Consider the following 57950-nt stretch of genomic DNA (forward strand, 5'->3'; position numbering starts at 1 on the left):
TCATTTTTAACAAGAAAAAAAATCCGTAATCTCAATTAACCCGTGGTAATCGGAAAACCGGATCGATAAATACCAGCTCATTGGATGATCGATAAATCAGTTATCAGTGGAGAGCTCGATATTCGGAGGGGTTGGCAGCGATGCGATGAGGGCAGGATACATCGTTGATTTGGCGTCCACAGCGAGTCGGAAGCGACGGCGTGATCCACATCGGCCTGCTGTCTTCTGCCCTGCCGGCGTCGCAGGACCACGAAACGGCATCGTCTGGCTCCGCTCGACAGAACGAGTATAGGTCTAGGTATTTAGCGATGCGCTGATCTACTCCCTTTCCGCTCGACAGAATGAGTATAGATCTAGGTGTTTAGCGATGCGCTGATCTACTCCCTTTCTCCAGTTGATGCCGGCCGCAAGGATTAAAACGTCTCGATCTTAGCAGCTTTGTTATTTAGTTTCACCGTCAGTCTCCAGTTGATGCCGCAAGGATTAAAACGTCTCGATCTTAGCAGCTTTGTTATTTAATTTCACCATCAGCTGTGATTTGATTTCATATATGTCAAGCCAAGGCAGCCGTGGCGGCCTACCGCTACCACCAGATCTCCTGGATGGTGGTGTGTACTGTTTTTAGTTTATACATGAAATTCTGAATCACATATCCACACTCAGATGAGTATACACTATTTCTTATTCATCTTTCTTTTAATCTCTCTACGTACGTATTATTTGTCTCTAATATATATGTATTATTTGTCTCTAATATCACCGTATTCTTCCACCTAAATTTTCAAGGCGGCAGTATTGTCTCTAACATTACTTGTGGGCTCTTGAGATTTTAATTGAATTAAATTGGGCCTAGCCCATTTATTCTAATAATCCCCACCAAATTTCATGGCTCACAAGAAATGTTCTTAAAACTGAACCTATTTGTTATACCATTGTTTCGGTGGAGACTGTTAAGTTAAACTTCCACCTAGGAAAAGAGCTACACCAGATCACAACTGAACAATGGACTATACATTGAATTGTCAGTTTTGTGCGATCAGGTTTCACTCGAACTCTTAACTGGTACTAGGCTGCCGTTTACATCCCCTTTGTTTGGAGCATATAAATCATATTCCAAGCCTTTTCATGAGTATATAAAGATCAACTAGATCTCATAGACTGTGACTAGCAGTTAGACTTATATAGGTATGTTCCTTCTAAGATGTTCTGTAGGTATCTCTGCTTTACGAAAAGCCACTCAAATCACATTGAGGTATATACCATCCTTCCATACAGAATAGGAGAGAAGTACATCATAGAGATGAGCCCATTTCAGGGTCTCTCCTCTCAGTCACCCAATAGTTTCTTTCTCCATCCTAATTCACGGGATCTCCAATCACAAAGGACAGGTTACCACTATTGGGCAACTCAAGTGGGTCTCAAACCCATCTCCCTCGATGCACTGTCTATCGCATTACGTGATAGTCCCTTAGTGAACTGATCTGCTAGATTTTTAGCTGTCTTGACATAGTCCAATGCTATCACTCTGGAGTTTTTCTGCTTTCTGACAAACTTCAGTTTTCTTTGTACATGCCTGGATGACTTCATGTTGTCCTTCGAATTGTTTACTTTAATAATTACTGTTTGATTATCACAGTTCATCAGGATTGCTGGTACTAGTTTTTCAACCACCGACAAGTCCATCAGGATCTAACGAAGCCACTCGGCCTCAACTGTTGCAGTATCTAAAGCTGTGAGTTCTACTTTCATTGTTGACCTCGTTAAGATCGTCTGCTTTCAAGACTTCCAGAAAACAGCGCCATATCCAAGTGTGAATACATATCCACTTGTGGCCTTTATCTTATTAGTATCAGATATCCAGTTTGAATCACTATAGTCCTCCAGTACTTTTGGGTACCCAGTGTAGTGATCCGACGTCACCGTCGACGGTGCGAACATCATGATGTTCCTCCTCCACGCCTTCATAGCGGAGCCGCTCCACTGCGCACTCCTCCAACACTAGCTCTCCGCGTCGATGGCCTCACCGGTGCCGTCTCCCACGTCGTCGTCCACCACCCACACCCACAGGAGCCTGGACTGTGCAACCTAGCAACCGGGAAGGCCCGACGCTGGATCAAGTTCTGGACAGACAAGGAGAAGAGAAGGGAGAGGGGAGAGAAAGAAAGTGATAGCTAATGACATATGGGGTCCACATGGGTCTCGTAGTGACTCAGCTTGCCAAGACACCTAAAATCGGTCACAATACTGCCTAGGACATCGGGTGATCTGATTTTGTAAATTGAGGGACTTCTTATATCTGGTAATTCGGTTTAGAAATGAATTTTGGAAGAAGCTAGGGAAAATTTTGGTGAAAATTCCCTACATACCCCTGAAAAGTTTCATAATCTCTTCTATACCCCTAAATTTTGTCTCAAAACTCTATATGCCCTTGAGTTTTTATTTTGATCTCTTCTATCCCTATTCCGTTAGTTGACTGTTAGATTTTTCTAAAATGATCATGTCGCCCATTTCCCATACTTACATGCTATCTACTCCATAATTCACAATGTGAAAAAATTGTAATTCATGATAAAATCAAATGGGGCATAATTATTTTTTTTGTAAAATATGTAAAAGAAAATTTAAATTGTTGAACATTTTTTTACAAATCCATATGAGTTTTAGCTAGAAATTATGAACCAAAATTATTTATTTATTAGATTCAAATTTTGATGAAAACAGTGTACCAGTTTCATAAAAGTTAATTTAAATTTATTTAAAATTTTAGATTTGTTTTTAAAATTTATTGTCAAATAATTATATTCCCTTTGTTTTTTTACAAATAGATCTTTTTCATATAAGAATTGTGTTTTTATCACTAAACTAGCACATAAGTATAAGAGAGAGATAATATAGTCAATTTCAAAAACATTTAACGAAATGGATATAGAGAAGATCAAAGTAAGAACTTAGGGGTATATAAGGAACGGGACAAGATTTATGGGCACACAAGGGGAACGGGATAAAATTTATGGGCACGTAAGGGGATTAAACGAATTTTCGAGGGTACAGGAGATTTTCTCAAAATTTTGTGGGGTCAAGGTCGTCTCCGCTGCAATGGCGGTCAAGCCATGAAGGCGGCGAGAAAGACCGCCATGCCGTGCGCGACGGTGCCAGCCCGAGAAAAATCAACTGACGAAGCGACGACGATTCCTTCGAAAATGTAGCACGAGAGGTTCGGAGATCATATCCACAGTCAGATTCCAACCGAGACCAACTGCAGCCGTGCAGGCCGGTGCTGATATCCTCATAACCTTTTTAATATAGCTGCTACTGGTAGCTTTTTAAAAGCTTTATCCTGTACTAAGTATTTCTTGCTTTACCACTGTGCAGGTAGCTCGCCATGCTCGTAGCTTTGTTTGCGGCGTTAGTACTCCTCTGCTACTCAGCCGGCAACATCCACTGCGTCGTGGCGGTCCATGGAAACGACTCCGACATGCTCGCGCTGCTCGAGTTCAAGGATGCCATCGGCGACGATCCGGCGGGCGTCCTGAGCTCCTGGAACAAAACCACCCCTTTCTGCCGGTGGAATGGCGTGAAATGCGGCCGCCGGGAGCATCGCGTCACGGCGCTCGAGCTCGCCGGCCAGAACTTGACCGGTCGACTCGCCGCCGCTTCTCTCGGGAATCTGAGTTACCTTCACCTGCTTGACCTTTCTGGTAATCGCTTCTCTGGGCAGATACCTCGCCTGAACAGTCTCCGAAAATTGCAAGTCCTCAACCTGAGTAACAATATTTTGGACGGGATCATTCCGGACACGCTTACAAACTGTTCCAGTTTGACGCAGCTAGATTTGAGCATAAACTTATTTCAAGGCCAGATTCCCCTCGGCATAGGACTCCTCTCTGAGCTGTCGGATCTCGTGCTTTCTCGTAATTATCTCTCGGGGCACATTCCTTCTGAGCTCGGGAAGTTGTCGAAATTGTCGTCGTTGGACCTGAGTGTAAATATCATATCAGGTGAAATTCCACGCGCCCTTTATAATCTCTCTTCTCTTCGAATGCTATTCTTGGAGATGAATTTTCTGGGGAAATCGTTGCCGTCAAACATTGGCTATGCCCTTCCTAATCTCCAATGGCTCTTATTGGGTGTTAACATGTTTCAAGGTAACATACCAGGATCCCTTGGCAACATTTCACAGCTACATTTGATATATCTGTCAGAGAACAATTTCTCTGGGCAAATTCCTAGCTCTCTCGGTAAGCTTTCGAACCTGTCTGTCAACCTTCAGTACCTGCTTTTGGACGGAAACAATCTATCAGGACACATACCGTCCAACATGGGAAATCTTCAACAACTCACACAGCTGGACCTTAGTTACAATAATCTAAAAGGCAAGATGCCACCCAGCTTGGGAAATCTTCAGCGGCTAGTGAGCTTTAATCTCAGTAACAACAATCTTCAAGGTGATATACCATCCAAGTTTGGAGATCTTCAACAGCTCGTATGGCTGAACCTCGGCAACAACTACCTCCATGGTGAAGTACCATCTAGCGTGGCAAATCTTCAACAGCTCGTCCTGTTGGACCTCAGTCACAATAATCTCAGTGGCAAAGTACCTCGCAGCTTGGGAAACCTTCCTAAGCTCAGGCAGCTGGACCTTAGCCACAATAATTTTGGTGGCAAAATACCATCCAGTCTGGCAAACCTTCGTCAACTCAGTCGCTTGGACCTTAGTTATAACAGTCTCAAAGGTTTCTATGCTTAACATGCCATTAGTGCGTGACCAGTACGTTCATATACCTTTTATGCCCACTTATCAGTTATCGCTGTACTATCTCTCTTTAGGCCCAAGGGTACGTGTCAACGTGTGTCTTGGTGTCTCAAGGGCACTCTAGTCTTTTACATTCTCTCTCTTTTTTTAATGTCTTTTCCCATTCTCTTGTTCTCAATTTATTGCCCTATAGGCTTAAATCAACTGATTGATACCCAACGTTTTGTTGTAGAATAGGTGGGTAAATACATGTTATACATTATGAAAATAATAGATATATATATATATATATATATATGTTTGAATAATGTGAAAAAGATGTGGAGATAATGATTTGATATGGCTTGCATATTGAGTTCTAAAATTACAACAAAATGCAAATGATATGTTATGTTTGCATGATATTTAACTACTCTAAATAATAATTGCCCGGGCACCATGGTATGAAATACACAAATTCGTCCAAATTTTTCAAAATTTTCAAATTGTGAGTATATACCTAGTTATAAGTTTTCTATTCATACATATACCTAGCAACAAAACAACTCAAATTTAACTTTATTTTACAATCCAATATTACATACCTAACTAATTATATGTTTAGATGCTATATACCTAGAATCAAAATCTAACAAAAACATGTTTAAATTTAGTTCAAACTTGTTTTGAACTAGTTAGTAAAGTAGTTAATGTTAACACCTAAACATTTAAAAAAATTTCATACTCATTTGAATTGAGTATATACGCAATTTGAATCATGGAGCCCGCGCACCATGGAGCTCCAAACAAATTTAATGAAGGGGATCCATTAACCAACCAGTCCACGTAATGGTTTATTGAATTAAACAATTAACAAATAAATAACTAAATACTAGATTATGGCTTGACTATCGGCAGCACACAAACGAACGTACGGAGCAGAAATCGAACGTACCAACCTTCTGCTCCGTTTTAATCTAGGTTTTTTTTTTCTTACACATGCATGTGCATTTAAAAACCGAGCAGAAGGTCTTGACGAGTTTCTGTCGAGAAGAGTTTTTGCTTTTTGTTATATTCTGCATATTTTTGTTAGCGTTGCAGATTGTTATATTAAGCCGATTGATGTTCTGATCTATTTCGAAAACGATGTTCTGCTTCCTTCCTAACTGATGTTGTTCTCCTTGTGTGCTGCACATGCCGTTCATAACCATGCGTGCAACGACTGGCCGCAAAACTAGCAATGAGTAAAACTACAACGAGCAGAAAATTTTCTGCCTTCTTAACGTCTTCTGCTTAGTGATGATTTTGTTGGAGGAGCAGAAGATGTTCTGCTTCTGTTCAAATTATTTTTCTGCTCCCTTTCTAATCGATGTTCTGCTCCTTTCCCGGGTCACATACTCACATACTGCCTGCCTCCTTTCCTGTTTCTGCTCATTTTCAAGTTTTATAAGCTTCATATAGACGATGAGATTCAGTTTAACAGGCAGAAGGTATTCTGCACTTTGTATTCCTTGCTCTATATTCTACGTTCTTACAAATTGTAAATGACCTGAATGGACTTATGGACACAACAGATTAGAAGTCACGAATTATGGGTTGGGGAGGAAAAGATGTTCTGCCATTGTTTCTTCCTAGTCGTATGTCTAATAGTGAATGGAATCAGTTTGTGAAAGAGCAGAAGATATTCTGTTATCCTACTATCCATTGATTCAGGAGCGGGATTATAGCTTTCTGCTGCACAAATTCTGTTCTGCCGTAAATTCTGTGCAGAAGAGTTTCATCCCTTACCTCGGCTGTGTGTTGTACATTTATACAAGCAGAAACTATCCCGAGCAGAAATTCAGATATGCAAAATATGAAATACGTTTTATTTAAGTACGTACACATAATAAACTACAATTAGTAATCAATAGGCATAATATGTACTGCCGTTACATAGAGAAAATTTTAGTATTTGTTGTGCCAACATTTATTTTCCCGATGATGTTCTGCCATTTTTTTTCCTGATGTTCTGCCATTTTTTTCAATTGGCGGGCTATATATCTTTTGCCTATCAGAAGCAGAGCATATTCTGCCAAGGCGAGCACGCGTGAGGAAGAAACTCCATCCGAATGTTGATTTGCATGCAGCCGATGATTTAGCACTTATCTGAACTAATAAATCATTTAGTTAATTACTTAATTAAACAGCTCGGTCTGTTATTCCACTAACCCGATCCGCTAAGGGATAGGAGTAACTACTGGGGACACCTAATAGGCGGGTGATCGCTCTCCCTCTCCCGGCCCTCCCCTTACTCCAATGCTCCCTCCTCTCCCCCCTTCCTCCTCCCCTTTTTCTCTTCCTACTACACCATAAATATGTAAATTTAATATTTGACTTATAAACTTTGGGTCTATAAACTAATATTTGAATTCAAATTCAAATTTGAATCGGGTATGTAAACTTTTGACTTATAAACTTTGGGTCTATAAACTTTAGGTGTATAAACTTTAGATATATAGAAATACTATATATAGAAAATATTTGAATTCAAATTCAAATTTGAATCGGGTATATAAACTTTAGGTCTATAAACTTTATGTCTATAAACTTTAGGTGTATAAACTTTAGATGTATAGAAATACTATATATGAAAAATATTTGAATTCAAATTCAAATTTGAATCGGATATATAAACTTTAGGTCTATAAAATTTAGGTGTATAAACTTTAGGTGTATAAACTTTAGATGTATAGAAATACTATATATAAAAAAAATATTTGAATTCAAATTTAAATTTAAATAGGATATTTGAATTCAAATTCAAATTTGAATCGGATATATTTCAAATTCAAATTTGAATCGGGTATATAAACTTTTGAGTTATAAACTTTGGGTCTATAAACTTTAGATGTATAGAAATACTATATATATAAAAATATTTGAATTCAAATTTAAATTTAAATCGGATATATAAACTTTTAATTTATAAACTTTGAATCTCTAAACTTTAGATGTGTAAACTTAAGGTGTATAAACTTTAGGTGCATAAATTTATTAAAATAGGAAAGTAATGCGGTGCCAAAAAAGAAAACCAGGTGGAGGGGAGAAAATCTAATCTGATCGCTGCTAGCTACCCCTAGCGATCAATCGCTAGCTAGCATTTCCGGTAACTACTCCCGGTAGTAGGAAAATTATATACTACTACCGGGAGTAGCTACTCCCTCCCTATGCGCCCTCAATTCGATCGCTACTAATGCCAATGACTGTTACCGGGTCTAATGAATCGAATACTCCCTCCAGCTTTTATTTTTCTCGGTGGTCAACAGAAGGTCGTTTATCTTCTACAGTAGATCCAACAATTGAACGAAGCCTCCCGAGTTTGTTGTAGATATGAAATTTGAAACTTGTGTTTGTTTATCCAAAGTGAGAAAGCAGGATATTTTTTCCGTCGTTAAGGAAGAGCAGAACATTATCGATCTAAAATTGTTCTCTGCGTTTGGAGGGTTCATAACCCAACTGAAGTCAGATTTGTAGCCTCGCCGGCGGCTGTGTTGCAGATAACGGTGAAAGCCCTGGCATGGAGGATTCCAGTTCCAAGGTTTGTTATCATATTCATCTGTTATTTTTTTCATCTTTTGGATTCTTTTCCTGATCTCGATTCCTTTCTTGATCGTTTCTGCTCCTAATTCGCTTTCTTTATGTTTTGCATTTGCAGCAACTTTGCAGTCCTGCAGCAGGTGCAAATGTATCAGGTGGTGGTGGCTCTAGTTCTGTTTTCACCAGAAACTATCATGCTGGTGTAAATGTAATTAGGCGATAAGAAATTAAGAAGTCATGTTCTGCTCCCAGTTCTGCTGCTGTACGCCATGTTCTGCTACATCTCTACCAAATCTGCAACATGTTCTGCTCCTCAGAAATCAGATAGCAGATCATGCTCTGCTCCAAATCAGTGCATGTCCATCTCTAAACCCAAAAAAAGAAGTGATGTTCTGCTCCCAGTTCTGCCGTGTGCCATGATCTGCTACATCTCTAAACCCAAATACAAGCACAAGCAGAAACTACGATCCATGTTCTGCTACAAGCGCAGAAGAAGCAGGAATGTTCTGCTCTCGTTTCTGCACGGGCCTTGCTCTAGTAGTAGATTAAATCGTTTGAAGGACCAGAAGCTATTCTATTACATATCCATAGTTTAAGGAACGGGAGATTAGCTTCTGCTGCATGCGCATGCATACTTCTCTGATGCAGATTAGTTTCTGCCATTTTTTTTAGTTGATGCTCTGCCAATTTTTTAGTTGATGCGCATACATAATCTTCTGCTGGCTAGTAGCAGAAAATCAATTTGAAAAGAGCAGAACATCAACAATTTCATGTGCCGCCAAACAGCTGATGTTCTGCGTCCTTTCAAACAGAATTTCTGCTCGATCTTCTGCTCTCTTTCCAGTTCTATTCTGCTCCTAATTGGATGAGCAGGATATCTTCTGTCCGCTTAAATTTTTTTTCATATGAGCAGAATATCTTCTGTCCGCGTTTTTTTTTTCCATGTTCTGCTCCTTTCCCGATTCACATTATGTTCTGCCAACGATATTTTCAAAACAGTTATGTTCTGCCATTTTTTTAGCTGACGTTCTACCGGTTTTTAAAATTGGTTTGCATGCAACCGATGATTTAGAAATTATTTGAACTAACTACAAGCTAATATTTTGTGCAAATATTATCGGATTATGGGTTATTCCACTAACCCGATCCAATAAGCGGAGGGAGTAACTACTCCCGATAGTAGCAAATAGGTGTCATATATATATATATATATATATATATATATATATATATATATATATATATATATATATATATATATATATATATATATATAGACTTTAGAAATAGTTGAAATTCAGAATTACAAAATAAGGAATATTGGAAGAGGAGACTAAAGTCCATATCGAAATACAATTAAGAAATAATAGAAATTCAAAATTAAAAATAAGGAATATTAGAAGTAGAGTATAGAGTCCATATTGGAATTTAAAACTAACTAAAATTTGGAATAAACATAATAAAATTAAAAGTAGAGTTTAGAGTTCGTATAAAAATACAATTTACAAATAACTAAAATTTGAAATTTAAAAAAACATGGGAAGAAGAATCTAAAGTCAATACAGGAATACAATTTAGAAGTAACTGAAATTCGAAATTAAAAATTAAAGAATATTAAAAGATGAGTTTAGAATCTATATAGAAATACAATTAGAAATAATAAAAATTCAGAATTAAAAAAAATAATATTTGAAGAGAGCCTAGAGCCTATATAGAAATAAAGATAACGAAAATTTGGAATTAAAAAAAAAGAAATATTGAAAGACGAGTCTAGAGTTCATATAGGAATATAATTTACAAATAACTAAAATTTGATATTAAAAATAATGAGTAACTAACACGTATATAAAATACAATATGAATATTACACATTAGTAGTTTCGTAAAGTTAGTACAAAATTTAAAATTATATTGTCATTTCAATATATTTAAATAATACGTTGAGAAAACATATATATGCTATTATATGAGAGAAAATATAATAATGCTAGCCGCGCAATCTGTGCGGGCCGCTATATTAAATCTTTAAAATAAGATATCGGATGATAATATTTTGATAAAAATATATATATGACAAATGGGCCGGGTCCCACTAACTTTTAGCTTTTCCCATCCAAGCTATATCCCTCCAACCAAACAAGAAATTTGATCATCCTATCCATACAAACCAAACAAAAAAAATTGGATCGCCATATCGAATAAAATATGTTTGGTCATATCCCATCCATACGTAACCGTGAGCCAAACACACCCTACAATGGTTCATCATCCTGGCACCGATGCAAGGTGGTCTCCGCTACAATGGCAGCGGTCAAGCTCTCTTTTCACCGAGACGATTGGCGGCCAAGCTAAGCTAAGCTAGAGGCAACAGCAAAAGCGAATTAAAGCAGGCAGCAAAAGGCCGTCGTGCCGTGCGGTGCGAGAAGGGCTTTCCCTTCTCCCTCCCGTCCTCTCCCCACTTCACCATCATCCAGCGAAGTGGCTAAGTGATTCCCTCGAAAAGATAGTGGAAGACATGAAGAGGTTGGGATAATGGGATCGATCGAGTTGAGATCCACGATGCATCACCAGTGATCCAGTAGGGTGGAGCATTGAGCCGCTGGAACACAAGCGTCCACACCACCGCCAGCCCGAATCACCCAGGGCGTGTGCGTAAACATTTTATCTCAGCAGTTGGTGTGAGTAGTAGTCCTGGTCTTGCAGATGTGCTTTAATTTTGCTGAGTTACAACATGTTTGAAGGCAGCTTCCCTAGGCAATGTTTCAGTACTAGGAAGGTTAGATTTGGATAACAACAATTTTTTGGGAGAAATTCCTATACGTCTTTCGGTATGCTGGTAAGAGCATACTCCTATTCAACAGCTTATCCAAATCTGATTCTCCAAATATTTATTTAGCCACAGCTTACATACCGAATAGAGAAACAATTTTATTTTTACTCTAATAGCTTCTCTATTTACACTCTTCAATCTAACAATCGGTCCCACATGTCAGTGTGTATATACTTTCCTCCCTCCAAAATTCTCTTCCGCTTTCGGTTGTCCACTAGTAGGACATTGCTGTTCTTTCCCCACCTCCGCCTCCTCTGCCCAAGCCGCCGCCGCAACCAACTGTCCTGTTGTCGCCCAAGCCGTCACCGCCGCAACTGATCGACCGTGTAAGAGGGTGAGAAGAGAGGTGAGATGGTGGAAGCTGGATGACGACGAGGAGGAAGGGGTGGGGTGATGGTGGCCTAGGGTCACATATGTTGATGACTATGGTGGCGCCGGTGGGGCCGGGTGGCAACTACGTTGTTGCACCGGATAGGGAGGTGGTGGCAACGGTCAGCGGCTGCTTGAGGCAAGGCTCGTGGGTGGGGGTGACGGTGATGACGGCGCAAGGGATACTGCCGCCAAGGTGTACAGCGGTGTTGGAGGCCTCCTTCTTCACTGGTGGCGACAAGTGATGCAGGGGAGGCTGGTGGCGGTGTTGGTGCCAGCATCTCCATTTGATTCCAACGATAGGGGTAGGGGATGATGCAAGAGATGGTGGCGACGAAGATGGGGACGAGGCAACATAGGAGCGCGGGAGGAGGCTCCGGCTTGCCGTCCTCCTTCTCGTTGTCCTGCCTTCGAGTCGACAACCAGGGTGACAACGGGGCTGTCTTCCTCAAGATGAGGAAGACGGTGGCAGCAATGATAAGATTGGATACGGAGAGATGGAGGAACTGTTGATGGGGAGGAGGCGGTGGGAGCGAGGTAGCTACTTAGAAAGTGCTGTCACTAGCTGATTTTTTTTTTCAAAAATAATAGCTTTTTAATAAAAAGATATAAAAATAAATTCCTGTTGGATGAAATAACAAATTTAGCACATGTCGAACAACCATAATTCAAACTGTGGTGGTTCGACAGGTGATGTTGGCATGATTAAAAAAACATAAAAGCAATCAATCCTACTCTGAACAGTAGCTAGGATATATCGAACTATCGTAGTTCGATTGGCCATCATACATGCACACTCTTCTTTTTTTCCTTAATTCGGTGAGGAGGACATATCGAACTTCGCAAGTTCGATTGGTCGCGTCATGCACATTTATTTATTTTATCCGGCCAAACAAGCTTAGGACATGTATTCTTTATTTTTTTAATCAAATTATCAACCTATCGAACAACCACATACCGAGAGGTCACATATCAAACCGTAGTTCTTCGATATGTGCCATATCAAACTTTGGTTGGTCGATATGATACTAAATTTATGATTTCTGACGGTCCATCTCCACTTTTACAAATTCTTTTATTAAAATACTATTATTATCTTTTTAAAGAAAATTCTCACTAGCACTGCTTCGATACTATGGTTTGGCCAGCTAAACCGGCTGGCTAGATTTGACCAGCCCACCTGGGTATTTGGCCAGTGAGATGGCTTAGTCATTTAAATGGCCAGTGAGACCTTATTTTTTTATTATGTTTTATATTGTTTGGTTTGAAGAGTGGGATAATCAATCTGTTGGAGTTGCTCAAAGGTTCCAAACCTAGGTCATATTGACTGGATAGATGCGGAGTTGAAAACAAACTTGAAGCTACTGGCAGACAAAGCTAGCTTTCTGCAAATATTGTCGCTAGCTAGCACTCCATCCATATTTTAATGTATGACGCCGTTGACTTTTTAACCAATGTTTGACTACTCGTCTTATTCAAATTTTTTATGCAAATATAAAAATACTTATGTCATGTTTAAAGAACATTTGATGATAAATCAAGTCACAATAAAATAAATTATAATTACATAAATTTTTTGAATAAGACGAAATGTCGAACGTTTGTTAAAAAGTTAATGGCGTTATACATTAGGGAGTAATAATCTGCTACGCGGTTTTATCCCGAATTCAATCGGCGACCTCTCCACAATCATTCGGTATCTCTACATCAGGGAACTTTCGTTCCTTAAATCTGTACATGCTGTCGACTGGATAATATTAACAGCTTTCTATCGGAGGATAATGACAGTGGGTTGTACCACTTGGATGATTTATTGGAAACCTGACAAATCTAGACAATTCAGTGGCTTAACTAGTACTTAAGAAATGGCGTGACATTAGTCTCTTAGGCTGTGTTCGGGGGCGGGTGTTGAAAACCCATATCCCATGCACGGAAAACGAAAAACCTATAGATCAATATGATTTTTTAAAGCAACTTTCGTATTTCAGAGGGGGAGTTGGGAAAGCAAAGTACCGAACACAGCCTTAGTATTTAAGAGGGAATGCCGTGTAGTTTTTCTATACCACTATATCAGTTTTGGATTATAAAATGTTTTGAGATTTAAATAAATTTATGTATGGATTTATATATGTGTTTCATATGTATATCACATATATATTAGTGAATCTATACGAAGAATGGAAATACTAAAATATAGAACAGGGAGTACTAAAAAGCAGAGTTATCATCCTTCATCACTTTAACAACGTACGAGTATGTTATTAGTATGAGATAAAGGCAAGCCTATGAGGAGAAAAAGAATATTGTATGTTACTCGCTCCGTTTCATATTATATGGCTTTATAGTATTGCTCATATTTATATAGATGTTAATGAATCTAGACACATTTATTAACATTTATATAAATGTAGGTAATGCTAGAAAGTTTTATAATATGAAACGGAAGAAGTAATTAACAAATTATACAGTGCTTGTGCGTTGTAATGGAATCTTAGAGAAAGAATGAACCAGATGTTCATCCAGAAAGGGTGTTTTTTACATGAAGTGTGGACCGAAACTTTGCGCGTCGATGGACAAACAAAACCTATTCTTGTAGTATTATTACAGTAGTGGAGATAGATATTTGAACCATATGAATAGGCAAACCTATTATGCATGTTTATAAATTATCTAAAACTAGTTGACGTTTTCATGAAACTGCTCTTAGCTATATTAAAAGTTGCTTTAGGCCCCGTTGTTTTATGCCGTTAGTTTTAGCAACTTTCTCGTTATCCGTTAGCATGTTTATCAAACTACTAAATGATGATGTATTTGATGGAAAAAAAGATCATTTTTCCTCCGCTTTGGCCAGTATGAAAGTTTGCAAGCCCTCATAGTGAATAATATATAAAGTTTCTAATAACATAATGGATAAATATAATATATAAAGTTTAGAGCAAATTTCACAAAACTACAGAGGTTAACCAATTATCCAAAACTACACATTTAAGATGATATATTATAAAACTATATATTTATGGCTAAATATCACAAAACTACATATTTAAAAATAAAACTATAACAAAACTACATATTTTAGCGTTTAAATTCTTAGCACTAACATTGGGTCTGTTCAGCTAGCTGGTACAGCCACTATACGCAGCCGTTGCTGCTGCAGCTGCAGACACAACGTACTGTTTGTGTTGGCTACACAACAGTAAAGTTAAGTGCAGCCGAACATGCCCATTATGTTTGAGTTATAGGCCTCCAAGTTTTGTGATTAAATTAACGCAAAATATGTAATTTTGTGATAGAGCGATTTTACCATCCAACATTTGGTACCTCGAGGTACCATATTTTGCACACAAAATTTTGGTACTAACTACCTTGAGGGACTAAATTTTATTTGAGAGATACCAAATTTTACACTAAAAAGTATCTTGAGGTACTAAAAAAATTTATGATAACTTAAGGTACTAAATGTTGGATGGTAAAATTACTCTTTATGATAACTCTATTACTAAATCTTTAATTTTACAATACTCCACCTTAAATTGGTAGTTTTACGATAAATTTGATGTTAAATCTACAGTTTTCTAATATATCATCTTAGATCTATAGTTCTGTGATAGTTTGTTCACTATATCTTTTAGTTTTTTGAAATTTACTCTGAAGTTTACGTGTAAATAATAATTATGAAAATATCGTTTATGTTCTTGGTGGTTTAATTATCCAGTGCATTCAATTTTTCTTAAGTACCAAATGATTTCAATTCACCTTAAATAGCATCGGAAGTTCCTCCGTTACCTTTTGTTTTCAAGCAGTCTGTTGCAAGTTGTGTCAGCTCTTCTTTGAACACCTGTGAATCTGTGATGGTTCCACCAGAAGTGCGGTGCGGCCGTGGTTTATTGCCTAAAAAGCAAAAGGAAATAAAAGTTTGAAGAACTGAAATTCATTGCTTGCAATGTAATAAAGCAAGTTTAACAGTATAGCCTACTAGTAGCTCCAAAGCATCTATAGTCAATTTAATAGCTAATTCGTTACCTAAAATATATACTCTCTCTGTCCTAAAATATAACAAATTTTAGCCCTTAGAATTTATCCCAAAATATAACAACTTCTCCACCAACATTCTCTTTCCAACCAATCACAACTCTCCCACCATTCATTTTTCTCACCTACCTCCACTACTCATTCAATCACAACCCTTCACCGTTTACTTCTACCTACTTTTTTAATAACCGTATCCAACTCTAAAATTTCTTAATTTTTGGGACGGAGAGAGTATTACACAAGTAGTACCTGGTTTCACCTGTCATACACATATTACATTTGTAGTATGTGCTACAGCTGACTATAAATTTATAGCTCGCTATTCTTATCTCTTCTTATTTATCTTCTTGATATGTGCTTACGGTTGACTTATATAGTCTGCTATCGTACCTGCTAAGAGTGTGTTCGCTAGAAGCCGTTCCCATTTGGAATTTTTTTTTTCAAAAAATGGATTAATTTGATTTTTTATGTAACTTTCGTATAAAAACTTTTTGCAAAAAACACACCGTTTAGCAGTTTGAAAAACGTGTACGCGGAAAACGAGGGAGAGGGGTTGGGAAAGGGGGCATCCAAACACAGCCTAAGGCATGATATCAAGCGAAGCTGAGGTACGCCCGCCCGTTCAAGCTGTTTTTATACCGGATAGGGTGTGCCAGGTGCATGCGTACCTTTCGCCGCGTTAGCTACGAGCCTACGAGCAAGCGAGTTTCCAACCTCTGCACTGAACAAGGCGGAAGCAAACACGCCGGGCGAGGTGCATTCTGATCTCTCGATATTTATTTATGCAATTTATCGCGCATGTTAACCATTCATCGCAAAGTCGTCTCATCGATCGTCTGCTCCTGCTGGAAATACATCTCTAGTGTTAAATTACTGCTATCGTATTGTACTTTTGTGCTGAAATGTTCACGCTTTACGTTTGGCAGATAAGGAAGGCGCTGAGGCCAACCATCCTCTGGATCTTTTGAAACCAAAATCATCCTCTGAATATGGCTGCATTTCTGGCGTTTTTGCTGCTGTTGCTGCTGTCTTACGGAGCTGGCAGCATCCGTTGTGAAGCAACTCTGAACAACACAGCTGATCTGCTCTCCCTGATGGATTTCAAGAAGCATATAACGGAAGATCCAACGCAAGCGATGAGCTCGTGGAACGCAAGCGTCCCCTTCTGCCAGTGGACCGGCGTTAGCTGCAGCCGGAGGCACCCTGGGCGCGTCACGGCGCTGAATCTCTTCAAACTCTCCCTGTCCGGCACAATCAGCTCCTCCCTTGGGAACCTCACGTTTCTCAAGGCACTCAACTTCTCTTCAAACCATTTCTCCGGCAAATTGCCTCCGCTGAACCATCTCCACAGACTGAAAGTCCTGGATCTTAGGCATAACTCACTGCGTGATACTATTCCAGAGGGGCTTGCAAACTGTTCGAGACTAAGGGTGTTGGATCTCTCCTCGAATTCTCTTGTTGGTGAAATTCCCACCAAATTGGGCCTTCTAACGAACCTCTCGAGCTTATGTCTTTCCAATAATTCATTCACAGGAACCATCCCTCCCACCCTTGGCAACATTACCGGCCTAAACTATCTCTCTCTTCAAATAAACCATCTCGAGGGAAGCATTCCCCGTGAGCTTGGGAAATTGTCAGATTTGTTGTCATTGAACATTTTTATGAACAACATATCAGGCCGACTTCCACATGAACTGTTCAATCTGTCTTCTCTACAGACTTTATGGTTGAGTGATAACATGCTAGGGAAAGAAGCACTGCCACCCAACATTGGCGATGTGCTCCCTAATCTCCAATTCCTTTCCTTAGCGAGGAATATGTTTGAAGGTCATATACCAACTTCCCTTATCAACGCTTCGGGGCTATGGTTGATAGACTTGACAAACAACAATTTCTATGGCCAGGTTCCTAGTTATCTCAGTGAGCTTGCAAATCTGTCCGATTTGTATCTAGCGGGTAACCATCTCGAAGCAAGTGACAATGAAAAATGGTTACACGCATTTGCAAATTGTACCCTTCTTCAAGCACTCAACCTAGCTCGTAATCAAATAAAAGGAGATATACCAAGCTCGATTGGTAACCTATCCACCAATCTGCAATATCTGAATTTGGGTGTAAACCATTTTGTAGGAGTGGTTCCACCGAGTATAGGGAACCTTCATGGCCTAACTAGTTTGTGGCTAAGTAAAAACAATCTTATTGGCACAATCGAAGAATGGGTAGGAAAACTGAGGAATCTAGAACTTCTATATCTCCAGGAGAACAATTTCACCGGGTCAATACCATCATCCATCGGTGATCTTACTAACTTGATACAATTTTCTTTGGGAAAGAATAGCTTAGATGGTCAAATACCAGCCAACTTAGGAAATCTTCGGCAGCTAGATCGTCTCAACTTTAGTTACAACAATCTTCATGGTAGTATACCGTACAATGTGGGAAAGCTTCGAAACCTCGTTCAACTAGACCTTAGTCACAACAATCTTGATGGTAACATACCATCCAGTTTTATAAAGCTTCAAAAGCTCAAGCATTTAGACCTTAGTGACAATAATTTCCAAGGTATCATACCTTAAGAGACCGGTATGTCTCGTGGCAGCTATGGAAGGAACGTAATTCCAGGGTGTTTGACTCTGTGCTCTCTTCGGTCTCAGTGGTCCTAGAGTCCATCCTGTCGGAGGGCCGGTTGTGGTCGTTAGCGGGCGTTGCTTCCTGATGTGACCATGGCTACTACGGATACATCCGTTGCTCACATCATGGATGAACAATAAGATATCAAGTTCGAGTCCTCCAAGTGCCAAAATCCAATTCGGCCACCTGCTACACTGCTGACTTCAAACGACCGCCGAAGCTCCATACGACCTCCGTTTTCAGCCCGTGAGTACTTGATGGAAAGCTCTCGGAGTCCTCTTTCCAATGCATCAAGCCTCATTGCCAAATTCCATCTCAGTCGGCAGCAACTGAAGAAACAAGGTGCTGTGACACCTGTAATGGGCCTATGGGCTTGTAACCTCATTTGGGACCCCGGCCCAGGTGGGGCCCATGTGGGGTGCGCCCCAAGCTGGTGGAGCACGACCCTAGGCACCCCTAGGTCATCCTCCCACCCCTATATATAGCTAGTTACCCCTTCAGGGTTTCTTGGGTTTTGTTTAGATGAAAGTTTAGCCATTGCTACTTCGCTTGCAGCGCGCGTGTCGGCTAGACCGTCCGTCTGCTTGTATTCGAAACCCCAACTTATCATTTGTATTAAATTCCTATTTGCAATATCAGATTGCTTTTATCTTGTTCTTGCTTGTTTCTTCGATTTGCTTGCAGGAATAGGGTTGATCTGCACCGGCAAGATCAACAACCCACGGAGAGGTGTATCGATCGCTAAGGCGCAACACAACGTCTCGTACGGTTGTAGTCGGATCGTCAACGTTTCTCCCAAATCGTAGTTATCACAACTCACCGAAAGATCGAGCCAACAATAGCCTTGAGTGTCGAGAGGAACTCAGGGTTCATCAGGTGGTATCAGAGCTTTCGTTGCTCGGTGAGTTTTTATCTTCCTATAACCAGAAAATAGCCATACAAAAAAATTCGTATCATTTACCTAGCCATATTGTGCCATTGCATTGTTCTTTTCAGTTTTTGCTTTGTTGAATTTTGTGTTGCATCGTCATGTCGTGTTGCTGGTCTTAGCGTCTAGTTCGTTTAGAGTTTCGAGTTCTGGTCACGTTTTGTACCACAGTCGTCGCTGCCACCGTGTCTCTGTTGTTGTCGGGACCTACGAAAACGGAATCGGCTCGTTGCCAAGGTTCTATTTTTGTAGTTTTCAGAAGTTTCTGTCGGTTAGTTTTGGAGTTCTTGAGTTGCATCTAGAGTTTGCCGATCCTTGTGTGTGTTTGTTTTGGCCGTGCCTGTGTCGTGCACGAGAGGAGGAAGGTGAATTACCATATCTGATTTTGGAAGTAGTCAAGTTTGTTTTGGAAAGATATAGTAGATTGGATTGGTTAAAAATCAGTTTCCTTTTTATCCCATACACCAAATTCGGCTGCCATCCACTCCACCTCCTTGCCGAGTCCCACTCGCCCCTTTGGCCGAGTCCGACCCCCTCCCTCAATTCCACGGTTCCGAGTTGTGTCAAACACCTTGGCGAATTTTTGTTTGGTGTCGGTTTCGAGATCTGTTTGGAAAAACGGAACCGGCATAAATTCAGCATTCCATTTTTTGTATAATTTTAATTTTGGGTTTAGACTTTTATATTTGAGTCCCTGTAAATTTTATATTTATGTTTGAGTCCCTGTAATCTTACATTAAGGTCCTTGAGTCAGTTTTTGTTTAAAAAAATCAAGAAAAAAGTGAGAAAAAAAAAGGCAGAAAGGTGCAAAAAAAAAGAGAAAAAAAAAGCCACACAAAAAAAAACAGAAAAGAAAAGGAAAAAAAAAGAAAGAAGAAAGAAGAAAGAAAGAAAAGAGAAAATACTGTTATGTTTGAGCTAAACTTCATATATCAGAGTTGTGCATGAGTTGTTCCTAGTGCTATCTTGTGGTATCGTTTGTCTCTAGTACGTTCTAGCCTAGGACCAGCACGGTACTTGACTTTGAACAATTATTCAACTTTGCATTATCTGATTTGAGCATTTGCTATTCCTTTGCTACATATTTAACCCTACCCAGAGCTCCACATATTTGATTACAGCCTACCGCAAGTGTTTGCCAAGGCATCGATACATCCAACCTTCATTGGGGTGCTTGGTTGAGTCGGTATATGTCACCATTCCACTTGCATTGGTAAGATCTTGTAAGAGTTTGGTTAAAAGCTTGAGTGTGTGCGATTTTTGAGCTGCCACTACCTAGTAGTTAATAGGAACGCGCATATTTTTGTGTATGTTTCTTGTTTTCTACTAACAATGGCAGGGATATGCAAGATAATTGGGGATAGCTGTGCTCAACATCGACATCTTCGTCGAGACATGAGGAGGGATCAACATGACCATTATGAGGTAAGTGATGATGTTCTAGGTAAGATCAAATCTGCACTGCCTTATTTCGAGGGAAACTATGATCCTCGTGCTTACATTAATTGGGAGCTAGCGGTTGATAGTGAATTTCAAAAGCATGTCTTATCGGAGAAACAAAAGGTTATGTGTGCCTCTAGTGTTTTAATTAAACATGCTTCTAATGATTGGAAACATCTTTGTAGGCATAACAAAATACCACAATCTTGGAAAGACCTGAAACGATATTTCAGAGATGTTTATGTTCCCATGTATTATGCTGACATTTTGTTCAACAAACTACAATGTTTAAAACAAGATACCAGAACTGTTACTTCATACTATCATGATATGCAAGCTTGTTTATTACATTGTGGTTTAGATGAATGCGAAGAAGCTAAAGAATTGAGGTTTTTATGTGGGCTTAACAAAGAAATTCAGGACATGCTTGATTGTCAAAGATATACATCTCTTTCTCATTTGTTACAACTTGCTTGCAATGCTGAAAGTAAAATAGAGGAGGATATGAAAAAGAAACACGCTATGTCTTTGCCTCCAATTACTAACTATTTGCAGGAAGTGCGTAATCACAAAAAGGAGGAGAGAGACATGAAAGAGCCACCAATTCCATTGTTCACACTCAAGTTCGAGACACCTCCATCATCTAAAGAGGACATCCAAGGTAAAGTAAATGGTACTGAAATTAATCAAGGTGAGTGCATTGTTAACGAAGTAAATTTGTCCACTTTTCATGCAAAAGTAGAGCAACCGTTAGTGGAACCAAATGCTGGAATTCCTTTGTCACAAGTTGATTTACTCGCTGTTCCTTGTGATAAAGAAGAGTTGTGTGATAATGCTTCACTTATATCCATGCCACAACTAGTGAATGAACATGCTATTCCTAGTGTTTCTTTGTGTGCTGATTTTAAGCATGCTGTTCATATTGTTAATGAAGTTGAGGAACGTAAATTGCTATCTTCTTTAAATACTTTGGGCTATGTTCAGTTTGATGATTTTTGTGAGCTCGATAATTTGAAGGAGAAATTATTTGCTAAGTCTGATTTGCCATGTCTAACTAATGCTATTTTTCATATCTTTGGCAAATATAATGATAGAGGAATATATTTGGTGCATAGAGTTTTCATTTGTTTGGATTTAGAGAAACATGTTATTGCTAATCACACTATTTCGAGTTTCTCTAGTTTTGATTGGATGAAACAGGTTATTTTGAATGGACTATATGAAGAACACCATATGGAAAAACCGAGGACGGTTTTCCGTGAAGAAGGGGAGGATGATGTGACCATGGCTACTACGGATACATCCGTTGCTCACATCATGGATGAACAACAAGATACCAAGTTCGAGTCCTCCAAGTGCCAAAATCCAATTCGGCCACCTGCTACACTGCTGACTTCAAACGGCCGCCGAAGCTCCATACGACCTCCGTTTTCAGCCCGTGAGTACTTGATGGAAAGCTCTCGGAGTCCTCTTTCCAATGCATCAAGCCTCATTGCCAAATTCCATCTCAGTCGGTAGCAACTGAAGAAACAAGGTGCTGTGACACCTGTAATGGGCCTATGGGCTTGTAACCTCATTTGGGACCCTGGCCCAGGTGAGGCCCATGTGGGGTGCGCCCCAAGCTGGTGGAGCACGACCCTAGGCACCCCTAGGTCGTCCTCCCACCCCTATATATAGCTAGTTACCCCTTCAGGGTTTCTTGGGTTTTGTTTAGATGAAAGTTTAGCCATTGCTACTTCGCTTGCAGCGCGCGTATCGGCTAGACCGTCCGTCTGCTTGTATTCGAAACCCCAACTTATCATTTGTATTAAATTTCTATTTGCAATATCAGATTGCTTTTATCTTGTTCTTGCTTGTTTCTTCGATTTGCTTGCAGGAATAGGGTTGATCTGCACCGGCAAGATCAACAACCCACGGAGAGGTGTATCGATCGCTAAGGCGCAACACAACGTCTCGTACGGTTGTAGTCGGATCGTCAACGTTTCTCCCAAATCGTAGTTATCACAACTCACCGAAAGATCGGGCCAACAATAGCCTTGAGTGTCGAGAGGAACTCAAGGTTCATCACTTCCTTTGGGGACTTGTTGGGAGTGTAGCGTGGCTCTGCCCCCTCTCGTTGTTTGGAGTAGCGTTCGAGTTTTTCTTTTTCTTTTTTCTCTTCCTTGTTTTTTTGACTTTGTTTTTCCCCTTCCCTGGCATAGGCCGGTCTGGCCAATTGCGGTGTGTAACAAAAACTCTATTCCTCTAATATATTGACGTGCAATCTTTTGTGCGTTCGCGAAAAAAAATATGCATATATGTCAAGGTTGTTTTGAAGGTTCAATAAATTTCCCGCGGCTCATCTCCCTGTTAGTTAAAAGCAAACCTCATACAAGGGAATGCATGTGACTGTGAGCTGTATACTGTACATCAAGGTCAGAATGGTGAATTTGATCCACATTTGTTAACTTTTAATTCGTGAAATTTAACCCAATATTGAAAGACACCTAAACAAAAATTTCTTACTTGCCGTTTGCGTAAGCCTATTGTACTTCTAGAACTTCAGTAATGCTGAAGAAAACGAGGACCCAGGATGCATGTTTGGAGCTATACAGGGTTTTACATCTTCCAGAACCACATTAAAAACAAAATGGTAAAGCCATTACTAAAGGATCACCATATGTCAGAACAAGGTCCACACAAAAAAGAACGGAAAGAACACATTATGATAATAAACTGTCTCTCATACAGAGAGAGCATAGTATGTTACTTCTTGATCGAGTGAAGCCGAAAAATTTTAGCCTCGGAAGCATGTTAACCTTCTACTTCTTATTCAAACCCTTCTCAGAGGAACCAGAATGTCGACCTTGCTTCCATTGAACTATTTCCACCTTTATGGCCCTAGAAAAGCAATAATTAACAATCTGATAAAATTAATGGTTAGAATTTTAAAAGTTCGACTAAATTTGTTGAATTGAACTCTAAGTTTTATAGAACGGATGCTATTAATTTATCAATCATGAGATGATGATACTAATGCAAGCAAAAAATGGTATAATAAAACCTTAATAAATCAATGGCAAACAAGGAAATATATAATTACCGGTAGGGTTCAATCTTTCGTTTTCGGTATTTGTATGGGGGTGCCGATATGGTGAATTTTATAAACTTTTGAACAAATATTACCAAAATTCAAGAAAATAAAAAAATTGGGCCAAAATAATATCGTATCGGAGGGATCCGAAATTTCAGTCTGATTTGAAATTGGTTTTTCTACTAGGGGACCGAAATTTCGGAAATTTTGAAAAATTTTGGCCAAAATTATTTGAAATTTTGACTGATTTTGAAAGAATTTGAATAAATTTTTGACCAAATTCAGAAACTTTTGCAAAAAAAAAAAACCTAAAATTTCAGGCGAGATGTGAACTTTCCGGTGGGGAGCAAAATTTCGGAACTTTCGAAACGAAATTTCAAACCCTAGCTCCAATATAATAGGTGATAACAATATGTAGCCATTACTATCTAGACAAGCCACATTCATCAGCTAGTAAAGAAGATACAGGGACATTTTCAGCTGCATTAGAACCCTCAAACCAACGACATCCTGAACCATCCCTGATACTGAAATTCACAAAGAGAAATACGTGAATAGAATAAAAATCGTCAGAGATCTGAAAAAAAAAACAAAAACACTTACCACTCTAAACTTGAGCTCCTCGGTGAGGCCCCATCGACAATTACGCTGGAGCGACCAATGCCGCATACGGAGCCTGCACTGCACGGAAGATGACAGCAACAGCAAACAAATCAAGGACAAGCCGGAGCACTGACAAGTAACAACTCAGATTAGATTAGCGAGGGTGGGAGTCACAGTTGCGTACCGAAGGCAACGGCATGTGACAGTGAGCGCGAGCGGGTGCGAGACGGAATTACGGAAACAAGTAGCACACGCGAGCTTCGGCGCCGGCGCCGTGGCCGTCAGCTAGCGCGACTGCGCGAGGCTATGAGGAGGGAGAATTTCCGGCTGGAATTGGCTCGGAGACAAATCTCTCCTTAACAATATGGGCCAACGATCTCTCCTTTACAATACGGGATGATTTGTAATCCAAGAGCCCAAGTTAATACGGCCTCTCAAGTCCGCGGCCCACATGCCCACATTTCAAATTTCTAATGGGAGCCTTGTTCTGGGAATTATTTATTTACTAGCAAAATGCCCATGCGTTGCATTGGGTGAAACATAAAAAAAACAATGGTTTTGCTGGCTAGCTGTCGACAGTTTTGGAGGCTAAAAACTTTCGATTTTCTGGCCGTACGATCCGCGCGAGATGATTTTCTAGCTGTGCGATTCGATTTTCTGGCTGTACGATCCGCGCGAGATGATTTTCTAGCCATGCGATCCGCGCGAGATTTGGAAAAAAAAATCTGTACACGTGTGCTTGCAGAGGCTCGAACACAGGGTCCCCATCCTGGAAGCCATGCGTGCTAGCCACTTGATCTGCTGCATGTTTTGGAAAAGTTAAATGAGTTACATTTTAGTTATAACTACATTGTAACTACTGCACTGTAACTATATTATACATATATTATTTTAATACTTATATATGAGTTACATTATAGCTATAGTGAAATTATATTGTAATTATATTATAGTTAGATTTGAAAGTTTTCTCCATAAAAAACTTTCGACAGTTCTCTAGATAGTCCCAAAAACAATAGTAATGGGTGTGTAGGAGCAAATCGAATCTTTCCGGTGTAAGTAAGATGCTAACATGACATAATTATTTGTTGATCTAAATCCATTGACATGAATGATTATAGGAAAAGTATTATTACCACTTTAAAATAAAATTATGTATTATAGACTAAAGTTTGAAACCCAAAAAGTATTTACTTTTGTCATGTATTATTATGAGTTGGTTGCAATACATGGTTATTTTTTGGTACTTGATATTGATAAACACCTTTTTTTTACATATTGTAAAGAGTAGCAATAATATAAGAAATGTTTCTCGCTATCTATCAGATCAACCTCATTGCACTCCAATCGCATAATCGTTTTCACTCAAAAAATTAGACGGAAATCATACAATGAATAGAAAAAAATTGGATGTAAACACGATTCATTCTGTTGGTGATTACATTTTTTTAAAAAAAAGACATGTGATTGTTTTCTATTTTCTAAAAATAATTTATTTTGTCATAAATAATTCATTTTGTTGGTGATCACATGTTTTTTTAAAAAAAATACATGTGATTTTTTATTTTTAAATTAATAAAATTGCTCGTTATTTTTATATGATTCTTGGTAGACGTGGATCCAACCTTTTTTTTTGGTGTAGTAGCCTCAGGCAAGCCTTCTATTTAAGCTAGTGCTGCCCAAGCTAGGCAAAATGTGGTATTATTTGTGCACTGACATGTGACCCGTGTGGGGCCCACTTGCCATGTTAGTTAAAACTGGCCACGATACTGCCGAGGGATCGAAATTGACAAGGTATTGTAAGTTAAAGGATGAGGTTACCTGGCATTTTTATTTAGGGATGGATTTCATATTCGGCGATAAATTAAGGGACCTCAAGTGAACTTATTCCCGGTTGCTACAGTATCGCACAGTACTGTACTGGGCTGCTGCTTTGCTATGTGGGCTGACTGCTAGGCTTCGTTTGCTTTTTGTTGGGCCGGCCTGCTGCTGCTTTAGTTGGGCTGCTTGCTAGCTTTCTCTCTTTTTTTTCAGTTTCTCTTTTTATTTGTGGAGCGTCAAAATCGCCGTCACGCGTCGCGATTCGCATTACCGGCGAAAATCGCGTGGGCCCATCCTTTAATGACGGACGAAAAAATTAACCGGATTAATTAAAATATTTTTAAAAATAAATTACCGTTTTAAAGTTTTGTAAAAAAATATACACCTCCAGCCCTATCGTAGGGTGGGGCATATACATCGTCCTAGGTAGACGCGGGCTATGTGACGTACCATAAGGTGGGAGGGGTGTGCTATGGCAATTTTGTAGGCGGACCCTTCTCAACCTCCCGTAGGATGATTTAGTTTTGTGACATTAGCAATAGTTTGGTGATGCATGGGGTGCGTCGTGGTAATTTTACAAGTGACCCTTTCTCGCGCTGTCGTGTGGGGCTATAAAATTGCCATGGCGTGCCCCTCCCACTATATGACGTGCTCATAGCCTGCTCTACCGTAGGGCGATTTATACACCCTGCCCTATAATAGATTGATAGGACAGGAGAAGTATATTTTTGCAAAACTTTTAAAACAATAGTTTATTTTTGTAAATCTCTTAAAACATAGATAAATTCCTTGTTCTGGCTCTTGCTCGTTGTTAACCGCACCAACATGTACTAATACTCAACGTTCTATACTACACTTTTCAATTTCTGCTTTCTCATTTTTCACGTGCGCGTTTTCAAATTGCTAAACAGTGTGTGTTTTTTTAAAAAAAATCTATAGGAAAGTTGTTTTAAAATTCATATTAATCTATTTTTCAAGTTTTTAGCTAATATTTAATTAATTGTGTGTTAATTCGCTGCTCTGTTTTGCGTGCTGAGGAGAAAGGGTTCCCAGTGGCCAACACAACCTAAATCTTGATCCTACTCTTAGACTATCTTTTTGAAAAAGAAGTCTTGGGCGTCAAGGTCCTTGCAACTCTTAGACTATCTTCTTGGAAAAGAAGTTTTGGAGGTCAAAGGTCCTCACAGCAATGGTGGATTAGCGGCCAAGTTTGTTCCCTTCTGTACAATTTCCTACAGAGTGCCAACCTCTATTAAAGAAAGCAGAAGGTGGAGATTCTTTGATCCGTTAACGAACTGTAGCTTTCTACAGATAGAGTATAATATACAGTCACTAGCTATAAGTAATCTGCTACGCGGGTCTCCCAAATTCAATCGGCGACCTTTCCACAGTCATTCAGTATCTACATTGCCCAACTGCATGTGCTGTCACGGATGATATTAACAGTCTTTATCATCTGAGGATGGTAGCAATTTGGGTGGTACAAATTGGATAAATTTATTTGAAATCTGGCAAACCTAGATACACAGTAATTCAAATGCCTCTTAATTTGCAAGTTGGTCGTATCTTGTTGGAGGGAAAGGTTCGGTGGCTCATCAGTTCTTCAGTCCGTTAATTTGCAAGTTGGCCGTCTCTTGTTCCACTGAAAGCGTGATGGCTTCGTAGTTAAAGCAAGATTGTCATAGCCAACGCCTAATGCTGTAAGGCGTGACAGCAAGTCAAGCTGGGGTCAGCGGTCGCCGTCGCCGGTGAAGAAGCACGTGGACACCGTCACAGTGCGGCGATGAAGCTGTTTATGGCCCTCTTTTGGGGAAGCTGCTCCAAACAGTCCACAGTTTCTGAGAATATGTAGTTACAGATTCTGAGAAATGAACTAAGAAGCTAGATTTCACAGCTTTTCCAGATTCTCAGAAGCTGGCTACCAAACAGCTGTTTCTTAGAATCTAAAGCTCCCCAAACAGAACCTATATACCTGATGGTGGCTACACCGAGCTACGCCTCTTTGCAGCAGCTGCGAAGCCTACGAGCGTGCGAGTGAGCTTCCAACTCGATCACTAGCTGCCGCTGGTCGCTGCCGGAATAAACGCCAAATTAAACAGCAGCGAGGTGATCGATCGATCCTACTGTGTTTTCCTCCGTTTTCCGCGATGAAATATATGTTAATGTTCGTGCTTTACATCTGGCAGATGGTCATGGAGGCCGGCCTTGCCTGCTGTGCCAAGGCCAACCATCGTCTGCATCTGCATCACAGCAAGGAGGCTACACTTGTGGCGTTTTTGCTGCTGCTGTCTTACGGAGTTGGCAGCGTCCATTGCTCCACGACGGTGTGCAGATCGTGGGAGGCACGCACCCCTGTATGCTGGTGGGCTGGCGTTAGATGCGGCCGGAAGAAGCGCCCTGGGCGAGTCGTGGATCAGCTGGACCTACAGTACCTGTTCCTGTCCGGCACAATCAGCCCCTTCCTTGGCAACCTCATGTTTCTCGAGGAACTCGACCTTTCTTTAAGGGGGATTTTACGGTACTTTCCACTACTGGTGGTACCAGTATAGTATATTCAAATCAAACCGTTGGTTTGTAATGGGTATTTTGATCCTTTTTAAATTATTTTGGTATTTTTAACATAACATAGAAAGGGGTATCAAAATTTCCTTTTTGCAACGCATCGGGAGTTCGGGATAAAGAAGATAGATTTGTCATCTAAGAGCATTTCCAACAGCATGGCCAAATCTCACTCTCCAAATGCTCATTTAGCTAGTTTGCCAAAAAGTTAGAGAGTTAAATTTGTTTTTTACTCTAACAGCATCTCTATTTATCTTCTCCAATTTGACAGTGGGTCCCACACGTATTCCCCTCTCTTCCTCTACATGTTTCCTCTTCCCCAATCCCCATCAACCCAGCAGCTCTCACCCCTGCTGGTCGAGGTGAGGGGCGCATGGACTAGGAGCCGGCGGCGGCTTCATCATCGGCGTGATGTGCCCCTGTGCCGGGAACGGCAAGTACACGGTGTGCGGCGGCATCTCGCTCATTCTCTGCTATTTTTGTTGCGTTTGGTTGGCTAGGGTGGATATGATCAGATTCCGATCGATTTGGAATTGTTGGTCACTGCAAAAATTGCGAATGGAGAATGGAAAGGTAGGCAAGCAACAACGGCGAATTTCGTGCAGATCGTTGACTTGTTCCAAGATTTTGGGCTGTTTATTCACCTCAATTTTGGGCTGCAGCTGCGGCACGGGGTGCTCGTGTTCATCCTGCACGCCGTGCTGTAGCAGCTGCGGCGGCTGCTGCCCCAAGTGCTCCTCCTGCACGACGCCGTGCGTCGGCTGCCTGGCGTTGCTCTGGCAGTGCCTGAGCTGCCGTCGTCATGCTGCAAGGGGCAGCTGTCGTGCTGCAAGTGCCAGTCGTCGTGCTGCGAGGGGGAGCCTTCCTGCTGCTGCTGCTGCTGCTGCAGCGGTGGCGGCAAGGGATCGCCGGCGTACTGCTGCGGCAGGTCGTCGTGCCTCGGAGGCGCGACGCCGGCACCGTCGTCTGGCTCAGGAGGCTCGGCGGGCGCGACTGTCGACAGCGCGGAGGACGGCAAACGATGCGATGGAGGAGGCAGAGAGGAGATGGGGAGGAGGAATGTGTGGGACCCACGGTTGGCTAGTCACTTTTGGCTGGCCAAATTTGGCTAGCGGAGGAAAGGTTTTGGCCAGCCAGATGGCTTAGCCATTCGGTTAGAGAGGTTGTTGGAGCACGTTTTTTTTCTAGAATGGCTAAAATTTAACTTGGAGAGTGGAATAGAGAGGCTGTTGGAGATGCTTTAACAATTTCAACGGCCAGGTTCCTAGTCATTTTGGTATGCTTTCAAATCTATCCAAACTAGATCTTGGGGATAACAATCCTGAAGCAAGTAACGATGAAAGTTGAAAATTCGGGCGGGCATTCGGAAATTGTACCAATCTGAGAATGCTCCGCCTAAATCATGATCAGCTAGGCAATGTTTGAAAAATGGGTTTGGGATATGATTTCCCACCCTTCAAAGGGTAAGTTTCAATCTTAGCCATCCATTCATTTCACCATATTTTATCCTATCCCTTCATTCATTTTGATTTCTCAATCCCACCTCTCCTAACCCATTTTCCAAACACACCCCTAGAGGCGGATATACCAAGCTCGATTGGTAACTTATATCACTCTTGAGTCTTGAACAACTATGGTTGGACGGAAACCACCTCGCCGGCGTAGTTCCTCCTAGTATAGGAAACTTTCGGGGCCTCGCTGATGTGCAGCTAAGTAGAAACAATCTTACTGGTAGAATTGAAGAATGGATTGGAATTTGGAAAGCTAACTATCTAGAATTCCTGCATCTCCAACAGAACAACTTCGTTGGGCCAATACATCCTCTATTGGCTATCTTTCATACTTGTCACTGTTATCTCTGGCAAAGAACAGCTTTGAAGGTCACATACCAACTAGTTTCGGAAGTCTTCAACAGTTACGGGACTTGAACATTGGTTACAACAATATATCCCCATGGCAGTATACCATTCAGTATGGAAAAGCTTCGAAACCTCACTTATGTGGACCTTAGCCACAATAATCTTGGTGGCTACACACCATCCAGCTTTGGAGACCTTCCACTGCTTGGGCAGTTGGACCTTAGCAACAATAATTTCCAAGGTATTATTCCTTAAGAGATCATTATGTATCCAGAGTACTACTACAATTTTTTTTTGAAGGTCCGAAAAATTTCCCGTGGTTCATCTTCTCTGGAAGCTAAAAGCCTAAAAGCAAACCTTACACGAAAATGCTCGTGATCATGAGCTGAGGCCCCAAAGTATAAATCCCAGAACGGTGAAATCAGCCATATTTCTAAACCTTTTTTTTGTGTAATTAGAATGATGAAATAATCGTTTTGTAATCAATCCAGGACGGTGAAGATATCTGAAGATTGTCAGGACAGCTGCTCTGCTCCGCTGCAGGAAACAGCTCCGGGTTTGCATGTTTGGAGCTATACAAGGTTATATCCTCCAAAGCCATTCAAAAGTAAACGGCAAAGCCGTTACTAAAGGCTAATCATTACGGAAGTATACCTTGGAACAAGGTTAGCATAAAAAATGGACAATAACAGTCACAAAATATGGTAATAAATGGTCTCTGATATAATAAATATACAAGACCACCGATAGTAAGCGTAGCATGTTACTTCTCGGTCGAGTGAAGACGTTAAAATTAGCCTAAGCAGCAGCTTCGACCTTCTGTGTTTTATTCGCACCCTTTTCGGAGGAATCAGAATGTCGGCCTCGCTTCCCATTGAACTGCTTTCCTCCTCTGTAGCTCTTTCCAGTCCTAGAAAAAGAGCAATAACATATATATGACAAGGGGCAAAGACACATTATATTCTGCAGAGAACATTAAACATGGGCATACGAGATGATCAATTTTCGTGCAAGGAAGTATCTATTCGACATATATATACAAGGAATTAAGGAGCATATTTGTGGTAACCACAATACTGCAATGCACAAATAAATTGCAATTAGCGCAGGTCATCTAGCTCGAAAATTGCAAATGAAAAAGTCATAACATTCTCAAAAGGCACACAAAGTTATTTCGGTCTAATTTGCCACAAAATTACTGAATGCTGTAGTGTGCCTTTCCTGATAATTGTCTGCAATTACTTCTAGAGATAATATTGTACGTAGTACCAAACAGGACATAAACAAATAAAATTAAACTGTTAATTCATTGAATACCTTCCTTTGTAACTCCTATTGTCCTTGTATTTCCCTTGAATGCCACGTATTGTATTCCAATAATCCTTCTCAGCTTCACCTGCAAAAACAAAAAAAGTAAGACCCCACAAACCAATTTAATTGCATCCAGATTTGAGGAATTAATTTACAGCGTCAAACAATAATAGGAGTCGATTCCACCTAAGTATCATTAAATGGAACTAAAAATTTTCTATAATGGATATTCTACATTTATTAATCATGATACAATGCAAGCAGTAATGGTATTAAAAAAACTCTAATAAACACATGTCAAATTGTCAATTACCAGTCACAGGCTCCAAGGTAACAATGTGGTCTTTAACTATCAAGCCACCTTCATCAGCTAATACAGCAGACATGCGGGCTTTTTCAGCTGCCTTAGAATCCTCGAAACGAAGGTATCCCGATTCATCCCCGATACTGAAGTCCACATACTTCAGGAAGAAAAACATGTGCAATGAAAGTAAAAAACGGAATTAAAAAGTGTCATGTGAATTTGTGACATAGTGACATACAATATGAACAGTTCACCACCACAGCCATGCCAGGTACCAAAGATATAGATAATTAACATTATGTCATACCACTACCTCATAACTGTGCTCCTCCAAGGACCATAAATAAACTTTTACAAATATGAATTTACAATTAGGACTAGCTATTAGTCTATTACCACGATTTTATGGTGTGTATCAAGAACATTTTCAGGCATTTCCCATTCCATAGTTAATTGATCTTAATAATTTTACAACTCGTCATGCTTAATATCCCACCAGATCTTTAAGGACAAATGAAAGTACAAAGATAATGCCATATGACCCATGAGTTAAAATCTGAGCTCTCTGTGGACCATATTTGAATCTAGAAGAATGCTATATGTTTCATAATTTTCATTCCATAATGTTAAACAGAACTGTTACTGGTGTTTATACCAAGAAAAACTAAAGCTAGAAAGTGGTGTGGATTAAAATACCCGAACTGTTCCAAATTTTTTGAACGCTTCTTTTAGATCTTCCCTTGAGATTGGACTATTCGCTTTGCCAGAGAGGCCTCTGTCATCTTTGATCGATGTTTCATTATCACCCTTCTTTTCACTTTCTAGCAAGGCATCAACTGTGCACTTGTCACCAGATTCTGTAGCTTCCCCAGCATTCACTTCTTTCGCTTCAGTCATGTCGTCTGATGACTTCTGTTCCTCCATATCACTGTTCACGGTAGTCCTCTCTTCAGATTCCCCAGTTGATGTTTTCTTCATGGACTTTGGAGTTTCTTCTTCAGTGGCAGTATCATTGTCTGCACAGTTTTGTTGCACCCCACCATCAACCGTGATTCTCTTCAATTTGAAGGCCACAATTAGGCCTTTAGGATAGCTGCAACACAAATTCCAGGAAAATGGTCTTGATTTGAACTCTAAAGGAAGGAAAAGTAATTGAACAGACAGCCTGTAAAAATGTCACCCTTCATTCTGCTCGTCCTTCTTAGGATGTGCCTTTTCATATGCTTCTTTTTTAGATTCTGTTTCAGCATCAAATTCCTTCCTTCATGATTCAGGCAACGAATTATAAGTTACATAATGTCACATACAGCAACAGAATGAACGCAAATATGTGAAAGGCATCATTAATTCAAGTATCACTAAAAGAGGTAAACATGCAAGACAAGGAACTTGCTAGAGGGAAATGCTTGCATGATCTGACACCAAACTAAACAAAAGAAGTACAAAATTAATGCAGCTTATTTCGCACATTTCATTCAAATTGCACTTAATAGAAAAGAAAGCAATGTTGGCAATGAAATGAGGTTTGATAACTAACAACTTACCGGTATGGCAGTACAGCTAGAGGGGAATATATTGGAATTAACATAGAAATTTATGGTGATAGTACTAAAGCAAGCATTTTATCTGCACATTCCACATGTATGATTATCATGCAAAAAGGATATGTTAGTGGCTTACTTTAGTTTTATTTCCAGATTTGCCCCTGCAAAGAACAAATTATTCTCCAAAACAATTTTCGCTTCATCCTCTTCTGAAAATTCAACTAAGGCAGTGCCACAGAAGTGTTTTTTGTTTGAGATATGGCGTGGTAGCCTGACACTATTTACCTACAATTCAGACACAAGTACACCAAGAAAATGTTAATTCATTGATATTTGCAGTATAGTATTGCACATGTAATCATAACACTGGAAAAGCTCCAGATAGCCAGCATGCATAACTGGTAATTATGTTCATGATACTCAAAATCCTAATTATGAAAAAGGTTCACGAGAAAAAAAACTTCCTTTGTTCTGTTGAACTTTGAATCGAATTTATGCAGCCTAGCCATGCCACCTTTTCTCTTTGCATTACATTTCAATTTCATTTCAAACTAACTGCAAGCTTGTTGTGCACTATAAGTGTTCAGTACTTGGACACACCTTTGCATATTGCGCAAAGAAAGATTGGACATCTTCCAGCTTTACATTGTAAGGCAATGGTGACGCAGCAACTGTCCTTGAGTCCACTTGCTTGATGATTTCATCTGCCTTCAACAGCTCACTAGCTCGACCAACCATTTTTCCTGCATTTGAAAAATACAGCAAATCAGCAATGATAAAAAAGAAACCAATTTACTAGAGAAACTTAACTCACATAAAAGTAGACCAGCTCTAGTTCCCAAACTAACACTGTATTTGAGAACATGGCATATTTATCATTACTAAAGAAGGAAAACAAAAGTTTATTGACAACATTGAATAGCAGGTCACAAAGCAGAGTATATGTACACTTTACATCGTTATCTAAAAATGTACACTTCACATGTTTCACTGGTATTTACCAACTCCTTTTGAAATTCAATTGCCAGCAATTTGTGCTCGTTGCTAGTGAATCACGAATAACTGGAATTAAGAGGAAAGAGAGGAATCACCATCCTCCGAGATACGAAGCATCTGGGAACGACGTAGCACCTCTGCTACTGCGAGCACTGTCTCCTCTGGCACAGTTTCGGGCTTCACGGCGGCGTCCAGCCCGAGGTGCGACTTCATCCGCGCGAAAGAGCATATCAAAGCCAAGCTTACCACTGCACATTTCCAACAAAATGAGAAGAAAAAAAAAAGACGCTAAGTTCAGCACTCAATCATCGCGCCGGAGAAAAGCAATCCGCGTGGAAAATGTACTGCGCGAGAGATCATTTACATCCATCTTCGCGCTGCTCGACCGTCTCCCTCAGGAACTTATCGCGCGGGAGGTTGCTGTCGCTGAAGTAGAACTCCACCTGCGACAACCAAACCAAATCAAAAGCTCAAACCTCCCCCCCAAAAATAAATGCTCAAACAAAATCGCCAAAAGGGGGAGAAATCCGCCGTGAACAAACAACAAGAAGGCGGGATCGGACACCTGGCGGAGAACGCTCTTCGCCTTGGCCTCGTCGATCGACGGCGCCGCGGTGGCGGCGGCCATGACCCCGATCGCGATCGAGCTGGTGTGGAGAGGAGAGGAGAGGAATCGGCGGCTTTAGGGTTTGGGTTTAGGAGCAGCGCGCGTACTGTGCAGCGTGCCGACGAGGAAGACGGACGGAGAGTGGCCGAACCTTTCGAGGAGCATCTGCTGGGCCCCGCCCAAAGGCCCAAACACTATCCTCCGCTACATTATACGAGGCCCAATCACCGATTGGGCTAACCTTTCTAAGTTGGGCCGGACCCAATCTCCATACTAGGCTCAGCCTCGCGGTCCATGGCTTCAGGTCGAGATGAGGACTTGTTTTGGGAGTTACAGGCAGTCGTAGCCGTAGCTTCTTTGAGAATCAAACTCTCTCAAACAGTCTAGTTCTTCATCTAATTTTTTGAAAAGTTGTAATTACAAAATACACAAAATAAGTTAAAATCCAGAAGTTAATTCTTCCAGTTTTTTTAAATTCTCGTAAACCAACCAACTGCTTTTTAAGATCTTAAACTTTCTCACTTGGCTGTCCAACGTCGACGCGTCGGCGTCGGCGATCCGATAGAGACGCCATTCTCCTCGTCCTCCTCCGCACTTGCGTGCAGGGGTTCTCTCCTCTTCTCCTCTCCTCTCTCTCCCGTTGCGATCTGCAAGCTGCGGTGTAATCTTATCCGGATTTTCTACCGGAAACGGCCGCATTTCCCTCTCGAGGCCGAAAACGATGTGGAATATCCCTTTCCATGTTGCCCAAATACAGTAGCAAAGCTAGTACTTAGAATTCTGTTATCTTTAGAGTGACTTGTCACACTCTGTCCGTTTGATTTGTCCTCCTCTCATGGCAGCAGCAAATGGTCAATTAGTCGAAGTAGTACTATCCAACATGTTCACGGCCTTTCTTCTCCGAGAGTGACTGTCGGCTGTCGAGTAGTGTGTGATGAACTGAAACCGTTCCTTTTTGGGATGGCCGCTGAATAAACCGAAACGGAGAAACTGTGGGCAGCTCTGAATTAAGCCTCAACCTTGTGGCTCAAAGAAGTCCCAAACCGTGTGTACCAAGCACCACAAAATTGGTTTCGATTTTGGGATGCTGAGAAGAATCCCACGTATAATCATGGAGAAATGTTCAGGTTTTTTACCTTTTGCTTTGCCCCCCAGGTTCTGCATGGAAATTATTAAATTGAAGAAATGAGTGCCAAGCGTCCAGCAGCTGTGAAATGCTTTGGATTCCCTTTTGCCAACTTCTTGTACATGTGATCAATCAGTTTGCTAAAATAGAGGTAGACCTCGGTTGGTGTTTCATGGGCACATGTAATCTTTGTGTTTTGAGACTGCAACAATCGTGGGGATCATAGATATGTGAGCTCAGTTGATGTTGAAAATTTGGTCATAATTCGGCATATTTTAATCCAAAATAACAAGATAATAAACATGATATTTACAATGGGATTTGATTTGGTGATAGTGGTGAATGTAATCAACATGAGCATGCTTAATGTAGAATAACCATCAACAATCATATAATAACACAATGTTGACATTGCGATGAATATTAACAGTAAAACTTCTAATTGAAATAATGTAAGAAGGTTATACCCTAAGAATGGTCATCCGCTGGAGTTTGAGGCAGTATTGCCTCCGTTGGTGTTGACGGGAGCCTCCTTCTCCTTGTATCCAGTGTTGCCGTTGTCTCCAGTGTTTGACATATTGGTGAAGGTGAAGTAGATGTTGACGAACAGTGAGTAGTCGCGCCTTGCGCTCCCAAAAACCTGATCGCACGCCCGTCCGTACAAACGTCGCAGCAACGCGTGGTTTCGGAGGCCTACTCTCCCAACGCGTGTGCACACACTCGTCGGGATGGGATTACTGTAGCAGCAACAGCGTTGAAAATGGATGAAAGTGTGTCTCTCTTCTCTTTTAGGAGATCAAATCCATTCTCATTTTATATGAGGAATGGAAGATGAAGAGTAAAAATCATGGAATAGGAAGAGGAATATAGTAACTAATTCTCATCAATTAGCCATGAACCATCCTCCACTACACAACCATCAACCAACCATCAATTAGGAGTAATTGATGTAGGTTACCAATGGAATAGGAAGAGGAATAGAGCAATTAATTGTCATCAACTAGCCATGAACCATCCTCCACTATACAACCATCAACCATCCATCAAATAGGAGTAATTGATATAAGTTACCAATTCCCTAATCAAATGGATTAATTCTCAAAACTCCTCATCCCATTGATATCCCATAAGAGAATGAATACACATGAATTCCTAGCATAATGAGGCTTGGAATTTATTTGATTTAATTGATTTAAATGGATCAATTACCCAATTAAATCTAACAGTTGAGAAGCAGACTCTTGACTGTTGAGATGCATGCAAGGCTACTCCAAGCCAATTAGGCTGACGCCTAACTTTGCCAGAAGTAAGATGATGCCATACAAAGTGAGGTAGACACCTTATTAACTGTAGTACAGGTTTAACAATGTTTGCCTAGAAATTGAGTACACATGTGATCCGAATGTGTGAATTAACAAAGTGTGACTCTCCACGATCGCAACAACAACCAACCAAATATAAGTAGTAACTAACTAACCCAGTAAACTATGACACGCCTAACATTTGGGTGTGGCAATTTGTGGCCTTCATGTAAACATTCCCTTTAGGATATTTCTTAAGAATGTTGAATAAGATAGTCTATTATAGAACAATAAAATGTAGCCAATTGTCTAACAGCCCATATAAAAGAGCCAAACTTCATTAATATGACCTTTTCGATTATACGGAAAAGACACATGCGGACACCACCAAGTGTGTGCCCCTGGGTGCATGCTTAAGAAACTGACACTTAAATAAAATCCATGAGCCTCACAAAATGTTTATTTTAATCCTAATAAAAGTGTTAAACTTCAATAATACTTGCCGTATTTGTCATTGAGGCTCGTTTGGTAGATTTCCCAGTAATTTTTAGGGAAAAATACTGTAGGAAGACTCCTATAACAAATATATTAACAATTTACAATGTACAGGGCGAGATTACGAGTTTTGTAGCCATTGAATAATATGAGGGGAAAAAACTCTCTTTTCCCCAGTATTTCATTATTGACATGTATTTTGTTGTTTATGCCTTTTAAGTGGCTAGGCTTCCTCCTCACACACACTGGGTTGCTTCAAAAGCTCAACCTCTCACACAAGATGCCATTGACGACCAAATCCTACCGAGGACTTGGTTGCAGTGGATTAGATCATAGTCACTTCAAGTGCCGGAAATGCTGAACTCACCAATTCGTATAGACCCCAAACAAGTAGCGACCCTATATTCCAATACGCACACCAAAGTCTAATTACAAGTTGCACAAGTATAACAGTACTCCATATACACTCTACGCAAGTTGCAGACGGGTTTGTTTGGATTGTTACCAATTTTGCCCAATCAATATTTTGGTAGCGCTAAAATCTTGGTAATTTTTGACACTAACAAATTGATAGTATAGTACTTTTAGCAGCGTGGATATAAATTGGTAGCAAACCAAACATCTATATGTTGGGTTGGTTTGGTTTGTGGCCTAAATAGACCTTATCAAATTTTGTCAATGCCAAATTTTGTTAAGTTTTGGCATGACTAATTTTGGTAAGGCAAAGTTGTGTTTGGATTAAAGCCAAAATAGCCTAAGTTCACTATTGAAATGGCTTATTTTCTTACTCATGCCAATTTGGCTTTAAACCAAATAGACACTAAACACTATTTAAATTACCAAATATTGGTATGGCTAATTTAGGCCTCAAACCAAAACAGCCCGTTACTATTGAAGTTGCCAAAAAAAATTGGTAGGACAAAAATCAACCTCAATCCAAACATGCCTAACATGTCTAGTACTCCTTCTATTTTAAAATAAACGAGTCTAGTAATGTAGCATGTCTCTCTAGATTCATAGCCCTTGAATACATCATATTTCATACTAAGCTTATTTATTTTAGCACCTAAATATATCATATTTTATACTAGTCTGTTTATTTTAGAATGGAAGGGAGACGCAAACACATGTCCACTAGCCTTGGTGTGCGGTGCCAACTGGCCACCAGCAGCAGGCAGCAGCCCAGCTCAGTGCTGCCGCCGCAAGTGTCCAGCGTCCAGCACGCACCAAGCCCTACGTGAAGGATCCAGATCTCGCACGAGATTTGCCGCGTCCCCACTCCCCCCACCCACGGTGGCCTCGGCTTGGCCGTGGCCGCTGACATGGCATCACCTCATCCGCAAAGCGATAAGCCGGGAGCGCACCAGCCAACCGGCGCGCGACACCTGGCGCGAGAGGCGACGGTGACAGTCGGACGGGTGGGCCCCTCCCTCTGTCCCCGTTGTCCCCGTGCGTCGCAGGCGCGCGCGTCGCGACAATGGTGGCGCAACCACCGCTCTCCTTTCTTTTTTTTTTCCTTCTCTTCCCGCAGAGGAAAAGGACGTGCAAGTGTGAACGGCATCTGGCTAGATGTACTACAGTCCTAGAGAGCTCGTGCCCATCGCGATGTACAAAGTCTTTTTCTTTCTTGGCTTTTTTGCGTGCTTCTGTGCTAGTAGTAGCAGGAAAAGCAGAGAGATGGGTTCATGGTGGCCATGTTGCGTAGCAAGTGATTTGATCCGATTCCGTGCCGCCTAAAAACCGTTGGTTAAACTATGGGTCTCATACACATCGCGATCAAAACGAATGCAAGAGCGTAAAGGTATACTCGGATAAGCGCTGAAAATGCAGTAGTACTGGCAGTGCCGTTTTGCAAGCAGCGCGAGATGGCGACCCTCTGCTGCTGCGACGGCGATTTGCCGGCTCGGCCAATGCGGAGCCGTCAGCTCTCCGCTGCTCGGCTAAACACCGGGCAATGTGAGCGAGAGTACGCGCGAGACGCGAGCCGACGGGGGGAGGGAGAGTGACCGCGCGGGTCGGACGGTCGGTCGGACCACACTCGCGCGCGCGTCTCGTGGCCGGGAGTCCCTCCACGTGCCACGGACCCCCTCAAAACCCCCCGCGAATAGTCGAATCCCCCGTGCCCAACGCCCAAAAAACACAGCCAAACTCCGCGAGAAACCGAGCTGCGAGCGAGTGAAACGCACCACGCGCCGAGCGGCAAAGCGAAGCGAAGAAGAAATGGAGGCGGTGGAGGACAAGGCGATGGTGGGAGTGGGAGGAGCGGTGGCGGCGGGGTACTCCTCGTCGTCGTGGGGGTTGGGGACGCGGGCGTGCGACTCGTGCGGCGGGGAGGCGGCGCGGCTCTACTGCCGCGCGGACGGGGCGTTCCTGTGCGCCCGGTGCGACGCGCGGGCGCACGGCGCCGGGTCGCGCCACGCGCGGGTGTGGCTGTGCGAGGTGTGCGAGCACGCGCCCGCCGCCGTCACGTGCCGGGCGGACGCCGCGGCGCTGTGCGCCGCCTGCGACGCCGACATCCACTCGGCGAACCCGCTCGCGCGCAGGCACGAGCGCCTCCCCGTCGCGCCCTTCTTCGGCCCGCTCGCCGACGCGCCGCAGCCCTTCCCCTTCTCCCAGGCCGCCGCGGATGCCGCCGCGGCGCGGGAGGAGGATGCGGATGATGACCGGAGCAACGAGGCCGAGGCGGCGTCGTGGCTTCTCCCCGAGCCCGACGACAATAGCCACGAGGATAGCGCCGCAGCCGCCGACGCGTTCTTCGCCGACACCGGCGCGTACCTCGGCGTCGACCTGGACTTCGCCCGGTCCATGGACGGAATCAAGGCCATCGGGGTACCGGTCGCGCCGCCCGAGCTGGACCTCACCGCCGGCAGCCTTTTCTACCCCGAACACTCCATGGCCCACAGCGTAAGCCTCACTACCACACAGCTAGCTCTCGTCGATGCTCATGGCGCGGCGTTATGACATGGTTTCCTACGCGTTCCGCAGTTGTCGTCGTCGGAGGTCGCGATCGTACCGGACGCGCTGTCGGCGGGCTCGGCGGCGCCGCCCATGGTGGTGGTGGTGGCGAGCAAGGGGAAGGAGAGGGAGGCGCGGCTGATGCGGTACAGGGAGAAGCGCAAGAACCGGCGGTTCGACAAGACCATCCGGTACGCGTCCCGCAAGGCGTACGCCGAGACGCGGCCGCGCATCAAGGGCCGGTTCGCCAAGCGCACCGCCGACGCCGACGACGACGACGAGGCGCCATGCTCGCCGGCGTTCTCCGCCCTCGCCGCGTCGGACGGCGTCGTGCCGTCGTTCTGAGGAAGGACGTACGCACGGTACGGCGAGTCGGCGACGTGCGCCGTCGTAATTTTGGCGCGCCCCGTGCGCGCGTGCATGCGTGCGTGTGTGCGACGCATGGCCCCGTGTGACATGAATAATATGTACAGTAGTTTTTCATCCATGGACGTAGTATTCTATTGTACTCCTTGTACTCCTACTACTCCTCTTCTGCCTAACCAAGGCTTGTACATTACCATGGGAGTAGCTGTTTTTGCAACCGTGACCATGGTTCAGTGCTTCAAGTTCAAGGGCGTTAATGTTACTGTCCATTCTACTTTTGGAAAGGCTAGTACTCCTCCTACTTGCTACTAGAAGCTTGCCGAAAAATGGTAAAGAAAAATGTGCAAGAACGAACTGCAGTACTCATATCTCCATCAACCAGGAGGTTCGAGCATCATACTACTCTATTATACGAGTGTAATCATCAACCAATAACTCCCCTAACCTCACAGTTTTTCTCCTGATTTTGGTTTTTTTTTGGATATCTGACTGTTTTACACGTCTCCTTTTACTGTTCTGTGCACCTCGGCCTAATTTGCATGCTTATGCGTTGCCGGTGCGCCGGTTGATTACGTAATTATTCATGTATTTGGGGTTTGGATGCCGGTCATTGTGACGGTTGTTTCCGGTTGGCTGGTGCGTTGAGTGCCGCGTGCCATGCTGCCATTTTTTGTTTTGATCTAATTGTTTCTTCTGTTATTTCAGATCGGTCTATCCGTTCTGTATTCTGTGTCTTTGTGACTTTTTGTTTAGGTCCTTGGTATTTTTGAAAATTGAATGTGAAGAAGACAAAATTCTGTTTTTGGGTGTGTTTGTGGTTTGTTCTTCTGCTGGGTATGGAGGTGCGATTTTCCCCACCTGCCGTCCTCCCTGCTGGTCACACCAAATGCCTCATGCTCCGCCGCCATCGCGCATCTTCGTGCTCTCCGGTGAGAGCGACATGGGCGGCCGCGGTGGCGTCCACCACCGGCGCTGGGATGGCGTCGTGCCGACCTAGTGGTACATATTCAAAGCACCCTTTACACAGCTTTCCGTTCGTGCTAGTTTCTGTTACGTCTTTTATTTACCTGTGAGGTGAAACCGTGCAACAACTTCCGTATTGGGGGACACGGACATGTACTGAACCACGTAAAAAGGGTTGGAATCATTGAAGCCTTTTCTGTTGCAGATGCCATGGAAGTTTGATGGCTGCAGCCGCGTAGTGCAACCATGTGACCTCGGTACTAGCGTACACCGCTTTGGCACAAAGCCATGTGAAGCGCCGTATCGGTGTGCCCGTGCCGGGTGTGGGGGTGGTACACATGTAGCGCATGTGATCATGGCAATGGTGACGCGATGCATGATACAGTGAATGTTGTAGGAGTATATGTGAGCTGCTCCAGAAGAGCTGTGAACCTGGAAAGTGGCGCAGCACGGTGACCACAGCGCATCCAGATGCAGTGGAGACATCCAGAAGCATGTGTAATCCTCTGATATTACGGCATCCGCAACAAGCAAAAAGAGCAGCACCTACAAAAGACATTAATTAATAATACTAGTATTTAGCACAAATATTCCAGCAATGTGAAAAATCTAATGGTACAAAACTTAGTCTTACGGACTACATGGGGTCTCAAAGTCATACAGTCGACCAAAACGCTAGGCTCCTGCTTCAACAATTGTATCAGCAGCGGCGGGGTTTTTCCCGAAGGGTACACAAATGCTTCCGAAGAACATACTCAATCCCTATAGCTTTTCAAGACTCCATAACACAAGCGCTTACAAAAACACACCGAGCCCCCCTAACATTTCCAGCAAATTGGAACTAGGCGGGTTACGCGTTATTTGCGTAGGGGGACTCCTCGCGGTTGGCTGGCTGTGCTGGTGATCTGCTGTAGCTTCGCTCACGAGGAGGTGGAGGTGATCGGCTGTAGCTTCGTGCACGAGCTGGTGGTGGCGACCTGCTGTAGCTGCGCCTCTTTGGAGAACGATCCCGTGGGCTGTAACTCCTAAAACAAAGAAAGGTTTTAAAAACAAACAAACTTGCGGTTATCACAGAAAATAGTTGCTTAAGGGCATGTATGTGGCAACACAACAACAGTAGCATGATATTCCGCTTCAAGTAAAATGAGACAATCTCAACTACAAAATCCTTCAACCGAGTTGTTACCATGTTTGCCTTAATCTACTGTCATCTTATCTGTATGATCAATCCACAATATGCTATAATGCAGTAACAAATAACAAACTAAAAAAAATAAACACTAGTTATCTTAATAGTTATTAGTGATCATGGTAACAGTATATGCATCTTAGTAACATAGCCCTGAATTTGAAATTGAACCCAAATGTAAGTGCGGACAAAGCTGATCAGTGCCATTGAGCAAATATTTTAGTGAGGGAGAAAGTTACAAGTTTATTGGAATACTTATATATCTTGTACTTCAAGCTTCTTATGTAAGCACACCTTTTAGTTTCTCCATTTTCACAATCTTGAATATGGGGTAGCGCAGCTATATAAGTTGGTATATAAAACTGCAAATGTAACAACGATTTGGCTGGCCAACAAGAAAGAATCTAGGGATGCCAAGATATCATTTTGTCATTACTCATATCTACAGAGCCTGTTTGAAGACAATAACTTTACATTACCTTCTACCATAGCTTGGGCTCCTCCGGTATCTTGGGCTGCGGCTGCGACTACGACCGCGGTACCTTGGACTCCGGCTACGGCTGCGGCTGCGGCGTCTTCCACTGCCAAGGCCTCCAGAACCAATCCGTAAGCGGCATTCACGTGCAAAATGACCAGGTTCGCCACATTCATAGCACTTCATGTCAGAACCACCGGAACGATCTCGGCCACGACCACTACCAGCTTTGGTTGACAGCTCAACCCTCCATCCATTCTTGCCTATAAGCACATCACATATCAGCAGGATGATTGTAAGCGGAATTCATGGACTGTTTAAATTTGTGAGTAACCCTATAATAATATGTTAAGTAATAGCTAAAGCATAGAAGTAGGTTGGAAAAATACAACACATCAATTGAAAGGGTAAAAGAATATCTTGGTCAAGTAACAAATCATATGATGATATCACAATTTTAATGTACAAAGCTACATGCACAACTGAAGTCACAGAGAAAAAAGAAAGTAGGCATGTACCAATATCTATCAAGTTTCTTAACTTGGAACAACATGGGCCTAATGTGCTTGCAACAATATATGTATATCACAATATATCAGATCAATATAAATGTAGAGTGTCAAATTTTGACCTCGATTTACTAATATCACCACTCTAGAAATAAATAACAAGGCCCGGTTAGGTTAAAAGACGGACCTCTTAGTTGATATCATGTAAAGGTTCAATTTAGAATTCTACTAGTGAACAGGAATTGAGATTCAGAATTTATGAAACTATGGATTTGCCCCTGTCTATTATTTTCAAAACGTCCTTCTAAGACCGAACAGTTTACAGGAGATAGCAAGATGCATTCATGATGGTAAGCTAAAACTATATGTTTGGACACAACATATTTTATCTATAAATTCAGTGTCTATTGTTTATCCAAATTAAATTTATAAGTTGCTTGAATCATGATTCAGACAGAGTTATTTATACTATAACCAAGATAAAAATTGATGGGGACTCACTTGACTAAAGAAATAATGTAATAGCCATTTTAATGGCAAAACTATGTAATGCCAGAAGTTGAAATAGATAACTCATTAGAGAAGTGCATAACATGAAACTATCTTGCATGAACTACAAAGACAAATATCTACGCTTATTACCATCTAAATCACGAATTGCATCTTCTGCATCCCTGCGGTCATCAAAGTCAATAAAGGCAAAACCTGGTGGTTTTCTAGCAACCCATACACTGCATAGAAGAAACAACTCAGTTGAAAGTGGAAGAATCAGATAATCTCATTTGCAGACATAATTAAGAAATCATTACTGCTCCATATAGACTATGAATTCATTACCATTCTTAGTATTGAGTAACAACCTAAATATCTCTTCCATGGTTGTCGATACAAAAATCATCTTTAATGTTGTGACAGAAATCAGCAATAAAGAAACTAATACACACACACACACAAAGAAAAACCTATGGCATACAAACCATGACTACTCCATGTGAACATCAACAGCCTTCAACATAACCCTTTGGCATGCAGATACAAACATGCCACTGAGTGGTTCAACTAATGAGTAAGTGATAAACTCTTTAGACCAGCAGACAAGAAATTCAGAATATTGAGATATCGCCAGTCTATTAAGAAAGGAATTCAGGCGTACACTGACAGACCAAGAGATAACATGACTTTATTTCATATACTTCACAGTTAACGCTGCGTCACATTGTTAAACATCATAACTTTACTTGATCTGCCTCTTCATATCTTATTGTTCACTGCAAACTCAATTACTCTTCAAGTTCACCTGATACTTTCTAGCATATACGTTGCATCCCACAGTATGAGGCATGACATACAAACCAGACCGATCCTAATACTCAAATTAGATATATTTTCCCAATCCCACCAGTAGAACAGAGCACTTAGGTGCCCAACAATAAGTGACCAAGTAAGGCAGATTACTTGTTTATATAAAAAGGAATTAATTATATCCAGCAAAATTGCATTGCACCGAGCTCTCCACCTCACATATGTCAATGAACTAATTTTACCCCAATAAAAGCACAGTACAAGACAATCATCCCCTGCTATCATTACTAATTTGAGAGCTAATACCCACCATTTAAAACTTAAATTGTAAAGCTGCAGCATTCCAATTTCAAAATCACACGCTTGACTAACATCCATACAAGTGGCTAAGCAAGTCAAACGAACAAGCAGGCACATTAAACAAGTATACGCAACACAGGGAGTAAAATATATATATATAGTGATTCTTAGCTCAGAGTCAGCAGAATCTCACACCTCCTCAGAACCCCAAACACGCGGAACTCGTCCTCGATCTCCCGCGCCGTCACGCGCGGATCCAGGTTCCCCACGTACACGCGAGCCATGAGCGCGCTCGACCCTGCAGGTATTCAACACAAATCACTCCCACCACGCTGAGGAAAGCAACAAGCACCACCACCAATCTCTACCAAACCAAAAGTAGAAGAACACAATCACACACACACAAAAAAAAAAAGAGGAAGTAAATCCGGAAATTCCTCGCGTTTCCGACCGGAAAAGGGGGGCGCAAAAGCAGAAGCAGCGGGGGATCTGGAGAGTACTTGCCTTTGCGGGCGCGTCCGCCTTGGGGGGGATTTGGGTTTCGGGGTAGGCGAGGAGGAGGAGGAGGAGCGGCTCTAGGGTTTTAAGCTCGAGCCGTCGAGCGAGCGGAAGAGGAGGGGCGGAGGGGCAGGGGGGAGTGTAATATCAGGCGGAGGGGGTTGACGGATTGGGGACAGGGGCATTTACGGGATTCGAGTTAAAATTTTTGTCTCTGTTTGGATTACAACGGGTTCCCCTGCCCGGTGGGTCCCGGACCAGCCGTAAACCATTCTCCCTCAGCATTTGAATTTTGTCTAAATTTTATCTAAGAATATAAGAATTTTTATGTTCGTTTCTTATTTTAAAAATATTAACACATGATTAATTAAGTTTTAATTACTATAAACTTAAAGAAAGATTTATCTCAACTTCTATATAAAAATTTTCGTACAAAATACACCGTTTAGCAGTTTGAAAAACGTGCTAATGAATAAAGTCTTTATCTTGATATAAATATAAAAAAGGCGGGGCCTAATAATTATCACATCAATTATTTCTTATTTAAATTTCTTTATATCTTATCTCTAATCCCCTCCACTCCAACCTTATTTAATTTTCTTTCTATCTTATCCCCAATCTCGTTCACCTCAACCGATCGGGATTTATACTATAGGCTATAGCAAACCATATTATTTTATACATCTTTTAGCAGCAAAATATGGACCACCAAATCAAAAATATGTATGACTTCCAAATCGTACATGATCTCAATCTACCCACGATAATCTCTTATTAAATGAGGAGCATTAAAGTCTTTTCTTCTCCAACTTTTAACTAAACAACTAAATGTTGGATGTTTGGAGTACATACTTAATGCAGTTCTCCGGTGCTCGAGAAGGGATGAAGTGGTGGTGTAGCATGGCGACGAGGCCAGGGCAAAACGAGGACGTCAAGCGCTGTGTTCGCTCGGGCGTCGCGCCATCGCCTTGTGCGGTCGGGGTTAAGTAGAGTTCGCGCTTGTAGGATGTCATAAAGAACCTGAACCATCATAGAAGATAGATATTGGGAAGCCAAAATAAGATGATGAGGAAGAAATGGGTAAGGAGAGAGAGATGTTGCGGCTATTCAGTGGGAAAACAACATAGACTATGACACATGTGTGAAAAATATAATAGGAGTATAGCGGTTTTCATCGCTCGCTGGTTAGCTATCATCTTCAGCCAAATTTAAATTTCAAAACTGGACTTTAGAGTTAGTTTTATTTTTCTTATTGTACTCCACTTTCCAACATTAGCTTTCAAATAGCTAATAATAAATATATAAAAGTTTTACTCATATATTTATTTTTGTTGTTTCTTCTTTTTTTTTTACAGCTTACCAACCGATCAAAGCCAACTAGAGGATAAACAAAACTTTACATCCACAATACCAAAATCCATGCCGAATCAGTGACAAGAGAAGCCAAATTTATGCTTGAGCTGCCAAAATTATAGTGTCGACTTCGAGCAACATTATTACAACTTTCACTACTTCTCCCAGACTTCATAGCAAATAAACATAACCTTCCAGCTCCGATTCAAAGCCACTTATTCTTTTTTAGGGCATTCAAAGCCATTTCTCCATTCCAAGCTCGAAGGTTTAGATACAAAAGAACAGAAAATAAAGAAAATAAAGAAAAAGCTTGTGATTTATATCTTGTCATATACTTCCTCCGTTTCACAATGTAAGACTTTCTAGCATTGCCCATATTCATATAGATACTAATGAATCTATATATATATTAATGTCTAGATTCTTTAGCATCTATATGAATGTGGACAATCCTAGAAAGTCTTACATTGTGAAACGGAGGGAGTATGAATGATCAATTGAACTACTCTTCAGTTGCTTTACACTGTCATAATAAGCTGTTGAGTACATGGAAAAGAATATGAATACAAAGCATTGATTTTTTTTTTTGCGGGAGAATACAATGTTTTAACTTGATACACCGTGTATGAATTTTCAGGACAGGCGCCAGATCAATACAATTAATTGGATCACTAGCCTGCAAATCTGCATGTCATTGCAAATATGGACAGGATTAACCATAAACAAATTGGTTGGATCCAGCAAATGAGATTCAGACAAAAGCTTTCCTGGTTGAGGAAGTTAAAAGCAAAAAAAGGAACTCATGAATCATGATCTGCTATTGCCCGAATAAACTAGACAAAGCCGTGAGATATCCAGCCAGCTGCAGGAATGAAAGTGCAGATGATTATAAATGTGCTGTACTTTATGGTAGATAGGTAACAATGGTATATTTTTTACAGTATCATAGCTATTCGTTGTGGGCTCTGATTACTAAGATGGTATGCCTTCTTTATATTCAGATGAAATACCTGTGCCAAGATACCCTTTCCTGTCTGACCTTCCAGTACCAATCCTACAGTCAGTCCTATCATTGCCAATGCACCATTAATAGCTTCTGCTCGACGACGTCTCTGCGTAGCAGGCAACTATGATATGGCATAATGTTGAAAGGATGTTCATAAAGCATTAGCACCAACATAGAGCATTTTGATTTTAATCAGAGAGGAATACAAACAGGCGAGTTCTCCAGCAGGAAACATGGAGTAATCTACGGTAATGACTGAGGAAACTATTTCTGGTTTACATAGATGTGTTTTTAGGTGCAGTACTTATTTTCTCCCTGATAAGGATTTTACAGACTAGCCATGATAGCTTTTATGCATGGTCATGGAATGCCATGACAAGCAACTGAATAATCGAAAATAAATTTGAGCAAAGAAACCTTGCAGATTTCAAAAGCAACTTTCGTCCACATGAACATCATCACAGTTAAAGCTTCCTCAATAATTAGTTTAGGATAACTGAATTATGCAACACAGAACACACTGCCACATTTTGATCAATAAACAGTAGAAGATAAAGATCTGGTCCAGCAAAAAGTAGATAGGGCAGCACAAGTCAGTAAAAAGGCTAAGAGCCTTATATGACTAGGGAAAAGTCAATCACTGCTTCCAGCTCTAAGAAAGAAATTTGCTGATAAGTGTTTATAAAACTGGGGGTGTTGTTATTAATTTTGGTTTAGAAAACAACAAGAATATTTTGAACTTTAGAGGAGACAGGTCTGGTGGGAACTGTGGAAGTACATGACAAATATCAAATACTGCACCTTCAGCTTTTCTCTGGCCTGAATTTGTTGCATTTGTTGAGCTGCTAAGCGCTTAGCTTCCAGTGGATCAACCATTACCACATTATCACCTGAACTTCTTTTGCCTTCTGATGCCTGATTCATTTGAACTCAGTGTCTTAGATACCAAACGATAATGACAAAGTTTTGACTAAAGCAAAAGAACATTGTATATTAGTTTCAAAAGAAGTATTGAATCCATTTTTAGAGGCAAAATAATATCTACTCTATAGCTAAAAATAATGAATCTCTTTCTGCAGAAATTCTTGAGGGATACAGCACCTGCTCAAGATCCACTACTAAATATCATGCTCCTACAAAAACACTTGAAGTTACCAATACCATATTCAATAAATTTTGTAATTTTACATTCTGTAGACCTACCAAACCAAAAGTACTTTTGAACCCCCAAAAATGAAATGATCTACACAGAAAGCCTGAATCATACATCTGTGCTAGCAAAAGCCAAGAAGCTTTGCACATGGGTCCTTCGATAGAATGTATGTCCTGGCTGCTTGTATTGGACAGTCCATCTAAGCAAGGAAAAAACATATAATTGGGCATCAGTTAACTCGGTGGAAATACTACAGATGATAAACTGAAGCAAAGAAATAGCCGTTGGCACATAATAGTAATTCCAATAGTAGTTTGATCACTCCCAACCCAAAAGGTGAAGGTGAATTGTTTAACACTCTAGAAAAACGAGTAGTATTCTTCTGCTACCAAAAGTAATTGTGGGTAGTGCCAGACATTATCTCTCTTTTTTTTTCTTCTTTTTTTTTGGGAAAATGAGGGCTAGTGCTGTGCCAGACTGATCCAGTGAAGTGAGCCAGCGACGATGGCCACCAAATTCATCACAATGAAAAGTTCTAAACTAGTCGTACCAAATATCATCAATATATGGAACAGCTGATGCTAAATTCACTCGAATTGCAGAGCAGTTGGAACAAACCAACAACTGACAGCGAATGATTTTCTTGTGTACTAACCACCACAACAATCTCCCCAACTTACTGGACAAACGAACGTAGCATCACGGAGCACCTTTACCTTCGAACCATGAATTATGCATCGGAAAAAAAAAAGAGATAGAAATGGGTGGCCAAGAACACGAGCAAGAAGGCAAGCGCGGATCAATGGGGACACCATATGAAAGAAACGCTTGCCTGGACGTGGACGGAGCCGAGGACACATGCCCCGTGGAGAGGAACGGAGACGAAGAGGAAGCAGCAGCAGATGGAGGAGGAGGAGTAGCCGACGCCGAGAGGAACACACGCGGAGAGCACGCCATTCTTGCTTCCCACCACCGCCTCTCTCTCCTCCCCTCTTTCTATGGACTCGAGAAGCCGTCGTCTTCCACCTCTAGTTTTTCTCTCCTCTTTCTTCATTTTTTTTTTCTCCTCGGTGTCGTGGTTATCCAAGTCGCCGTGGTCGTTTGGGCCTACGTGGGCTTAGGCCGGCCCACGAAAAAAATACTTGGAAGAAAAGATCTCCTCGCGTGAGCCGACGCCGCGAGCGAAGCCCGCGGCGACACCACCACCCACCAACGTTAGCTTCTGCGTGTGGCCGTGGGCGCGCGCTCCGCCCGCGCCATGACGACCGCCACCGCCATCGTCGCCGGCCACGGCCTCGCGCTGCGCCGGAGCCTGCACCTCTCCAAGCCCAGCTGCGCCACCTTCTCCGCGCGCGCGCTTCCGCCCGCCGCCCATTGCTGCCGCACCGTCGTCGCCGCGGCCGCGCCGTCGTCGCGGACATGCCGGTGCCGGTCCGTCTCCTCCGAGAGCTCCACCGCCGCCGCGGCCGACACCGCCGACGACGAGGAGGAGGTGACCAAGAGCGACTCGGAGGAGGAGGAGATGGACCCGCTGGCGGAGGTGTGCTACCTGGACCCGGAGGCGGACGCGGAGGGGATCCGGGAGTGGGAGCTGGACTTCTGCTCGCGCCCAATCCTGGACGCGCGCGGGAAGAAGGTGTGGGAGCTGGTGGTGTGCGACGCGACGCTGTCCCTCCAGTTCACCCGCTTCTTCCCCAACACCTCCATCAACAGCGTCACCCTCCGCGACGCGCTCGCCTCCGTCGCCACCTCCCTCGGCGTGCCCCTCCCCGACCGCGCCCGCTTCTTCCGCTCCCAGATGCAGACCATCATCTCCCGCGCCTGCAACGAGCTCGGCGTCAAGGCCGTCCCCAGCCGCCGCTGCGTCTCCCTCCTCCTCTGGCTGGAGGAGCGCTACGAGACGGTGTACAGCCGCCACCCGGGCTTCCAGTCCGGCACCAAGCCGCTGCTCACCCTCGACAACCCCTTCCCCACCAGCTTGCCGGAGAATCTCTTCGGCGACAAGTGGGCGTTCGTGCAGCTCCCCTTCTCCGGTCAGTGCAGTATTGGCAAATTCGCTGATCCATTAATTCCATCAAAAAATTGGTGCTGTTTTGTGTGCTTGCTAGTGTGATCCACATGTTCTCTTGTTGCGATCGAGCTGATTGTTTTCAGATTGTTGTGTGATTGTTCAGCTGTGAGGGAGGAGGTGGAGTCGCTGGAGAGGAGGTATGCGTTTGGGGCGGGGCTCGACTTGGACCTCCTGGGGTTCGAGCTCGATGAGAACACCTTGATACCTGGGGTTGCCGTGGAATCTTCGCGAGCCAAGCCTCTAGCTGGTACGTTTCTCCCATGACCAATGAGATGTGTAGTGTGGTCTAGGGGCTAAATTGAATGTCAAGTGTATGATGGATCTTTACTTTACTGAAACCTGAATTCAGCAAGTGCAAGTTAATTTGATGTTGCAGCACGCTACTCAAAATTGAGGATGCGTAGGGTATCTTCCGAGTTAATTTTTTTGTACAATCATAGTTCATGGTTGTTTACTTGTGTATCGAAAAATGACACTAGTGTAAGAATCATGTTTTCAACTTTGGAAAAATAAAATGAATGACAGCTTACAAGAATCAAATGAATGGCTAGTGCATATATGTTTATGTTATCTTTATTAGCGTATTCAGTATGATATTCCATTCTCCTCATTGTTGCTGCTTTTTATGGTAGATTGATCCACGAGATTGTAGGAATTGGGGATTGTATGACCAACTGTCTGCAGTTTAATTTCTGAAAGTATCTTCCAAAAGAAAAAAAAAATCATATCGAGTACATTCTCGTGACAGTTAAATAGGTTCATTGTATTCAAGTTGTCCGTTTGATTCTGTCATGTTTGATTGACCATTCTATATTTTCAAGACTGGTGTTAGGACTCAAAGAGGCTTAATCAGAAACATGTGTTCTTCAATCCTTGCAGCTTGGATGAACGGTCTAGAGATCTGCTCAATGGAGGTTGACACGGGCAGGGCGAACCTGATCCTATCGGCGGGGGTCTCGACCAGGTACGTCTACGCCGGGTACCAGAAGAGCGCCGCGACGACGCAGGAAGCCGAGGCCTGGGAGGCGGCGAAGAAGGCCTGTGGCGGCCTGCACTTCCTGGCCATCCAGGAGAACCTCAACTCCGACGGGTGCGTTGGTTTCTGGCTCCTGCTGGACCTTCCCCCGCCGCCTGTATGATTGATCCTGCAGTCCGGAGAGTAGCATCTAGCAGCGTGTGTTTCCATCAAAGATCACTGTGTAGTATGTGTAGCTCCAGTAACAAAATTTTCAATACAAGATCCCTTCCATCTGTACTACACACTGGTGTACTAAGGAGGAAAAAAAGAAAAGAAGAGGAGATAAGGGCTCTGTGTGTTTTCATGTGAGATATGAGTTTCTTAAGAAAAAAAAAGGAATAAGTTCACTTAGTCCCTCATGTTATCATTGAGTTTGAAGCGCGTTCTTAAATGGCAATACCAGATATAACATGTTCCTCATCTTATAAGACCGGTGTAAATCTAATACTAAGGCAGTATTGGAGACGGTTTTGGCTAAGGCGGCACCAGGAAAAAAAAACATGTGGAACCCACACTGGCATCTCCTTCATTCCTATCTCTCTATCTCCCTTTGTTGGTTGCGACTACGAGAGGGACGAGGAGGAGGAGGTGAACGAGAAGCACCGGCATGGGAGGGTGCAGCGGGAGGATGGGCACAACGGGAAGGATGGAGAGAAGTGCCACGAGGAGAAGCGGCAGGAGCGAGGTTGGGCGGAGTGGGGGGGGAGCAGAGGAGGCCAGGTGAAAGAGCAATAGTGGGAGGCCGGGGGGAGGAGCGGCGGGAGCAAGGCCACAATGACACTGGTTCTGCTTGTCCATCCGCAAGTCTAGGCTTGGCGGCGGCATTGGTAGCAATGGCAATGTGGTGTCCTATGCACCACCACGAGAGGAGGGAGGCGTGAATCAACTCCCCGACATCTTCCTTGTCAAAGGTTGCACTGGCAGGAATAAGCACAATAGTGTCAGCACAGTGGCGGCGAGCAAGTCCAGCTACTCCACGGACAGGGCCACCCCAATGACGGTGAGGTAGCAGCGCGCCATGTCGCCCCGGTGCTCCACGAAGATCTAGCGCAGAAAGACGTGGACTCTCGTTGTGAGGTCCTGTAGGCGTCTACATCTCTACGCAGCCCGACGGTGGTGGCGGTGGCCTAGATAGTAGGGTTGTGGTGGTCCATGGACGCCCGCCGCGCGCGGAGGTGGTGAGTGGAGTCGAGAAGACGAATCAACGCTGTTTTGTGTGGTGGTGTGTGGCGCGCTTTGGCAGAGCAGCGTCTTGGACGCCTCGTGCACGGATTGGAGGTGCATCACAACTCGTTGCGCATTGCGTCAGCTCCCTCGTCTCTTTCCTCTTCTCTTCTTCTACCATAGACCACCGGTGCCCCCTTGTCGCCAATCTCCTGTTGCTGCTACCACCTCCTGCTAATGGGCTCATCAGCTGCCGCCCCTCTCCCCGCCGGTGAGCTTCTGCGGAGGAAATGGGAGAAGTGGAAGAGAGAGGAAAGGTGGAAGGCACTTACATGCGGGACCTGTATTTTTTTTTTGTGAATAGGATGCCACGTTATCCAAAACAATCATTTGTACTGCTTTAGGACCTGGTTTTGAAATATGAAAGTTTAACGTTTCTGGTTTTATGGTTTGAGGATGTAATTTGAACTCGACATTACACAAGGTACCTAATGGGAACTTCTTCCAAGAAAATTCAAGGTTTGTTACAGTAGTTTCGTGGGCTTCCCCTCTAGTGGCTCTTAAGATCAGCAACGTGCCTACTCTGCCAGTCCCTCTGTTTAGGCCTTTTGTATGTTCAGCTGAGACGCTCTTAGCCCCACGAGGCCAGTCTCCCAGGCCCAACACGGCGAACACGTCCCACAGCCACAGGCCACACAGTCCCGCATGCACCCACGCACACGGCGGCCGGCCGAGAGATGATCCCCACCGTTTGCTGCCCACGAGGACGCCTAGCTAGGATCGCCCGTGCGTCATCGAGCCAACGCTCACCATGCGCCCACGGCCCGCTGGCCGGCTCAGCACGGCACGGCCACGAGACCACGAGCGGACCCATTCTCTCGCTCGCCTCATTGGCTCCACCCCATGCTCGGGTTCCCAGGCCCCAGCCGGGCCTCGTCCTAGTCCTCCCCACTCCCCAGCCCCAGATCCAGGTGCAATAACGAATTAACGACCGAGTCTCACGAGGCCACGACAATCCGCCCCCACACGGTGCTGAAATTCCACTGAAATAGTAGCACTGCTAGCTCTTCTGTGCTGGACTGCTCGTACACTGCACTTCATTCGTCCTAAAAAGAATTAATCTATTATTATAAAATATCACATCCAATACTAGCTAGTTTATTTTTTTTAGACAGAGGAATTACATATCACATAATAGTATTAGATGGAATCACCAATACATAAATGGAATAATCACTAATATACTTTTCTTTGCTCCTACTCTATTAATATTAAGGAAAAAGTACAAATTTCCTTCTCGAACTATCGCGGTCGGCTGAATTTTCCCCCTAAATCTGAAAACCAGACATTACTCACCCCGAACTTTCAGTACCGGACGAATTACCCCCCTCGACCTAATCCAGAGCAGTTTTGTCCTACGTGGCGTACGCGTGGCAACCCAGTCAGCATTTTCATTTTTTAAAACATGGTGGGGCCCACCTGTCATTCTCTTCCATCTCCCTTTCCTCTTCCCCTCTTCCTCTTTCTTTCTCTCTCTCCGTCAGGCGCGCACGGCGGGTCAAGCGCGAGCGCGCGGTTGCAGTCGGCGATGGCGTCGGCTGCCTTCCCGAAGGAACGGAACACCTCGGCACGGCCGACGAGGCAGGCAGTCGCGAACGGGTACGGGAGCCCGCCACGGCACGCGTCGAGCACCTTGGAGAAATGGCGCACGGCCTCGGCGGGGAGGTCCGCGTCCAGCGCCGCCACCGCGGCGGTGCGCCGGCGGAGCGGGAGCTTGACGTGCGCGAGGGGAGCTGCGACACGGACTCCGCCTCGCTTCCCGCCGTCCCTGACGCTGCGCCGGACTTGGAGGCTCTTCGCCTCACCGGCGCGGAGATACCATTGGCCGTCAGGTTGGACGGCAGCGGCCGGGTCTAGAGCAGCGCGGCGGCGTCCTCCATTAATTCAAGGTGGAAGCGGGAGCTTGGCCCAAGTGTCGGCGCAGGTGTTCTTGGAGAAGCCGGCGAGGACGCGGTGCTTGTGCTCGGATATGTCGAAGCTTCAGAGGAAGCGGGAGGCAGCGTCAGAGTGGTCACAGGTAGGCGAGAGCAGGTCGGTGCGGGAGGCGACAGCGAGGTTGCTTGAGCCGGAGGAGCAACAGGAGGAGGAGGAGGAGGAGGTGGAAGAGGAGGGCCACCGCTGCCCTCGCGTGCCGACCGCACGCGCCACCGTGGCTCCTCTTAGCCGTCGCGCGTGTCCCCCGAGCCGCCGCGCGTGTCCCCGCAGTCGTCGCGCGTGTCCTCCGAGCTGCCGCGCGTGTCCCCCGCAGCCGCCGCCGCGTCACCCGCCGCCGCCGCTGCGTGTCGAGGAGGCGATGTCGAGGAGGAATCACGTGCTGGTGGTGGCGAGGAGGTGGAGGCCGTGGCGGCGCAGGAACTGGCGCGAGAAGAGGCCTCAGGTCTCGCCGCCGACGACCACCGTCTCACCGTCTCGGCGTGGCCCACGCTCTCCTCGATCTGGGTGTGCAGCACCTTGGACATGTCGGCCACCGCCTGCTTCGTGTTGCGGGCGATGAGCGCCGTGTACCACGCCGTCTCGGGCATCTTCATCCGCCAGTAGTAGGTGAGCGCCGCCGGGACGGTGCCAAACATGACGATGATGCGCCACACGTAGTCGGCCTGCGGGATGAGGGACGCGGCGTGGTTGTCGGAGTAGGACGACACCGGGTACGCGTGCGGAAACCCCGCCGACACCGCGAGCGCGACGATGGCGTCGAAGAGGATCCCGGACCCTTGCATGGCGAACACGGCGGCGATGAAGGCCCCGCGCGTCCTCTTGTTCGCGTACTCCGACATGATGGTGGCGCTGAGCGGGTAGTCGCCGCCAACGCCGTGCGCGCGGCGCGAGCGGCGAGAGAGAGAAGAGATAGAGGAAGAAAAGAAGAGTATGGCAGGCGGGTCCTCTAATTTTTTATTAAAAAAACGCTGATTGGATTGCCACGTATGCGCCACGTTGGACAAAACCGCTCTGAATTGGTTTGAGGGAGGTAATTCGTCCGGTTTGCATAGTTGGGAGTGAAGAATATCCGGTTTTGTGGTTCAGGGGTAATTCGGACAACCACGATAGTTCGGGGGGGTAATTCGTACTTTTTCCTAATACTAATATATACGAAGCAAGGTTTTTATTCTTCTTTCAAAAAAACATAAGTTTGTATAGCAGCATCTCACATAAAAACAGATTTTCTTTTCTAGGAATATAGTAAACTTTTACATTGTCTTGTTTGGATGAACACACGATCAATATCGAAAGAGCTGATTTGCAAATGGTTGTGCTCGCGTGAGCGGGTTTCGATTTGGATTCAAAAAAATTTATGTAGAATGTTTCTATATCCGTCAAAAGTTTCTAACATTAACTTTCTATGCATAAACTTTTTGAAATAACATCCCACGGTGGGCCATGCATGTGGGTTAATTAGGTCAAACATGTTCATGTATCTAGGTCACATGTGA

The 57950-nt window shown here is 43.0% G+C and overlaps 8 protein-coding genes and 2 long non-coding RNA genes across 13 annotated transcripts; 6 read left to right on the forward strand and 4 right to left on the reverse strand.

The window, feature by feature from the left end:
- The first annotated feature begins 3151 nt into the window (after positions 1–3151).
- LOC4329947 (LRR receptor-like serine/threonine-protein kinase EFR) lies at positions 3152–5061 on the forward strand. Of its 2 annotated transcripts, none has more exons than XM_066307206.1 (2): positions 3152–3274; positions 3377–5061. In XM_066307206.1, the coding sequence occupies exon 2, from the start codon at positions 3383–3385 to the stop codon at positions 4745–4747; it is 1365 nt and encodes a 454-aa protein (XP_066163303.1). In that variant the 5' UTR covers positions 3152–3274; positions 3377–3382; the 3' UTR covers positions 4748–5061. The 2 variants fall into 2 exon arrangements, with proteins under 2 accessions (XP_066163303.1, XP_015624114.1); XM_015768628.3 differs by lacking the exon at positions 3152–3274 and having other exon boundaries at positions 3281–3998; positions 4146–5061.
- An 11425-nt stretch (positions 5062–16486) lies between these two features.
- Positions 16487–18118, forward strand: LOC136355274 (probable LRR receptor-like serine/threonine-protein kinase At3g47570). Its single transcript, XM_066307660.1, has 2 exons — positions 16487–17273; positions 17580–18118. The coding sequence occupies exons 1-2, from the start codon at positions 16532–16534 to the stop codon at positions 18116–18118; spliced, it is 1281 nt and encodes a 426-aa protein (XP_066163757.1). The 5' UTR covers positions 16487–16531.
- A 9918-nt stretch (positions 18119–28036) lies between these two features.
- LOC136355188 (uncharacterized) lies at positions 28037–28696 on the forward strand. Its single transcript, XR_010739389.1, has 2 exons — positions 28037–28144; positions 28225–28696. It is a non-coding gene; the product is annotated as an uncharacterized lncRNA (long non-coding RNA).
- A 232-nt stretch (positions 28697–28928) lies between these two features.
- On the forward strand, positions 28929–29913 carry LOC107280200 (uncharacterized). The gene is made up of 2 exons (XR_003240439.2): positions 28929–29170; positions 29260–29913. It is a non-coding gene; the product is annotated as an uncharacterized lncRNA (long non-coding RNA).
- Positions 29914–31056: 1143 nt separating this feature from the next.
- Positions 31057–35341, reverse strand: LOC4329949 (la protein 1). The gene is made up of 10 exons (XM_015772194.2): positions 35177–35341; positions 34976–35054; positions 34707–34859; positions 34216–34358; positions 33752–33900; positions 33252–33332; positions 32768–33164; positions 32081–32228; positions 31774–31852; positions 31057–31366 (listed from the first exon to the last, which is right to left on the reverse strand). Exons 1-10 carry the CDS (start codon positions 35237–35239, stop codon positions 31255–31257), a joined length of 1404 nt encoding a protein of 467 aa, XP_015627680.1. The 5' UTR covers positions 35240–35341; the 3' UTR covers positions 31057–31254.
- A 4918-nt stretch (positions 35342–40259) lies between these two features.
- LOC4329950 (zinc finger protein CONSTANS-LIKE 3) lies at positions 40260–41745 on the forward strand. Its single transcript, XM_015770369.3, has 2 exons — positions 40260–41044; positions 41126–41745. Exons 1-2 carry the CDS (start codon positions 40361–40363, stop codon positions 41438–41440), a joined length of 999 nt encoding a protein of 332 aa, XP_015625855.1. The 5' UTR covers positions 40260–40360; the 3' UTR covers positions 41441–41745.
- A 933-nt stretch (positions 41746–42678) lies between these two features.
- LOC4329951 (serine/arginine-rich splicing factor RSZ23-like) lies at positions 42679–46850 on the reverse strand. 2 transcript variants are annotated; one of them, NM_001401903.1, is made up of 5 exons: positions 46704–46850; positions 46395–46497; positions 45240–45328; positions 44093–44351; positions 42679–43440 (listed from the first exon to the last, which is right to left on the reverse strand). In NM_001401903.1, exons 2-5 carry the CDS (start codon positions 46481–46483, stop codon positions 43275–43277), a joined length of 603 nt encoding a protein of 200 aa, NP_001388832.1. In that variant the 5' UTR covers positions 46484–46497; positions 46704–46850; the 3' UTR covers positions 42679–43274. The 2 variants fall into 2 exon arrangements, with proteins under 2 accessions (NP_001388832.1, NP_001388831.1); NM_001401902.1 differs by having other exon boundaries at positions 42679–43449.
- Positions 46851–48537: 1687 nt separating this feature from the next.
- LOC4329952 (uncharacterized) lies at positions 48538–51278 on the reverse strand. Of its 2 annotated transcripts, NM_001416709.1 has the most exons (5): positions 51042–51261; positions 50324–50408; positions 49858–49971; positions 49061–49162; positions 48538–48912 (listed from the first exon to the last, which is right to left on the reverse strand). In NM_001416709.1, exons 1-5 carry the CDS (start codon positions 51164–51166, stop codon positions 48868–48870), a joined length of 471 nt encoding a protein of 156 aa, NP_001403638.1. In that variant the 5' UTR covers positions 51167–51261; the 3' UTR covers positions 48538–48867. The 2 variants fall into 2 exon arrangements, with proteins under 2 accessions (NP_001403638.1, XP_015627283.1); XM_015771797.3 differs by lacking the exon at positions 50324–50408 and having other exon boundaries at positions 48541–48912; positions 51042–51278.
- Positions 51279–51401: 123 nt separating this feature from the next.
- Positions 51402–53626, forward strand: LOC4329953 (protein TAB2 homolog, chloroplastic-like). The gene is made up of 3 exons (NM_001416708.1): positions 51402–52242; positions 52384–52527; positions 53160–53626. Exons 1-3 carry the CDS (start codon positions 51468–51470, stop codon positions 53417–53419), a joined length of 1179 nt encoding a protein of 392 aa, NP_001403637.1. The 5' UTR covers positions 51402–51467; the 3' UTR covers positions 53420–53626.
- A 2036-nt stretch (positions 53627–55662) lies between these two features.
- Positions 55663–57344, reverse strand: LOC107280013 (inorganic phosphate transporter 1-1-like). Its single transcript, XM_026022692.2, has one exon. The coding sequence runs from the start codon at positions 57294–57296 to the stop codon at positions 56682–56684; it is 615 nt and encodes a 204-aa protein (XP_025878477.1). The 5' UTR covers positions 57297–57344; the 3' UTR covers positions 55663–56681.
- Between the last annotated feature and the right edge of the window lie 606 nt (positions 57345–57950).

The sequence above is a fragment of the Oryza sativa genome, chromosome 2 (assembly GCF_034140825.1).
Source record: "Oryza sativa Japonica Group chromosome 2, ASM3414082v1".
NCBI lineage: Eukaryota > Viridiplantae > Streptophyta > Magnoliopsida > Poales > Poaceae > Oryza > Oryza sativa.

Excerpts from the sequence above, each read along its gene's own strand:
- LOC107280013 (XM_026022692.2), bottom strand. The coding sequence starts at position 57,296 with ATGTCGGAGTACGCGAACAAGAGGACGCGCGGGGCCTTCATCGCCGCC.
- LOC4329950 (XM_015770369.3), top strand. The coding sequence starts at position 40,361 with ATGGAGGCGGTGGAGGACAAGGCGATGGTGGGAGTGGGAGGAGCGGTG. Across the intron at positions 41,045-41,125 it reads AACACTCCATGGCCCACAGC|TTGTCGTCGTCGGAGGTCGC; the intron begins GTAAGCCTCACT and ends CGCGTTCCGCAG.
- LOC4329953 (NM_001416708.1), top strand. The coding sequence starts at position 51,468 with ATGACGACCGCCACCGCCATCGTCGCCGGCCACGGCCTCGCGCTGCGC. Across the intron at positions 52,243-52,383 it reads CGTGCAGCTCCCCTTCTCCG|CTGTGAGGGAGGAGGTGGAG; the intron begins GTCAGTGCAGTA and ends GTGATTGTTCAG. Across the intron at positions 52,528-53,159 it reads GCGAGCCAAGCCTCTAGCTG|CTTGGATGAACGGTCTAGAG; the intron begins GTACGTTTCTCC and ends CAATCCTTGCAG.
- LOC4329949 (XM_015772194.2), bottom strand. The coding sequence starts at position 35,239 with ATGGCCGCCGCCACCGCGGCGCCGTCGATCGACGAGGCCAAGGCGAAG. Across the intron at positions 33,333-33,751 it reads AATCTGGAAATAAAACTAAA|GAAGGAATTTGATGCTGAAA; the intron begins GTAAGCCACTAA and ends TGAATCATGAAG. Across the intron at positions 31,853-32,080 it reads TACCTTGGAGCCTGTGACTG|GTGAAGCTGAGAAGGATTAT; the intron begins GTAATTGACAAT and ends TTGTTTTTGCAG.
- LOC4329952 (XM_015771797.3), bottom strand. The coding sequence starts at position 51,263 with ATGAAGAAAGAGGAGAGAAAAACTAGAGGTGGAAGACGACGGCTTCTC. Across the intron at positions 49,163-49,857 it reads AGGCCAGAGAAAAGCTGAAG|AGACGTCGTCGAGCAGAAGC; the intron begins GTGCAGTATTTG and ends CCTGCTACGCAG. Across the intron at positions 48,913-49,060 it reads GAAAGGGTATCTTGGCACAG|CTGGCTGGATATCTCACGGC; the intron begins GTATTTCATCTG and ends TCATTCCTGCAG.
- LOC136355274 (XM_066307660.1), top strand. The coding sequence starts at position 16,532 with ATGGCTGCATTTCTGGCGTTTTTGCTGCTGTTGCTGCTGTCTTACGGA. Across the intron at positions 17,274-17,579 it reads TCTACAGACTTTATGGTTGA|CTCGTAATCAAATAAAAGGA; the intron begins GTGATAACATGC and ends CACTCAACCTAG.
- LOC4329947 (XM_066307206.1), top strand. The coding sequence starts at position 3,383 with ATGCTCGTAGCTTTGTTTGCGGCGTTAGTACTCCTCTGCTACTCAGCC.
- LOC4329951 (NM_001401902.1), bottom strand. The coding sequence starts at position 46,483 with ATGGCTCGCGTGTACGTGGGGAACCTGGATCCGCGCGTGACGGCGCGG. Across the intron at positions 44,352-45,239 it reads TGCAATTCGTGATTTAGATG|GCAAGAATGGATGGAGGGTT; the intron begins GTAATAAGCGTA and ends ATGTGCTTATAG. Across the intron at positions 43,450-44,092 it reads AGCCCAAGCTATGGTAGAAG|GAGTTACAGCCCACGGGATC; the intron begins GTAATGTAAAGT and ends TCTTTGTTTTAG.